General features: G+C 36.4%; 4 protein-coding genes and 1 long non-coding RNA gene across 10 annotated transcripts in view; 3 read left to right on the forward strand and 2 right to left on the reverse strand.

The window, feature by feature from the left end:
- Positions 1 to 4106, reverse strand: part of LOC103405374 (uncharacterized) — a 4862-nt gene extending 756 nt beyond the window's left edge. Inside the window, exons 1-11 of the mRNA XM_008344357.4 lie at positions 3551 to 4106; positions 2841 to 3200; positions 2666 to 2755; positions 2409 to 2525; positions 1950 to 2219; positions 1651 to 1804; positions 1433 to 1510; positions 1072 to 1172; positions 719 to 889; positions 488 to 562; positions 102 to 209 (exon numbers count right to left, since the gene is read on the reverse strand). Of these exons, the coding sequence (XP_008342579.1) occupies positions 102 to 209; positions 488 to 562; positions 719 to 889; positions 1072 to 1172; positions 1433 to 1510; positions 1651 to 1804; positions 1950 to 2219; positions 2409 to 2525; positions 2666 to 2755; positions 2841 to 3200; positions 3551 to 3928 (1902 nt within the window). The 5' untranslated portion in view covers positions 3929 to 4106. The remainder of the gene's footprint in view (positions 1 to 101; positions 210 to 487; positions 563 to 718; positions 890 to 1071; positions 1173 to 1432; positions 1511 to 1650; positions 1805 to 1949; positions 2220 to 2408; positions 2526 to 2665; positions 2756 to 2840; positions 3201 to 3550) is intronic.
- Positions 4107 to 18847: 14741 nt separating this feature from the next.
- LOC103405372 (proteasome subunit alpha type-6) lies at positions 18848 to 23126 on the forward strand. Its single transcript, XM_070817400.1, has 9 exons — positions 18848 to 19216; positions 19629 to 19723; positions 19815 to 19896; positions 20026 to 20122; positions 21064 to 21122; positions 21299 to 21381; positions 21770 to 21865; positions 22079 to 22138; positions 22804 to 23126. The coding sequence occupies exons 1-9, from the start codon at positions 19141 to 19143 to the stop codon at positions 22894 to 22896; spliced, it is 741 nt and encodes a 246-aa protein (XP_070673501.1). The 5' UTR covers positions 18848 to 19140; the 3' UTR covers positions 22897 to 23126.
- Positions 23127 to 32117: 8991 nt separating this feature from the next.
- Positions 32118 to 42040, forward strand: LOC103405373 (uncharacterized). 2 transcript variants are annotated; one of them, XR_003770635.2, is made up of 9 exons: positions 32198 to 32361; positions 32710 to 33025; positions 33656 to 33853; positions 33995 to 34267; positions 34761 to 34863; positions 39440 to 39558; positions 40212 to 40388; positions 40617 to 41670; positions 41804 to 42040. XR_003770635.2 is itself a non-coding variant. In XM_008344355.4 (8 exons), the coding sequence occupies exons 2-8, from the start codon at positions 32723 to 32725 to the stop codon at positions 41439 to 41441; spliced, it is 1998 nt and encodes a 665-aa protein (XP_008342577.2). In that variant the 5' UTR covers positions 32118 to 32361; positions 32710 to 32722; the 3' UTR covers positions 41442 to 42040. The 2 variants fall into 2 exon arrangements, 1 of the variants encoding a protein (XP_008342577.2); XM_008344355.4 differs by having other exon boundaries at positions 32118 to 32361; positions 40617 to 42040.
- A 4818-nt stretch (positions 42041 to 46858) lies between these two features.
- Positions 46859 to 54654, reverse strand: LOC103417277 (uncharacterized). 5 transcript variants are annotated; one of them, XR_011578245.1, is made up of 11 exons: positions 54269 to 54635; positions 53780 to 54165; positions 53402 to 53470; positions 53162 to 53248; positions 52653 to 52726; positions 52238 to 52424; positions 52062 to 52127; positions 51134 to 51227; positions 50618 to 50643; positions 50043 to 50181; positions 46859 to 47287 (listed from the first exon to the last, which is right to left on the reverse strand). It is a non-coding gene; the product is annotated as an uncharacterized lncRNA (long non-coding RNA). The 5 variants fall into 5 exon arrangements; XR_011578242.1 differs by lacking the exon at positions 46859 to 47287 and adding an exon at positions 48813 to 49004; XR_011578246.1 differs by lacking the exon at positions 52062 to 52127.
- Positions 54655 to 62788: 8134 nt separating this feature from the next.
- Positions 62789 to 64592, forward strand: LOC103405371 (uncharacterized). The gene is made up of 2 exons (XM_008344353.4): positions 62789 to 63194; positions 63888 to 64592. The coding sequence occupies exon 2, from the start codon at positions 63899 to 63901 to the stop codon at positions 64391 to 64393; it is 495 nt and encodes a 164-aa protein (XP_008342575.1). The 5' UTR covers positions 62789 to 63194; positions 63888 to 63898; the 3' UTR covers positions 64394 to 64592.
- Positions 64593 to 72089: the final 7497 nt, after the last annotated feature.

Genomic DNA, 72089 nt, shown 5'->3' on the forward strand with positions numbered 1-72089 from the left:
CAAGGAACTCAGGAGAACCCTTTATCTACCTAGAAAAGAACAAGGTGGGTATGTCTAGCAAACATCATATAAGAAACACAGGAAGAGCTAAAGATGCATACCTCTTGGATCATAACTGATTCCGGTGCTTTCTTCCCCTCATTAGTCAGCAATAGTATCAAGCAAGTGTACTCAGATGGAACCCCTGTTTGTTTGCTCAATTTAGAAACCTAGAAGCAAAGCAGGTTGAACAATTGTAGTGGATGTCAAAAGAGTACATAAATCCGAACTTCTACCAACAAAATAATTAAGAAAATCTTCATTTTTCTATAAACTCTGAATCATAATTAGCATGAAATTTGAAAATATAGTGAGGGTTATGGTTAGATAAGGTAGAGATAGGGAATCGGTGCAGTTGCAGAAGAGCATCCAGCCAATCTTGCTTATCTATAATTCAATGACAGAAGAATTCATCAAACTCCAACCAAAAAAAGAAAGAAGAAAAAACCTTCTCTTCTAGCTCTTTACTTCCCAATAACCATGCATGAGCTGTAAGCATGTCAATGTGCCTTCTTGCAAGCACCTGTTCCAGAAAAAAGCAGGTAAATGAGTCCATTTCTTTGATTTGAAGAGAAAAGAAGGCATAAGTTCATCAATACCAAGAGTACTTGCATGGAAGTAAAGAGGGCAGGCAGATCATTGCTTACTGTGATTCTACGTAACATTTTCAATTTCTTACCTGATCAAGTGGAATATCCTTAGATCTTTGCACTTTCAAGTCTATTACAAAATTGCTCATATCAGCCAAGGTACCACGAACTTTAATGGAATCGGGAAAGCTTCCCTCGTATCTGCCTGACATGATCAATGGACTTCCAGATGAAAGGTCTGGAATATGAGATGGATACCGCTGCAAGGAGCAACAGAAAAGTACAACATGCCACTATGCAGTTAGAAATTGGAATGGAAACATTGTTAGATGAAAAAGTAGTAATATTTAAAGTCCTCCTAGCAAAATAGACTCTAATATCATTAAACCTCAAGATACAAAATGGGACACAAATTTCAGCCAAAAGCCCAATACTAGCATACCTCAAGTGAATCAAGAGAGTCTAAAGCATCCACGGTTATATTGGCAAGAATCACTGACGATGCACTTGTGAATAACCTTTGCATTTTATAGTCAATTGACTCTGCAACGAAAGAATATATTGAAGTATATAATACTCTATGTTAATAGCTTAATAGCTTAATACATGTAGGAAGAGAGAGAGGGAGAGAGAGAGAGAGAAAATTCCTTAGTTTGAGACCATCACACAAGATTAGAATCATTAAACACAAGATTAGCATCATTACTAATAAAACACATAATTATCGTATTTTGTATTGACAACTTATTATTTTGGTGAACAATGATGAAATTACAGTTAAAAGAAAGGGGGAAGGAACTGACCTGAATCATAAGCAGCATCATAGTAGCCCTTCCCAATTTGGGCTAGCATTTGCAGAAAGTAATGGTTACAATATAAACCTGTCAAGATATTTCAGGAAAACTAAGTCACAAATTCTAGAAAGGAAGAGTAATACGATCATCAATATTTTAATAGTCGTCAAACTAAATGATCTTGATCCAAAAGAAAAATCCAACAAGTAAAGGAACAATACCCTTACCTATGCCAAGAGTAGATATGCGAGGACAAACTGAACCTGCACTAGCATAACCTTTCATAAAAGTGCAAATCTCCCTCTCATTTTCAACTGCCCCATCAGTTACGAGAAAGATGAAGGGAAGTGAATCAACCGTCTTGGCCAACAATATCATAGCCTAAAACAAATCAGACCACAGGATACAAAATCAGATGCTCTTCAAAGAGTGTGCATGTTGTTGAAATCGATTAGACAGAAATCATTTCGAAATATGCATGAATGCACAGTGGTCACTAGGAGGGCATGTTCAACATTTGGGATACCTCTCTGAGGGGAAGCAAGATATTTGTACCACCATTCGCATTAAGATTGGCATCAACCCAGTTCTTAGCTTTTAGCATTGCCTCATTTGTTGCCAACTCCATTGATGATGAGAATAAGTGAACCCCTTCATTGAAAGCTATTATGTTGAAAGTATCTTCTCGGTTGAGATTAGAAAGTGATGCCAACAGTGCATTCTTTGCATTTTCAAGAGGGTCTCCCAGCATGCTTCGACTCATATCAACAATGAATATAACTTGCCTTTTAAAAACCTATAAATTCAGCAATATAAAGTTAGAATTACCATGGCAAAAGGCCGTAAAAGTCCGTTTAAAAAAAAAAAAAATATTTGGGACATGGAACTGGAAAATTCACCATCTAATACGAATGATTATCCCATTACAACCTCAATGCAACATTATATAAAGTTAGAATGAAATAGGTGTTAGGGCTAAACGAACCCTTCTAATCTGGGTATTCCGGGGCATCAGATAGAAGTAGAACATCTCCCTATCATCAAAATCACGAAGCGTTGGAGATTGCAAGAACACACCACCATACAAGTCATTTGTATGAACCTGTAAATACAGTTTCCATTCAAGATGAAAAAACACATATCATGATCGCTCTGTGACCATCATTTTCTTAAAAAACTTCTCACAAAGTGATGCATATCACAAAATTCATTAATAACACAAGCATTGATTCAAAGCCTTACAGTGTATGAAAAACTAAAGGCCGCACTTGACCATGATTGTACCTCTGCTTCATATGAAAAACTCAATCTACCGCTTTGGCGCCTCACCTCCTACAAAATCATTAGTCAGTAGTCAGTAATCAGTATCACTTCACATACATCCAAGGACTATATGGAACTTACGAAAATGATTTACCTTAAGAGGGTGGCTGGTACTTTTCCATGAAAGGTCTATGTTAGTACCGACATTCACATTCAACAAAATCTTTTCCCGCTTTGAAATTTTCCTCCCAACGGGATTGACATATGCCGGAAAACGAAAAGGTACACTGAGGGAGAAGTGGCCATCATGATACAACAATTTCTGAGACCATCTGATCTTGAACGAAAGTAATGAGCCTCCATCAACCTGTGGGACTTTCAAAGTGTATGCCTGGCGTTTCAGAAAGTAACCATCTTGGCCTACTTTCTCCACATTTCTTGGGTCCTCCGCCGCGATCAGCTGAGTCCGATATGATCTTCCGGCGGCTTCAGACTCAACACCTAGAAGTGAACCCTGTTAGCCAAATCATGTTTTTTTCTTGAGAATTTATTAAAAATATAGCCTATAAAACTTCATATTACAAATAATTAGGTAACAAAATATTAAAATATATATATATATTATTTAAGTCCTTCCATTTCCAATTTCAACCCTTCAGTTAACTTAATTCACATTAATCACTAATACAAATTTCTTTTCTTTTTTTTTACTGGATCAGAAAAAATAAGCAAATTACATTAACTTAATCTAGATTAATTAGTAGCACAAATTTCTTCCCTTATTTTTTATTGAATAAAAAAAATACACAAATTTCAAAAGATTAAAAGCTTCCCATGCTCCACATAAGTCAGAAGTCCCACTACCTGCTCGCCCATCGGCACGGCCACGCGACACTCGCACCTTTTCGCGGCGGAAACACAATGAACGCGCCACGTGCCGCTCACGGTAACAAACGCGGTATCCAGGTAAACCTCGATCTCCATACCTATCCCGTGCATATGCAGAGGTATCAACGCGGGCGGTTGACAGAGGCCGTGGACGTACGGCTGGTAGCTCGGAATGTCCGGATTATCGACGATTTCCGGGTCGGAAACCACCGCGTACACCATCGGAGCCTCCGGAAAATAAGACTTCGATGACCTCTTCATCTCCGACGGATTGGGGACCGACTCCTTGCCGTAGAACACCCGCTTGGAGAGGCCGAGGCCGTACTCGACGCAGCTGGTGAACTCGGTAGCCATTTCGCCGGAAACTTAGGGTTTTGAGAGCTGAAGAGAGAGGTGGTGAGATGGTTTGGAAGGAGAAGGTGTGAGGTTTGCGAAGGTAAGCTTTCGGCTTTCGGCTTTCGGCTTTCGGCTTTTGAAAGGCAGTTAAAGAGAGAGGGGACGAACAGTCTGGTGGAGGGAAGATTAATTTTTTAATTAATTGTGGGTTTAATGAGTATTTAATGGTGAAAGTGCCAATTAATGTCAGACATGTTTCTGTCAGTGGTGGGTTTTGAACTTTTCACGACAAAAAGACAAATCGGTGGGGCACAAGTCATCTACGTTGAGGGATAGATATTGTGTCTCGAGGTGGATGCTGAGATCGTGTGCCCGCCACTGGGACCCTGCCACGTCTGTAAATTCTCTACCGAGAAGCAACCAAACGACCACTGCAGAAAGAATAAATTATATGATATTGTTAATTAAATTTTGATTAACGAATTTTTTCCTATTGGACAAATCAGTAACTTTGTTAGACACTACAGTTCAAATCATTTTGGTAATGGCTAAAAACATTGAGATATCCAAATTTTTTTTTACATAAAAGTAAAAATGTTTATGCGTTACAAATGCAATTTTTTATAGTCCTATATTATATTATTATAAATGATTTTTTAGTATGTCCTGGTAAAAATTTGGATGGTGCGAAGCAATTTTCATATACTATTGTTGTGATGTGGTTCAATCAAAAGATGTGAAATGATTGATTTTTAAGAGAATAACTTGGCATTTGACAAGAATGCTAAAGTTGAGTAAGGTGATTATCCAATTAAGAAACCCTGAGATGGAGCCATTAAGCTTCTTTGCCTTAATGGGAAGGGAAGAATGTTTGAATTGGAGTTTAATGTCTTAGTTGGTATTGGTAAGGGGGGGATACCTAGCTTTTGATGTCTTGGTTTCATAGTTTGGGATTAGGGATGGGTAACGGTTATAGCGGGTGGGTAACCGTAGTTATTTACCCATAAGCGTTTATACTCATACCCGCATAACTATTTACCTGTTGGGTAATTGCCTAAACGATTATACTCATACACGTAACCGTTTATAAATGGTTAACCATACTCATTTAACTGTAACTGTTTAATACATGTTTACCCATTTACCTTTTTAACCCATTTATCTTTTTTTTTTTTACCATTACCCATTTTTCACCCATCTAAATGTTTTTTTTTTACCAATCCCAAACCAAATTTTCGGGAATCTCAAATATTTATGGGATTTTGGGACAAATCGAAAACCCCAAATTAAAATATGAAATTATGAATTGTTCTTCAAATCGGAATCCCCAGTTCCCCACAATCTTTGCTAGAAGTCAGATCTTGAAAGTAGAAGATGAAGCCAGTTAATGATAAAACGATCACAAAAGACTACGAAACATACTTTGGGGTGCTCCATGGTGCTCCCAAAATATCCTATATATTTCAAAGGATAAAAACGTGTAAGCAGATGCAATCTCTACATCTTTCAACTTTGGAGAACTTCCCGCAACTCTAAGTGTTCAATATGTTGGATTTAATAGTCTTAGGTGCAGACATTGATCTAAGGATGGCTGAGTGAGGGTTTTATTTGAATTCAACGGTTGAGATTAAATCTCAACCAAATCCGATAGTTGTTACAATTCCAAATATATAATTAAAATTAAATAATATATATTTTTTCGGTTCGGTTTGGAATTATCGAACGAATGAAAATGTGAGACCCGTACTGAAATTTCGAGATTGGTTCGGGATTAGGTATCGAAATTTTCAGGATTTGAGATTTGAGATTTTTTCAGTTTGGTTTCGGAATTTTTTCGGTTCAGTTTGGAATTTTCAGTATTTTTTCCCACCCCTATAGAACATGGTTTGTGTTAATTTTACATATATAAAATAAATGAGTAAACGGTTACTCGTTTATAACTGCGGTTAATACCCATAACCACTCATTTAAATTTCACGGGTAAACAGTCATACCCATAACCGTTTATTTATCTAAACGGTTACCCATAACCGTAACCGTGAGGTTTATATGGCAGGTAACCGCGGTTAACCGCGGGTATTTTGCCCATCCCTATTTGGGATTTCTTTGCACTCGTTGCCAAAAACATTGATAAACTGAAGATAATTGTTTTACTATTGTGCCTTGAATTTAACCGAAGGATAGACAGAGGATGCAGTAGTAGAAAAGAGAGAAAAGAGAGGTATAGGGAAGTTCTGTGTGTGTCTTTTCCTCAGCTTGGTGATTTTATTTATAGTAAACTAACATGTTTACTTGTCCTTCAAGTACAAAAGCCTAAGATATTCTAGATCACATAAGAATCTTAAATACAATTTACTAAGATTTACGCAATCAGACACATGCTATAATTTTTATTACAACATTTAATAGTTTATATAAAATGAAATATGTGTTTCTAATTAATTGACCAAAATAATTAAAAGTGTATACACCAAACCAATAACATTTTCATTAATCTACTGAAATAACTAAGAGAATAGGATGATGGTTTGTCAGTGGGATTAAGCTAATAATTTCTTTAACCCAACAACTTGACTTCAACTTTGTCAAAAGCTTCTTTTGCAATAGACTAATATATATGATTATTTCTCATGTTTAATGTGTTACTCTAAGATCGACAAAAAGGAAAATATAAGGGCCTGTTTGGTATCTTATTTGAAATCTTTTATCATTTCTCAAAACATTTATTAAGAACATTTTTTTAGAACAATTTTTTTAAGACTCAAAAACTTGATTGGTTTGCGATTTAAAAATTTTAAATCTTACATCTTAAACTAGACAAAGAGATCTAAAAAGAGGGATAAAGAGAAGAGATGAGAAAAGAAAGTAAGAGATGATTGAAGGAAATAGTAAAAAGAGAGGGGATCAGACGAGATAGAGAGGAAGAGAAGTGAGAGAAAGAACCGAGAGAAAAAAGAGAGCGGATTGGAGAAGAGACGAAAAAGGTAAAAAAAAGAGGAAAGAGACAGATTGATTTGGAGTGAGATGGGAGGAGGGAGCGAAAAGAAATGAGTGAGCTTAAGTTTAAAAACTCACTTTTTATGTTTTTAGAGAATAGACTGTATTTTTTAGTTAGGCTTGAGTTCAGTTTTCGAAAATAATCCTACCAAACAAGTTTTTAAGGCCTAAAACTTGAAAATTATTTTTTAGTTTAAAAAGTTGAATTCAAGTAGAGTACCAAACATGGCCTAAGATTTTAAAATTCATGATGTTGAAATATAATTATGATACCATGGTTTTCACAATTTGTGTAATCGTGCACTATCCATTCCTTTGTGTCATGATGGTTTACGGGCCGTTCACAAGCTTTGACACCAAACATTCAATTCAATAAACAATAAAGAAGTTCATAGAATGAAGGGGATTCTTCATCTTGCTTCACTCGTTCTTATGTTGTAGTTTAAGGAGATAAAAACTTTTCTTTTCTCATTGATTTGTTACTAGGTTGACTGACGGCAGCAGCACTAGTTACACCTCTCTCTCTTAAGCTATGCCCTGATTCACAACCCTAAGTGAGGGACAATAGCGGACCTTGCCCCATGAAGTAGTTCATTTTCTTGCATTCCTAAGTATCTGAACAACTCCTCTTTCTTCAATTGTGAATCAAATTCTAAGTCATCCTATACCTATACCAGGAGAAACATTCTCAGGGGGAAGGACATTCTAAAAATGGGAAGTCATTGGGTAATTTGGAATGGGCAAAGAGCAAAATTCCGGCTTGATTGGTGGGTTGGTGAAGGCCAATTGGTGGACGTAGCAACCCAGCAAATTCCACCTGCTAGTTTTAATGCTCAGATATGTGATTATATTGATGAAGATGGAAATTTGAAGTGTGAAGGTACACCAAAACATTGGTGTACTAATATAAATATAATTGTAGTGAAATAAGTCAATTAATTAAGAAAGAAAATAATATAATTGTTTTTTTATTTAATTAATTAATTATAAAGAATATGAACAGTTGTATTTCAACGGGAAATGTAACTTTTCTTTGAAGAATATAACTCCTCTAGAAAAGGTATTTCATCTCTATATATTCACCAAATTTCTTTTTGTTAGGATAATTCAATTCCATTCTCCCTCTCTAATTCGTACTCTTCACACCATCTTATGATCGATAGTTTAAGCGACATCGATTATCACATAAACCTATGTTAATGAAAAAGCCACAAAAACCTCACGCTACAAATATGGAAAGGACCACATCTTGGAACGCCACCTTCAAATCTTCAACAATGATAATGTCCGGCCAAACCGCTTATTTTGGTAGGTGGTCGCGGATCGTGTACGAACGGGATCGCCGTTGTCTGCCGCGTGGCCAGTGGTCCATCGCTTGGAAAATTTGCCACCATAAACATGTGGATTTGACGTTGTTTTATAGTGTGAACTAAACTACTGATTTGATTTATGTTGTTTTAACTTTATGGGATGTTCACTTTTGTTACAGGAGTTTTTGCTCGTTGCACTTTTGTTCTTAATGTTAGCACCGTCAGTTAAATTTGTGAAATAAAACAATGAGTAATGAGTAAGGATTTTTTTTTAAACAAACGATATTATCTATGTAAACTATACTAAGAGGAAGGAAAGTGTATTTATCCTCACAATGAACTAACAATAATATGATTTAAATTCGCATTTGGCAAGAATCAAACATAAGACATCTCATTTACAAATGAAGTGAAAAGGAACACTACCAGACCGGAGTACTAAGTGGCAACAAAGGGCAATGTTAGGGTGACCAAATTTTTAAGTTAAATTTGTAAACTAATGATATGGTAGTTGATGATTAAATTATTAGTTAAGTGTTTATTAACATACTAATTTATTATTTGTTACAAATCATTTAATTTAAAATTTTAATTTTCCTAACATTATCGTAAAAGAAATTTCAATTTAAGTTTTTTATTGGTCGATAATTCTGTTTTAACATGAATCTTCTAACCATGCACAAAAAGAGATGAACAAAATAACCTTTATTTATTTATTTTTTTGTCGACTAACAAATCCAAATGAACATTAACAAACACCTAGTATATAATAGGTATATCGTCCCAAAAAATAGAAAAGAAGGATATTAAACGGACATCAACCATTGCATATGTTGGTGCAAAGTTATTAAGGTCATCTCCAACCGAGGAGTCAGATGACCATAAACCAAACATAGCCATGTGACGAAAAAACAATCTCCAACCGAGAAAGTTAAAGGATCATAAGATCAAACATAATTTATTATTTTAATTTAAAAATTATAACTTAAATTTAAAAATTACAACTTAAATTTAAAAACTGCAATAACTTAAATTTAAAGTCTATAATGAGTCTTGGGAAAATGAAAACCTAGATAACGAGCATCAAATTATCACAAGCCATTAAATTTCAACAAGAAATTAATTTCATGAAATTGAATACCACGACAATATATATATAATCATGAGATCGAAGACCACAAAAGTTGGGGAGAGAGAAAGCGACTGACATGCTCTTCCTTCCATTTAGATGGGCTCAACGGAACTTGCCAGACATTAACCTTTGGGGGTCCACGGTGATCTGCAAATTTTACATTTTTTTTATTGAAATTAAATCAACTCAAAAAATCAGATCAGAACAGTGCAAAGACGTTTGGCCAGCCCGGGACTAGCTCGCTGGCTCCCTTGGGCCAGTCGGTTGGCCTGAATCCTCTTTTTTGGCTTGATGGAGTCCATGATTCTTTTGATCTAACTCTCGGTTGGAGACGGTTTTCGTATCATTTCGGGTTATTTTCGACCATCTGGCTCTCTGACTAGATCGGTTGGAGATGGTCTAACAAGAAGCCACACATGCGTACCTCGAAAATCCGAAAACCGAAATAATCGAACCGTTCACTAAATCAAACCATAAAAAAACCATATAAAAAATGGAACCAAACTTGAAGAAATCAAATCGAACCAAAAATAATTATTTTCAGGTTCAGTTTCAGAGGTTCAGACACCAAGCCGTATCGAATCAAATATAAATTAATAATTTATTTAGGATGGGTACTTATTTTTTCAATTCTAATTCCAAGTAAAATATTAACCTAATTTACCCAATCCTACGTAGGTTCAGCTTTAGGCCCAATCTCGTAAAAAGCCAAAATGCAAAGCAAGAAACCCTAACCTACCCCAGTTTTTCCATCTTCTTTATCTGCAACTTCTCTCTCTCTCTCTCTCTCTTCCATTTTCTTTCTCTCGGCATGGTGCAAACCTTGCAAGTTACATCCCACCAATGTGGTTATCACCACATTTGCCATCTCACCGATATGACCACCACCTCTCACTATCATATCCTTCACCGCCATCACCTTCGCCACCAAGGCCACCACTACCTCCACATTCTCGTCATCACTACTTACGCCACCGCCACCATCTCACCATGACCATCACTACCACCGCCTCTGCCATCTCGCCGCTACGACCACCATCACTGCCACCTCTCACCATTATATCCTCCACCATCATCACCCTCACCACCATGACAACCACTTCTTCCTTAGTCTCTCCATCGTCACAACTAACACCATAGCCATCACCTCACAATGACCATCGCCATTACTGCATCACTACTAACATAACCACCATATTATCCATCGCCATCAACTCCCGCCACCAGAGCCATTGCCACCTCCACCATCACACCACTACGGCCACCATCATCGTCACCTCTCACTACCATATCCTTCATCATCAGAACCGCATTCTCCATCCCATTTTCTCACCATTGCCACCACTACCTCTACCATCATCCCATTATCTTCACTACTACCGCCATGACTCCAACCACCATTCCTACTGACACCACTCATGTCTCAACTACCACATCTACTACCACCACCACCATAACTATTAAACACAACTTTTTGTTTCGACATTTTTTATACTAGAATCTAGGGGTGGGCGCGAGTCGGGTCGGGTCGATTTTGGGCCAAAACCGAAACCAAACCGACCTTGTTGAGTAAGCCAAAATTGTAAACCAAAACCGATCAAGCCGGGTTTAAAACCGATCATGTCGATTAACCGACAATGGCGGGTTAGTTTGGATCAGTTTTCTTTTTTGTGTGAACACTAGTTAAATTCAAAGTTTAACATTCAAACATTATAAAGTTACAAAAAAGAAATTCATCAAAGCTCCAATTTTTCAAAATTTTACAATCCAAAAGTTCCAAAGTTCAAAAGATCTACTGGAGAAAGATTACATATAGATAATTAAGAATTGAAGTTTGAAAAATTTCAAAAGATCAAAAAGTTTCAAAAGTTCCATACTTCCAAGCCTCTAGTAACTTTCCCAGCAATTCCTACACTCCAACAATCTACCCATGTAATAATTATGTAATCACATAAGCATAAGCTTTGCACAAGAGTTCGCAAAACTACCACGTTTTGTTTTGTTGTGGTGGGTACATGGTATGTCTATTATGATTAAAACAAATAAAAGCAAACACACGGGTTGGTTCGGTTAACCGATGTCCAAGAATTATAAGAACCACTCGTCAAACTGACCTTAGTCGGTGCGGTTAGGTTTACTCATCAAAAAATAAATAAATAAATAAAAAACCAAACCAAACCAAACCGTTGGTGCAGTTTGGTCGATTTTTTTTTTAATTGTCCACCCTTACTAGAATCAAACGCATATCAATGTTTATATTTTTCAAAGATCATTACTAGATTGAACTACCAGACGCATTCTCAAATCATAAAATTACAAAATTCTATTTGTCATTTTCGTTTATAAAATAGTCCTTCAAAATTCGTTTTGCAAAACATTACTAACAAACCCTAAATTTCTTAATACATAAGTCAGTTGTCTATCAAATAGGGTGGTGCTATCCATAACATATCCTAACTTGAATATCCAAGTGGACATCAAAATCAAGGCATATGTTGGTCAACACCTGGAAGGTAACAAAGCATAACATGCAAGTGATGTGTAAAAGTACGGATAAATTAAAACCAAAGTCTAAAATTAAATTACAATAGTGAGAGTGCGTAGTATAGGAATGACCCTTATTACAATGCATGAAGCATCAAAGCATAGATAAAATTACAAAAAATGTAAGAATATTCTCATCCAGTGTAGGATGGATATTACACAACTAACAAGAAATAAATTTCCTGCATTAGCTGAAGCCAATGTCAGAACCACCAGTGGTCCCCTGCTCGCCATAGAGCTACTAAGACCTAGAGGGGAGCCAAACAGGAAGTTGAGTGCAAAATAATGATTTTCTAAAACCTTTGCTTTTCGTAACATAGTAACCTCTTGTAGTAAACTCTTATAGTTTCAAAATCATACCACGTATAAGTATGAAAACTAAAGCAAACAATATAGAAGCACTTATGGCAAAGATACAGGCAAATTATAGATATCCAACAATGTAACATAATATGCACATAATAAATCCAGACACACAAGTCCGTGTAGAAAGTAGCTACATGAAAAGGCTACATGCATTTGAAACTCGTGCTAAGCACGTTACATACGAGTCACAGACGCAAAAGCAACTAGTACAGGCTGACACCTATAATGGATCCAATGTGAGTGTAATGGTGCGATGTGAACATACACATGAAGCTGGTCCTAGCCCAGACGAGTACTCAAAACATTGGTATAAGCATGGACGATGAGCAAATAAAATATGTATGATCATGTCATCATAATTTCACAAATCTCAACATCATCAAATACACTTGTATGTATAAGTAAAAGCATAGTATGAGGTAAAAAAAAATATATGTCATCGCAGCAGTTATGGAAACTTTAAATATAATATACACTAGAAAACAAAGTTCACTCACTGATAATTCGTCGGGTCGTAGTTGCCTTGTCGCTTGGCCTCTAAAATCCTCAGGATAAATCTTTCCTATACAAAAAACAATTATAATAATTATTAAACTACTAAAAACTTGTAAATATCAGGAAAAACCCTGAAATTTGCTTGTTTGTTCAAAACAGGGATCGAAAATGCTTAAAACTGAGCTTACACGCTGTCATGTGCAGCCATACGCATGCAGGTAACCGTCACACGCCCACACGAGCTAGTATTGGTGTTACATACGAGTCACAGACACAAAACCAGATTTGTATTCTTAAACTCTATTCTGTCTGGTTTTTACTTTGCTATACTTGTCATGTTTATTCGTTGTTTGTTTGGTTGCTTGTTTTTGTGTGAGTTCATGCTTGAAATATTGAGGACAATGTTTGATCTAAGTGTGGGGGGGGGGGTAACCATTGTTTTGCATGAAATTCATAGGAGTTTATCACCCATTACTTCTAGTGTTGTTCCTTGCTGTTTTAAGTGTTTTAAGCTGTTTTGGAGTGTTTTAGTGTGTTTTAACATAAAAATCCGAAAATCTCATAAAAATTTGAAAAAATTGTTTTGAAAAACCCAAAAAGAGTTGTTTTTATGTGTTTGTTTGTGTCTTAGGGTACCTTCCAACACAATGATGAGGATTTGGTTTTTAATTATATGACTGTTAAAGAGAGTTATAAACATGGATGAAAAATTGATTTACTCTTTGGTGTATGCTTGGTTATGGTTTAAATTTATGAATTCACATGCAATCATAAAAGAAAAATCAGTTTTGTAACATGCTTGAAGGAAGGAACTGAAATGAACGCTACAACCTTGTGAGACTTAAGCCTAAAACGTTTATTTGAAGAGTTAATAATCTGTGCATTCTTGTTTTCTAAAGTCGTTGCATGATCTCATTATTTTTTGCTTGGTTACTACTTAGAAGGCGTTTCATCATTTAGTTCCAAATGCTAGAACTCATGCCTATTTCATTCAAAGCATGCTATTGATTTGCATAACACATATTCAAGATGAAGTTGTGTAGTGACCACCACCAAAGCCAAATTGTCGTGTATCCTACTTCATTATATGTTTAAGTTTAACCCTGTTGAGCCTTGTATAGTCTATGTTCTTTGTTAACCCACACTGTCCTCACCTAGCCTAGATTTGAACCATTCATACCCTTGTTCTTGAAGCATAGTAAAGCATGACTAAAAATGAATTCCTTTTTATTAAAGTATTGCAGAAAACAAGTGTGGGGGAAGTGATTCTTGTTGTGTGTGTGTGCCAAAATCCTTAATAAGGCACGGGTATGAAAGAAAAAGAAAAAGAAAATTTCGTGGAAAATAGAATGAAAAGTTGTGGAAAAGAGCTTTAAAGTGTCGTTTGTTGAAGAAATGGTCCAAAAACATTGAATTCGGCACTAAATGTTGCATGAATCTTCCCTTTGTATTTAAAAGTTGATTCTGCATTCTAAAGTAAATTCCAAGTGTCGATTTCATTGATTTACTTGCTATCGCTTTAAGAACATTTGTTACCCCTATGACTTCTATCTTGAGTGTTATGTGTTTCAATTTATGGAGTTTGAATTTGATATGAGCATATGGTGTCACTGGTTCTCACATCTAAGTAGTAGCATTCCATTCATGAGATCATATTTAAACATGCTTATTAACTCCAGAAATTGCTTTCTTTGTTGTAACATATGTGAGTACTAGTCTTTCATGCTTACATCAATCTTTTCACATATATCTAGTGTAGGGTGTGTAGTTAGAAAATGTGTGTGAAAATAGAAAGTATCTTGTAAGGAATTGAGCAAATTCTCTAAGGCATGTTACTACATTCAAAACATTGTTTTAATTGGTTAATTGTGAACTAGTAAGTGGTGACTGTGATTAAGTATGTGCTCAAGTGTTAAGTTGACTAAAATCTGTGGAAATGATGATTTTTAACTTGTCATGTGCGTTGGAAATCCCTGAGGCAAACGTTGGAAGGTTTAGATTGTGTTTTGTTTTCTTTATTTTGCTCGAGGACTAGCAAAAGCTAAGTGTGAGGGTATTTGATAAGCTCATAATTATATATATTTTACATAAAATTCACTTGTCTTTTCTTAGTTAGTTCCTTATATTTTTGAGCTATTTACTATGTTTTTGTGTTTTGTGTGATTTATCAAGCAAAGAAAAGAAAAGTAGCACAAGTGAGATATTAAGTAACAAATTCGTCAAAACTGCATGTGCAGATTAGCTGACTTTGGAAGCATGTTACGAACATCTCAGAATGAATGAAAGAATGAGCCTTATATGCTTGGAAAGCTACGGATGTCTATTTTCTGGAGCAATTACAGATTGTTAATATCCTTTTTCTAGAAGAAGTTATGGGCATTGTAACACTGAAATGTTCAGAAAAGGGCTAAGCAGATTTGGCTAATAAAATGAGAAAGTAAAGGCACTTATTTTGTGTTTTGCTTTATCATCAACACTCAGCAATAAATGGGGTTATGATTGCACTCATTTGGCTTTGGAGCAAGTGGAAATGCACAGCTAGAAAGAGAAGACATCAAACAACTCACACACATGCAAGGATGACATTCACACACATGCAAACTGCATGGACAGGTTGGAGGACAGAAAATGTGTTTGTTTTGTGGTTGAAATGATGAGGAACATGTGTGTGCAAATGGGAAAGGAAACACACACACATGGGCAAAGGAAACACACATATGGGCAAAGGAAATGCACGGCATGGGTATAAAATACACCACTACATTTACTCATTACCACAACACTCACCCTTGTCCCCTTCATTATTTCTGTTTTCATGCACCATTACATTTAATCATTGCACTCAAGTGGTGCACATCCCTTGTCCTCTTCACCCATCAGATTTCATTCACTTTCACCTCCACTACATGCACTCATTGATGCACCATTCCTTCACTTTCCTTGCCCATGCCGTGCATCATGAATCCACCTGCACCTATGACTAATTTCTGCATCATTCCACCTCCCTTTCCTTTATCTACCATGTGCACAATCATTCATGTTCCTCACTTGCATTCATAGCTGCAACACCACTCCATTTCACCCCCCATGCTTTGCATCATTACTTCACTTTCACCTTTGAATCATTGCTCACACCACCATCCATCCCTCCAAGCCATGCACTTCCTCTATAAAAGGAAGTGTGTGTGGCAGCCATTACATTCAGTTTTTGCTTGATAATTCATCTCCAATTCAATACAACTTTCATCCAAACGCATCTATTCACCTTCACATCCATTCCTCCATACAACCAAACCTTCAAACACTCACCACACCTTGTGCCGTAGCAAAGGAAGGGAAGGAAAGTGCTTGGACGTGCATGCTGTCCAACGGGGATCGTTGGAGCGTTTAAGTGTTTTCTTTCTTTTGTTTTCAATGTCTAAATTTGTTTATCTTTGCTTTGTAAGTATAAGGAACTAAACCCCCTTTAGCTAGGGGAAATTCGAAACCATGTTCATACTTGCAATATGAATTGATTACCTTCAGTTATGATTTCATAAGTTGTGAATTCAATTTGTTTAATTGCTTGATTGATAACTTATTCGTGTATGTTTATTAAGAGTGCACACTTAGTTTGCATGCATGAATATGATGCTAGAGTATAAAGGAGTTTCACCTAATAGTTACAAATTTATATTCACAAGTAGTGGAGGTCGCTTATAAACGATCGCGTTAAATGAATTCTTGGCAGGAGTTTCATGCTCATCATAGTAACGAATGCCTCGTCAATACTTATAGTTTTCATGATGCTTAATGATCTTTAATTGTATCTTTATTGTGCTGTTCACGTAAAGGACTTTTGAAGAATGCTTAAATTGTTGTATGCGCTTTCCCATCCAATTCAATAACTTAAGGAGAACTTGAAGGTTAATTTAAGCGGACTTAATTAACCTGAGGTGTTGAGTTTCATGATTGATCGAAAGAACAATTGAAAATTGGTTTATGTGCAAGTATGTCATGTGTGGAGAAGAACCTTCTAGCTAGCCCATCATCCATAGTTTAACCCATCACCCATCAATTCACCTAAATTTGTCTAAGAATATGTTGAAATTGTTCTTGCTTTGTTTTCCTTATTTTCGTCCAAAACCAAAATCCCCTTTATTTTATTAAGTCATATTAGTTAGTACTTGTTTTAGATTGTGTTTTTAAGTGTTTTAAGTCAAGATAAAATCAATTTTCGTCCAAACTTTGTGTTAGTGGCAGAAACTGCCTTAGAGTTGTTTTTAGGCAGTTTTGAGTCTTTATAATCTGTTTTGAGTCTTGTGACTTTGTTTTGAGTCTTGTAAGTTTAATTTCATACTTTTAAGTTTGTTTACACATATTTAAGTCAGTTTCAAGTGTTTTAGCAATCCCTCATAATCCCCGGCCTATAACGATCCCTACTTACATTCTTTACTACAATTGACAACAATAGGGTTTAATTTGTGTGTTAAGTTATTTTCGCACCAGTCGACGTTGTGTTGAGCGTGTGGCTGACTTCATCTTGCGATTGCGACCGAGGAAGGAACACGTCTCGGCCTCTTAGGTTCTCAAACCTGAAGATAAGGCTACTATTCTTACGAAGTTCACAAATCGTTGTCGTCAGATTCAGTCACAATGATGGTATTCGTCATAGTAAACTCACGCTGAATCGACACCAAAGTGTAAGGGCACAAATACTCAAAATGGATATAAGTCTTAACAGTAAACGTGGTTTGGCCGTCGAAATGTCGAACTCTAAATCCCACTTGAGAGTATCTAATCATAAAATAACTCGGCGTGCAATGTGCCGAGCCCAATAAACTGTAACACCTCACTTCGTCGAGAAGGCTGATGAGATGACCTCGACCAATAAGGATTTGGAAATCCTTCTTGACCGAGACTTGAATAAGTAACCAGTCGCCCTCGACGCAGTGCTGTTTATGCCAACTGAAGATGCTGCGAGATCGGCTTATTCTATGGCGACAGTGCTGTTTATGCCAACTAAAGATATCATCGGTTGCCTTCACAGTGCTGTTTATCCAAATTGAAGGTGTGTCGACGAAAGGAGAAAAGAAAAAATCTCAAGGTTGTTAAGAGAATTTGCGCAGGGTAGTTGTGTGTTGAATTGGAGAGGGCTGTTTCGATGTCTTCCCTCCCTATTTATAGCAACAAGTCTTCTCTGGATCAAGTTAAAACCCTACTCGGATTAGGACTTCTTATCCTGGTCAAACACTATCTCGACCAGTCCTATTTTCACTACGACTTTGAACCCAGTCCTTTATCAAGCCGCATTCACTTCCGGGTTATCAATATCTTTATCTTGCCGAAACTCCTTATTGGGCTAGGATTCAATTCCCCGTTCTCGCAGCAAGACTTGGCCGACCTAGGCTAGGAAGCCCATGAACTAGACGATCCAAGATAACCTTTTCGTAAGACCTTCTGGGTCGAGAATAGAACTCGGTCCAAACCAACATTTTGGGCCCAAACAACTATAATAACGTCTTACAAGTATTATAGGAGTTTTGAACCCTTTTGCCCGTGTGGTAAAAATCCTATCAGCAAGTTTACTCCCTACTTACTGAGCTTAAAAAGCTCACCTATTTGTTTTGTTTCCATTTGATTTTATAAATTTCAGGGGCAGACTCTAGTACTGATTTGGCTAAAATCCGTAATCAAGAAGGTATAAACTGAAGCTTACTTGGAATTGGCATGACTGCATTTTGCTGGGATGTTTATCGAACCTTTGTCTCACTGCACCTTTAAGTTTATTTCTTTTGAGCCGTAAACTTTCCTACCTTAGTGGTTGTTGTGTACACCTCATTTAATCGACTTTATTAAAATTCTCTTAAATCCTAATTTGACTACACCTCATTTAATCGACTACCTTGGATTTGGATGTATTATTTAAATCCTTTCTATCCTAATTTGACTAGACCATGATTTTAAAGTCTTTAAAATCTTTTTTTTAAATCCTAATTGACTACACCCTCATTTTAAAGTCTACTAAAATCCTATCAATTCCTAGTTGGACAAGACCCACCTAAGTTCAGAGCCAAATATGTAGTTTACTCTAGCACTAAAGTGTCATTGGGTAAAACAAATTTGGATGGTTATTTGGGCTTTTGTTTCAAATATTCTCTCATGCTTGCTCTCCAAAGTTTTGGCCCATCTCCATATTTTGGGCTCCCCAAACAAAATGCAATACATGCGACATTGTTTCAACCTTGAACATATTCAGCTAACTTGGGAAAAAAGCTTTCGTGTGTTTCCTCTTCTAATTAAAATCCCTCCCACTAGTAGCCATTACAGTCCGATACGCCAACTCGAAGGAACCCTAAAAACCAGATAAGAAGAAGAAGAAGCTCAGAAATTGAAGCAATCAAATCATGAGTCGAGGAAGCGGAGGCGGATACGATCGTCACATCACGATTTTCTCACCCGAAGGTCGTCTCTTCCAAGTCGGTATGTGATAATCTCCAATACATTCTGTGCGATTTCTCCGATTTGAATCTCGGATGATCCTTCAGCGAGGGCAGATTTGTGGGTTTTTGGTTTTTTAGGGTTTTACGGGTCACCGAGATCAAAACCCATATAATTGTTTTATCATTTTGTTTTAATGCTGAAATCTGGGGAGAAATTCAAGATTATAGAAGCGAATGTGTAGTTTGTTTGTATTGGGTTCTGGTTGGAGTGTCATTTGCTAGATCAATTATACATCAGTCAAATTAAGTAGCTTAATTTGTATGGGTTTTCGGTTTCTTGTCGGCACTAAAAGACAGTCGACTTAAATTTCGGTTTATTGGATGCTGAACTTGATCCCTGTAAGGGATATTGTTTTCTGAGTTGGTTTTTTCTTCTTCTTATGATTGGATAGAGTATGCTTTTAAGGCTGTTAAAGCTGCTGGGATCACCTCCATTGGTGTCCGGGGAAAGGATTCAGTATGTGTTGTGACCCAGAAGAAAGTCCCGGTGAGTATTGTTGGTGGTATAACTGAGTCTTTATTCTCATACCATGCTGTGAATTAGTGCGGGTTGTAAATACGTCATGATATTAATGCAGGACAAGCTTTTGGATCAGACAAGTGTCACACATCTTTTCCCCATCACTAAGTTCGTAGGGTTGCTGGCCACTGGAATGACAGGTTTCTTTTTCTTCTCCGTTAACTTTTGTTGGAAGCTTTAACTCGAACATTTGTGCTTTCGGCAATGTTTAGTTCTTTTGTAGTTCAACAGCTCACATTGGTTCATCCTCTTGACATGTAATTTTGTAGCTGATGCGAGGACCCTAGTTTCGCAAGCAAGGAATGAAGCAGCTGAGTTTCGTTTCAAATATGGATATGAGATGCCCGTGGATGTGTTGGCTAAATGGTAATCACTTTAAGTGTTTATACAATACTATGTTAGGCTATATTACAACTGAACTTTTAGCATGCAGTTTTTCAGTATTCCTATCTTGAGTTATATTTTAAGTTAGAGTTGTTTAATTGTATCCATTGTATGTTTTTCACTTGTTTTGGCTGTTTTTGTTTGGGCCAGTCTTGTTGAATTTAACAGTTCAAGTAAGATTTGTTCACCCCTTCCTCTTAATTGGATATGTAGAATGATGGACACCATAATGGGATGCCATGGTCCTTTAGTTATGGGGTTTATTGTCGGGGTTATTCCCCCCCCCCCCCCCCCCCCCTTCTGAAATTATGTACAGCCGCTCTCTCTATCTCTCCTCTCTCTCTCTTCCCCTCTCTCCCTCCCTGACTAGGTTTATGTAAAAGAAATAATTTAATTTTGTCCTTTGGATAAAGTAAATATTGTAATGCAAGTGTGCATGGACTTTTCTGCTTAACCTTAGAATTCAAGGGATTTGGATCTTCCAGTCAAAAGATCAGGGGATCATTTCTCTAGGTTAGAGGTTTTGGTTGCATTGTCTAGGTGATCCCTCTTGTATCTTCTCATTTGTTATTTCAAGGAAAGGATGTTTAGATGAAATGCCCCAAGCAAAGCTTTTTTTTCCCTGATGGGGAAAGGATCGGCAAACTTAAGCCATTAGTTTCTGTAATGGTTGTTCCAGAGCGAGCATTCAGCATATGAAATTACCCCACTTCAAATTTGTATTCAATGAATGGGTATTGGGATTCAGATAACCTCTATTTCCTAGAGAGCCACTAGATAATTGACTATACTTTAAATACTGCCTCTTATTTTCCATCCATACCAATTCCAAGTTTCTAGTATTACAGTCAGAACAGTACAGACTACTGTATATAATTGCAAAGTCATCTCATTATCTTTTATTGATAAGATTTGTATGACAGGATTGCAGACAAATCACAAATCTACACTCAACATGCTTACATGAGGCCACTTGGAGTAGGTTTGTTTCTAATCCGTTCTATAGCAGTGGATAATCTTTTCTACTAGCAAAGAACTACATCATGCAATGATGCATACTGATTGTTTCTCTTCCTCCCTCCCCCCTATATAACCTGGTTTGTCTTTTGCATTTTCACTGATGTTATCATTATCTACAATTTATGTTTGCTTTCAAAGTGGCTATGGTTTTGGGCATTGATGAAGAGCTCGGACCTCAACTCTACAAGTGTGACCCAGCTGGCCATTACTTTGGTCACAAGGTAAGTGCCAAGAATATTTCTTTTCATGTAACTTAATGTAAAGAACTCTAAAGTATGTATGCAGCATAATGGAATTTTCTGTGAGAACCACCCTCACTTCTCACAAGTTTCAATTTTGCATCAACCCTATTTTGGTTTACTCATTAAACAGATACCTTCTTGCAAGGTTCTCTCCTTTCTCTTTAGTACATGCTTTTACATTTATAGAAAGCACTTAAGATTAACTTGCATCCCTACAATATGTAGATCGTTTCGACAAAGATCAAAGAGAAAAATATAATCATCTTGAGACATCACTATTAGTTCTACTCTGCCATAGTTATATCTTTGTTTTAGAGCATCGATCTATGGTTCTAGTTCTCAACTGATCTCTAATTAAGCATCTTAGGCTACAAGTGCTGGATTGAAAGAGCAAGAGGCCATCAATTTCTTGGAGAAGAAAATGAAGAATGAGCCTTCATTCTCTTACGACGAGACTGTGCAGGTAGACGTTGTTGTCATGGTATATTGAACAGGGTGCATAAGATATTTTACCTATTAGATAAAATCTATTTCTGGAGATTTTGATGGTTTTTAGCTATTGAACTATGATTATGTTAACTATAACAAAAGTAGGAATGAGAATAATGATAATAATAAATAATAAGAATACTATTTTGGGTTCCTTCTCTAACTTCCCATATTTGTTTATTTGTAGACTTGTATTTCTGCCCTGCAATCAGTTCTCCAAGAGGATTTCAAGGCCACCGAAATTGAGGTATTTGAAACCCCCATTTTAGTGTTTGAAATTTTTTACTGCTCTCTGATGAGAACCTTAAATGCGTTCTTGTTGGCATATCGGTAATAAACTTTTCATTGCTTGTATGGTGTGACGGTATAATTTTCACATAGGTTTTAACTTGTCTTGACATGGCACTCTGTTGAGAGCTAACAGTAGATCAAATAACATTTACGAAGGCAATTTAGTTTGTTGCATTGGGATCATATGTGCTACTCCAAAGGCCTCTGAAGAGCCAAGTCAATTGTTTGCCTTCACTCTTCCATTTTCCGTAGGAGCCTAATAGGGTCTGAAAATAATCTTGTTTTGCATCGTCTGTAGCAACCTGCTTCCAGTTCGCTATCATATACCTTTTTAAGTGTACTATCTACTACTCAGGACTCTGTTCTGTCTATCTAACAATCTGTTAATTACATTGATAGGGTAATACTGGGTTTTTATGAGATCTCTCTTGATCGCTGCTTTGCAAAGTTACTTTCCATATCCTATTTTGCATGTTTACGTATATATAATTTCCGTCAATTTCTTGGCCGTACATGACATGCATTAAATTTTAGCCATATGTTGACGGTGCGACAATGCATTGCAGCAGCAGTAAATTTATCGAATAAAATGTATGTTAATTTTCCATTGACAATATTCAGGTTGGAGTGGTGGTAAAGGAGAACCCTGTCTTCAGAGTGTTGTCTACCGAAGAGATTGATGAGCACTTGACTGCTATAAGTGAGCGAGACTAAGTCCTAGGCTAAAAGGCAATACTGTCCGGAGATGCTCATATTCGAAAGTTTGCTGGACATTTACGTATCCCATTTAGAATATAATGTTCACCTAAAACTATAAGCGATTTGGACAGGATGTTTACTCGTGTAACTTTTCGTTAGTTGAATTACTGTTGTAAGATTGTCAAAATTCACTGTCTTCATGATTTGTAGTCTTTTTCCAGAATTACTAGTTGAGTTGAACTTAACCTCTGTCCAAGATCTTTCTAAACTATCCTATGACTAGGAAATGGAAAAGAAGAAAATTACAACTATACAATTACCCATATAGTTATGTTAGTGTTGACCCTAAAAACTACCAAGCCTACGTGGCGCGCAGGCCGAGTAATCTATAAGCTAATTACGTCCTTCGGTGAATGCGGGGTGTGCCAACTCGTCGGTCGAGCTTGGTCGAGGAGTAAAATTTGTTGATGCTGTGTTGGGTGCGCGGTTGACTTCTGCATCTTGCGATTGCGGTCGAGGAAGGAACACGTCTCGGCCTCTTAGGTCCTCGAACCTGAAGACAAGGCTACTATTCTTACGAAGTTCACGAATCGTCGTCATCGAATTCGGTCACAGTGATGGTATTCGTCAGAGTAAACTCATGCCGAATCGACACCAAAGTGTAAGGGCACAAATACTCAAAGCAGATATGAGTCTTAATAGTGAACGTGGTTCGGCCGTCTAAATGTCGAACTCTAAATCCTACTTGAGAGTATCCAATCATAAAATAACTCAGTGTGCAATGCGCCGAGCTCAGTAAGCTGTAACACCTCACTTCGCTAAGAAGGCTAATGAGATGACCTCAATCAATAAGGATTCGGAAACCCTTCTCGACTGAGACTTGGATAGGTAACCAACCGTCCTCGCCGCAGTGCTGTTGATGCCAACGGAAAATGTTGCGAGATTGGTTGATTCTACGGCAACAGAGCTATCTATGCCGACTGAAGATATCACCGGTTGCTTTCACAGTGCTGTTGATGCCAACGGAAGATGTGTCAGCGAAAAGAGAAAATAAAAAATCTCAAGTTGTTGAGAGAGTTTGCGCAAGGCAGTTGTGTGTTCAATTGGAGGTGTTTTTGTTGTTGCACAACCACTCCTATTTATAGAGACATGCATGCTTGACATGGCTTGATCCTTGAGTAGAGTCCAATTTCAATCTCCCATGTGTTTGACGTGGCTTGATCTTCGAATGATTATATTTGATCTTTGATGTGGTTTGCATGCGCCGATTAATCTTCCAGCAGCCCTCATCTTAAATTGGATGAGTACCTATTTAAAATGTCCACGAAAAATCATCCATGTTTGACGGGATCAAAACCCATATAATTGCATGAGGTTATCATGCAATTATACAGCCAAATAAAACCATGTTTAATTTAAAATATCCACATCCTTATCACACATGAATGTGAATCTCTTGTAGACTTGTTTTGTATTCCATTTATCTTGTACGAGAAAATCAAGATAATTTATTAAAAGATAATTATTATGATTAAAGCCATAATATTATCTCTTAACAACAACAAAATTATCTTAACTTTCTTATCCGATGGTCTAGAACCATGCTCACTCAACGGCCTCAATTGCTCGGGCCGATATTGTAAAATCGGGTCCAAACAGTTAGTAACTTTCAGTAGGGAAGTATTGTAACATTGGGGGACGACCACCCACCCAACAACGTTTAAAGGACCCCCCCCCACCCAAACCAACTCCAACAAACACCCACCCAAGACGATGCGAATCTTGTCAGAGGAAGACGACGGTGAATCTTAGTGGAGGAAGATGATAGCGACAATGATGGACAAAGAAGGTAAGGAGGGTGGTAGCGGCGACGGGGCTAGCAAGTGGGTGGATGTTAGTCTTTGTTGCTAGGGTTGGGTGATGGGGTGGTGGTGGCTGTTGGGTCGAAGGCTGCGGTTGGGTGGTGGCTGTGGCTGTTAGGTGGAAGGGAGAGGAAAGGGAGGAATGCATTTCTCAAATCTTAGGGTTTTAGGGTTGGGTAGCTTGTTCGGGCAAACTATTAAAAGGAGATGTGCATCAACTCTGGTGAGCAAAAATGCTCCCTTTCTTCTTCAGCTACACTGGAACTGATTAATGGTTGATTTGGGTATTCCATTTTGTTGTCAAAACACTTGTAGTGCTAACTTAAATTATTTTCGCGTAAAATTGGATTCAATTGGATATTCTTTTTGTTCCTAAAGACAAATATTCGGCTACTTAAGTAGAAAGAGTATTCATTAGGCAGAGAAAGTTGGCTTCTTCTTTTTCTCCATGCGATCGTCAAGACTCGCAAAAAAAGAATCCAAGTTATGGCCAATTTTCCAATGAGAGAGAGGCTGCGGCAAGAGAGAATGTTGAGAAATTGTAAAATGTATAGAGATTGTGATTCTCATTTTATAAAGATAGATGATTCACATGAGAAAATAAGCATGGTTCATCGTTTCTTTTCAGCCAATCAAAATTAAAGATCTTGTTACCCTACAAATGTTGAAGGTGTGCTGCCTACGTTTACATTTTTTGGCCTTAACAGGGAACGATATATGTTACAACAGAAGAAAACACAATCTCTTGTTTTCATTTGATAATAAGAGAGATTACTACTATTGCCCGAAGGACGTAGGCACACTTACCAAACCTCAAAAATATTGTGTCTTATTTACTTTATTCTACAGCACACATATCGTCTATTTCACAACACGCTATTAGTACAAGAAGCTCTCGTGTCAGTAGAAAGCATAACACTATAAATCCGATGAAGCACTACTTATCTATCACCTATGTTGGCTGGAACTTCACATACAAGAAAATCCTTTCATTTCATCTTCATATCTTTGTATGACTAATTTTCTTAAAGTAAATATACATTGGTTATATAACTATTATTATTATAATTATTGGCAGAAAATCTGATAGCCATGTAAATGAGGACCATAAGTTCCTTAATCCGTGCACAAATTAAATATGGGCATGAATTCCAAAACTATGAACCTAAAGGTTCCAATGATGCCGATATCGAGAATAAATTTCGAGTACATTATGAATAATGTTAAGAACTTGATAACATTTTGTGTAGGCATTTGTTTATATGGTATGAATTAATTATCGCAAGTTCCGTTGTACTTGAATTTCTTCCTTTTGGAACAAGAAAATGATGGACATAGTAAAACTCAATTTGATTATCATCGACATATTAATGGAACCAAAAATTTTCATAGTTTCCTATATCTAACAAGCTGGACCAGAAGTTTCATGCATGTATAAAACTAGAATAAAGGGAACTTTTCTATATATATACACGTGCATACACATGAGTTACAACTAAAAAAATAAACAAACATAGGGAGCCTTCACAAAAGTTGCTCATGTGAAGCCTGCAGTACCCTAAAAGGGGGAGGCACTAGAGATGGATCATGTGAAGCCTCAATACTTGGTGGATTTTCAGAAGAATGAGGCACCAGAGGTTGATCATTTGAAGCCATAGTACTTCCAGATGGTGGAGGCAATGGATGCCTTTGGAATAGAGCCACGAACCTCTGATTGTCACTTTGAATCCGACTTTCAGATTCCTGCAACTGATCGAGTAATTATTTGCATGAATGTGCAACTCTTTATTCTCGTGCTTGAGCTCTCTAATTTCTTGTCTAAGGCTTGCCACCTCAGCCATTAGTGATTCAACTTGGCGGGATCGAGCAAGTAGATGTTGACCCATATTGGATACAGAGCTCGCACATTGAACACTAAAAGCCAAAGAGTCTTAAACAACCAATTCATCAGACCTTTTCGAAAGTATTATTTTATCCTTAGGAGTGAGAAGATTCCTAGCTACTACTGTGACAGTTATATTATTCTTCATCACAGAGTCCCCAACCTTAAGAAGACCATTAGAGGATAAGAAGGATGGGCGCAATATGTTGTCTTAAAGAGGCACGTCTGCATCTTCCACAACATTCAAATTGAAATGATGGTCAGATGGACAAGCCATTTTCAAAAAAGATGAAAGAAAAGGAAATCATATAAAGTGAAATCTCAAAAATACAAGAGAAGCAATTTCCACAAGCGGGCAACTTTTCGAACGTGCTTTTTTTTATACAATCGATGCCTCTATAAAATGAGAGGCAACACGACCACTTGTTCAAAAATCAAAGAGACATCATTCTCTGAATTTCAAAAGCCGAATTTTCCTAAATTAAGTTCATTGGCACTTCTCAGACGCATTCTCATCTTTCTGGATATCAAGGATAACTCTATCAAAATATCTTTGACAAAGTTTGGACGCGTGAATTTTACCGTTTCAACTACACCACTGTTGTCGACAAGTGTGAAGAAGATGGTCCTAACAACATCACCACCTGCTGTAGGGAAATTCCTATATATGTTGACTCTCGTCCTCCATGGTAAGGCAGAGCTCCAAAAAATGTCTAACTCTTCTTCCTTGTCGAGAATGCATCTTTAACCAAGTCTCTCAAAATGCCTAACTCATTTCCTCAGCAAGAAAATATTTTTCATCGCGAAGTTTTACATCAGCATCAAAGTCTTCTACTATTTTCTTAAAGAGTAAAAGTATCTCATATCGTCAAGGTCGAGAGCAAGAGTATCTCATATTATGTTTTTTTCCCTGTCTTTTCCTTTACCCTTGCTTTTGCCTACAAGACAAGAGAAAAAAAAAGAAGCAACCAGTCGGAACTTGAAATCAAACTTCTGGTCTATATTGCCCATAACCTTTGCTTGATCTCTTGCCTTGCATTGCTCTCAAGTAGTCATCTTCAACTATTGTTGGAATCGGGTTTCAAGTCACCAACATCACATAATAGTTGGTACGCTATTGGCTCTTTACACTGAGGCTGCCAAGTATGGATGAGTCACCAAAAGGTGATGCTTTGAATGACCATTCAAAGGCACAAGTTGCACACCACTTCTGTTATGCAGGAGGTTGAAACTGAAGGACCAATGATGAACCTATAAAAGTTCAAAGGGAGAAAATAAGTGGTTGACTAAGTGAATGGAATACCAAAGTTCGATGATGGGAATCCTACTCACAACCCCAGCAAACTCTAGCATTTTATATCATTCACATGATGTACAAAAAGGTAATCCAAAATTTGAAAATTACTAATTAATTACAAGTTACAAAGATGCCACACGGATTGAAGTCTTAATAAGACTATCCATAGACTTGGCATTACTGAACTGTTACATGCCCACAATATGACAGTTGCCGTATGGATTCAAGTTCCAAAAGACAATCCATGGAGATGGGAATTTTAATATATCTCATGCCTGAAGTATGATGGATGTATAGGTTCCAATGATTCAACTCCCCAGAAGTAGAGATTAAAAATCCAAGTTCTATAATGCTCTAGAAGAGGTTATGATCCAAATTCTCTAAATAATTCATCTAATAAGATATGATTGTCCTAGAAGAGACAATATAAAGCCCATGAAGAGGCAAGGATATCCAAAGTAATGAAATGCTCATAAATATGCATGTGCATGCACATGAGAATGATGGGATCATGAATTGATGATTACTAATGCTAATTTTGGTTTTACAATAGCTACTAAATTCATCAATGAGCTGTGTTGAACCATGTTCTTTTGTTCGTCGATGAAAAGAAAAGTTATTAGTCAAATTGGAGAAGGGCAATTCTATTAAAATTTAGTAAGAACACAGAGAAATGGACCTGTTCTACAAATTGCCAAATGATGTTGAACCCAAGAAGTTATATATGGGCATTTGTAATACAATGAACTACACTCACATGGTATGACACAAGGTTCCTAGTTGAAACCTGAAATTTTAATACACTCTTATAAACTTGATTTCCTATTGTGAAACTTGTTCATTTCAATGGAGAATTATACATATTATACAAAGGCTTATGAAATGTCTGAAGCATATCTCTATAAGTAAATCCCTCAAGTATACATGGAAGCAAGTTGCTCTGTATAAATTCCAAAAGAGAATGTGTTATGAAGTGTAGAAAATTCCTGAAGAATTCAAATTGCTTGAAAAAAAGCCCTGGAAGGGTAAAGCATAAATTATGTACGCAATACCGATGGATTGTATAAATTGTCTTAGTGAGTACTATCGTTATGATATTGTTGCAACCTACTAAATCTTTTGCAAGAGTTAATATTAGATTGGGACTCCTAAAGAGTGTAGAAAGATTATAAAGTATTGAAAGAAATATTATCTTGAACTGCAGATCGAACAATATGTCAACGTGAATCTTATCCATCAAAATGTTTATGTATTAAAGAATCATATGGATTGAAGATCATGAGTTGAACACTCAACTGATTAATCGATATTTAGACACTAAGAAAGATCATTCCTCGTGAGGGAAAACATGAATTGATATTTGGTCCAGAAGAACCACATCTTAGTGAAGTATGTTTGTACCATACTTAGGGCCTCCATATTTAGATCTCGTATAAATACTTGAGGGACTCAAATGTAATTATGTAATAAATGAAGGGGCAAATATGTAGTAAGTGAGGAGCCCTTATTCTATAAAAGGACCCCTCACTCTCCTCATTAAGAGAGGCCAATTCAGAGGCCATTTCTTAGGCCATGGGAAGAGCTCTCATCCTCACATACAGAGGCTATCTCCCTCACAATCCTCTCAGAGAAATACAATATCAGTGTGGACGTAGCCCAAACATTGGGGTGAACCACGATACATCTTGTGTTATTTACATTTCTTGCAGATTCACAGTCGGATTTACGTTGTTCCAAGACCCCTCCGGTTTTGTGCATCAACAAAGTATATGCCTTATTGTATTTAGCACAATACATTGAATCAGATGAAACATTTCCTTAATGAGTTTTAGAATGAAATAATGTTTATATATTGATAACTCTTGGAAATTATAGACATGTGCTTGTTCTATTCAAATGAACTCACTAACAGCCATGGTCTTACTGGGCAAGCAAAATATGAGTATCTCTCTTGTTTGCATAAAGATGGCTCATAGACATAATTAAGTAATGGAAATTGGAGAAACACATTCAAAGCTAATATGATACACTACCTCACCAACTATCTGCCAAAAGTTTTCACTTCAGAAGCTTAAGAACTGCACCAACACACATTGGCATAATAACAAGTTAGTTAATCTAAACTTATTCTAATCAGGGGGAGATATCATTAGGGGAAGCATCGAAGTGTATGCTACATGAGCAAAATATTTTTGTCTCATTTAGACCATCCATTCATCTCATGTTGGTTATCATTACAGAAATTTTAAAGACAGTCAATAAATGACCTGTAGTCATCCAAGGGGAAGTGTTATAAAGATGGATGACCACATGAGGAAATAAACATCGCCTATTGTTTCTTTTCAGCCAACCAAAGTTGAAGATCTTGTCAGCCTACAAATGTTGAAGGTGTGCTGCCTACTTTCACATTTCTTGGACTTAGCAGGGAATGATATGTTTTTCTATATAAAGGCCTATTAGCTCACAAATGTTACAACAAAAGAAAACATACATTCTCTTGTTTCCATTTGTAGTTTTCATTTAATAATAAGAGAGATTACTACTGCTACACCAATGACTTAAGCATACTTGCCGAACCTCGTAAATATTGTGGCTTATTTACTTTATTCCACTGCACACATATCGTTGATTTCGCAACATCTCCTTATATTTGTGGCCTTATTTCTGATGAACCAAGAGGGAAGAGTAACTTTTCATCCAAGTAAGTACAAAGTCTAAAAGGAAAGAATCACTAGAATATTAAGTAGTCTTAAACTCAATCTAATTAGGATTTACACAGTCACACATGTGCTAATAATGTTCACAACACTCCCTTGAGTATGTTAATACTTAGTAAATATCACATCAAATGTAGCAAAGTTTGATGAAGTCATCTTGTTGGCACTGATTAAGGAACATACTAGTCTCAAACAAAAGAACTTGCATGTGGAAATAAGTCTCACAAAACTCAGTTATGGTAAAATCCAATATGGTACAAAAGTCCATAGTCCAAGGTAAATGATGAGTTGAATGCAAAGTCAGTTTAAACGTCTACTGGACGTACACAAGGGTATGACCATCCCAGAATAGGTTCCTTGTTAAAACCTAGTCATGCAGCAAAAGCCCAAAGGAACAAATGCTTCTAATCATAAGGAAAATAGTATTTTAAGGTCAAGTGAGTATACTTCAGGATAATCCCTTTGAGTTTGACATAATTCCAAAGAGGACTAACATTGTTATAACTCAGAAAGTTTATGCATATCAATTCCCCGAACAAGCTTCTGGAAAGTAAACTTCGGTAATGACTTATGAAGAGATCGGCCAAGTTGTCTTAGGAATGGATTTGCTTGACTTCAATTTTCTGATGTTATTGTTGTTGATGAGACAAAAGAATTTTGGCACAATATGCTTGGTGTTGAAGACAGTTATGGGTAAGATGTTCTTTTTTACATAAAAACCTGAATTCATCAAATATAAAAAACATAATAAAATATAGCAATAAAGTTTTTGGTGTACGAATTAGGGGTGGGTTAAAAAAATCGAAAACCGAAAAAAAGGGGACCGAACACCTAACCTAAATTGAAAAATCGAAAACCAAACAAAAACCGAACCGAACAGAACATAACCGAGTCTCTTTACACTTTATGAATGTATGCTATGATGTTTCTTTTGTGAAACTTTGTTGCCAAGTATGAAACGAAGTCTAGGGCTTTTTCAAGGGGTATAGTTGGTTCAATTAGGGAGGTTATTCCATTGATTATAGAGGAAAGTTGGAAGGCGGCTTCCAAGAAGCCAATTTATATTGAGTATGCAAATGATGTGCTTGAGTCTGTTTTGGAACTTGAAAGAGCTTCTCTATTTGTTTGCTTTCGAGGTTGTTAATAGAATAATATTGGTTTATCTAATCTTGATATGTATAACTACCTTCCTACTTTCCTCATTCTCTTATTATTAGTCTACCAATGCAAGCCTTTTTCTAAATTCCATATTAAAAAAAAAATTTGTGTTTTATAAACTAAAAAAACCGAAAGCGAACAAAAAAAAAAAGGGAATTGAATAAAACCAAACAGAAAAAAAAATCGAAAGAAAATCAAACTGAACCGAAAATTTGATTCTATTTCTGCTTTGGCAAAAAAAAAAAAAAAAAAAATTTGAATGAAACCGAACCCACCCCTACATATCCCAGTAAGGTCGGTTTCTAATTGCCACATCCTTCCCCACTCACCGTCTTCCCACGCCCGCCACGTGTCCTGAAACAAAACTACGCCCCCGCCTGCCGTTTTGCTTCAAAGCTGCGCGAAAGTTCTCAAACTCTCCGTGCCGAAAAAACGAAGAAACGCAGAATTTAGAGGCTCTCTCGTTCTCGTCGAAGAATCAAATCCTTTCTATTTTTAATGCCTTACGCTCGAAGATAATCTCAATCAATTCCATTTAATTCACGCCACAATCGATCTCTTCAGGTGCGCTTTCTCTTTGCCTTTGGATATTATTGTATCAAATTCCACCAAATGTCTCTCGGATTTCGGATTTTTGGGGTTTTGATGTTCAAACAATTTCTGATTTCAATCAGCTTTTTTCGAATTTTTGTCCTGACCTTATTGGGTTTTCGATTTTATTCACTTTTTCTGCCGAAAAAAAACCCCAAAAAAGATTGCTTTTTGATTGGTTTGGTTTTAATTTTATTTAATTCTAGCGGTGATTAAGCGGGAAAATTCGATTAATATTTATTTTATTTGGGGATTTTGGATTGAGGGGTTTAGTTAAAGTTGAATTTTGATCATATTCTTGTTAAATTTGTATTTTTGTAGGGATAGTAAGCTAATGGCAACTGCAACTATGGCCACCGCAGCCGGTGCAGCTGCTCTTTTGTATTATACGTTGAATCGTAAGTTACAGTCCCCCCTGTCGGGTGGCGATGATGTCGAAGATGGGCGTGGTGATGTGCCCAAACATGCTCCTTTGGGAATTGAACGCGTTTCGCATAGGTTAATTCAAGCCCCGGCTACATGGCTGGAGACCATTTCGACTTTGTCGGAGACGCTTAGGTTCACTTACTCCGAGACTTTGGGGAAGTGGCCTATAGGGGATTTGGCATTTGGGATTAGCTTTCTCCTAAAGAGGCAGGTAAAATGTTTTCATGGACATGGTTTCTTTACTGTGCCGATTTCAGTGTTTATATCGATTTCGTTATTATTGCATGGGTTTTGCGTTATGTGCTGAAAATAGTGGTTACATACGTAGATTTTATAATTGTGGCATGCGGGGTTTGTGTTGCTTAGATGGTTGCTTTCAATATGGCGAGATTTTAGTTTTAAGATTCATGATAGACGGATGTTGATTTTACACAAATCATTAGTATTTTTTTTATCTGAATATAATACTCAATCTAGAGATGGAAAAAAGGGTGGTTGAATTATGGAAAGCATTCTTCTAACTGAGTGTTAAAAACAGAATTGGTGAAAAATGTGACACTATACTCTGCAGCTTTCGCAAATTTTTTTGGAAGTTTACCTATGATTAGCACTTCTTTACGATACTAACAGAACCAAGAAAGGAATTATTCAGAAGTGTTTGTCATTCTGGAGATAAATAGACTCGCAAGAAAAGAAAAAAAATGTTACATGACATGCTATCCTTCTTGTATTTATTGTTTGTTTATATGAGCTCCTATCTGGTATATACCAAGTAGTCATTTTTCTTCTATTGTCTGGTTGGAAGAGTGATATTTGATAATAACTCGTCTGTATGGTGCAGGGAAACTTACATGTTCATGGTGTATTTGGTGGAATAGACAGTCAACAGCTAAAAGGATCTCAAACAATTGCTGAACTCAAATACCTCTTAAACTTACTGACATTGTGTTGGCATTTTTCGAAGAAACCTTTTCCATTGTTTTTAGAGGAGACAGGCTATTCAAAAGAAAATGTTCTTCTCCAGGAACCCAAAGCAGGAGTAGGTTATTTTATTAGATATTGTTACTGTTGTACTGATCGTTGGTCAGTGTCTTTATGCACTATTTTACTCTCAATGGCATAAAAAATTAATTTAGCACTATCTGTTAATATCAAATTCTGTATTTACTGTGTTCTGCAGATCTTGAAGCCTGCTTTTACAATTCTTGTTGATCATAATAAGAAGTGTTTTCTCTTGCTGATTCGTGGAACCCATAGTATTAAGGACACTCTGACGGTTGCAACGGGAGCTGTTGTACCATTCCATCACAGTGTTGTACATGAGGGAGGAGTCAGTAATTTAGTTTTGGGTTATGCACATTGTGGAATGGTTGCAGCTGCTCGATGGATTGCAAAGCTTGCAAAACCTTGCGTACTAAAAGCACTTGAAGAATATCCTGACTATGAACTTAAGGTAATGGCATAAGTGTGGATGTTCTCTATTTTACTACTCATCTTAATTAGTCAATTAGTAGATATTGTTATGTTGTTAAATTAAACGACTCTGATGTTTTAGTTCCTAGAAAGTAAACATTTTCATGAGACATCTTGGCTCTGATACCTTTCAGTATCATTTTTGTTGATATATATATATATATTTTTTTTTTTTTTGGCATCTGTAAAACTATGTCCCTGAAGCAGCTTTGCTACTGCAGGTGATGGGTGGGGATTTATTGATTAGCTGATTAGTTATTTCAGCAGTCTTCTCGTGTTAACTGTATTATCAATTACACAGACCATATGGCTAGCAGAAGTTTCTTCTTGGAACTTGATCAAACTAACAATATTTTGAGTAGATTCATGTAAACATATTGTTCAAATGTTTCTTCTTAACCCATTTGATAGCTTCGAACAATATTATGGTCCACAAGATCAAAATATGTATAACAAATAATTGTTTCTGACAGATTGTAGGGCATTCTTTGGGTGGAGGCACTGCCGCACTTCTAACATATATATTGCGGGAGCAGAAAGAACTTTCAACAACCACCTGTGTGACGTTTGCTCCAGGTTTGTGTTCGTTAAATGTCATGGGCTAATATTAATTTCAGTGCTGCGCATCAAATTGGGTTCCTTTTTTTATTTTTTGTATTCTGAACACCAAAATTTTCTTAGTTGTATTATTTTGTTCTGAATTTGGATGCTTGTTTAGTTGGATATCTATAAACTAGCTAGAGCAAGGGAAAAGAAGACAAGGGACCTAAACCAAGTGAGGTGCATCAAGGATGAGGATGGAAAGGTTCTTGCTACAGAGAACGCGGTTAAAGACAGATGGAAATGTTATTTTTATAATCTTTTCAATGAAGGACATGAAAGGAGTGCTTCTTTAGGGGAGTTGAGTAACTCAGAAGAGTGTAGAAACTACTCTTTTTATCGTAGAATTCGGAAGGAAGAAGTGGTTGTAGCTTTGAAGAAGATGAAGCATAGAAAAGCAGTAGGCCCAGACGATATACCAATCGAAGTGTGGAAAGTTTTGGGAGAGACAGGTATAACATGGCTCACTGACCTTTTCAATAGGATTCTGAAAACGAAGAAGATGCCAAATGAGTGGCGAACGAGCACTTTGGTGCCTATCTACAAGAATAAGGGCGATATACAAAATTGCATGAACTATAGGGGTATTAAGCTAATGAGTCATACAATGAAGCTCTGGGAGAGAGTCATTGAGCATAGATTGAGGCAAGGGACACGGGTTTCGGATAACCAATTCGGGTTCATACCAGGGCGCTCAACCATGGAGGCAATCTATCTCTTACGAAGATTGATGGAAAGATATAAAGATGGGAAAAAGGATTTACACATGGTCTTTATAGATTTGGAAAAAGCGTATGATAGGGTCCCAAGAGATATTCTTTGGAGGATTTTAGAGAAGAAAGGAGTACGAGTAGCATATATCCAAGCTATACAGGATATGTATGAAGGAGCAAAGACTGCCGCAAGAACTCATGAAGGACAAACCGAAAGCTTTCCCATAACTGTAGGATTACATCAAGGTTCATCCTTAAGTCCTTACCTTTTTGCGTTGGTAATGGATGAGTTAACAGGACATATTCAAGATGATATTCCTTGGTGTATGCTTTTCGCAGACGATATAGTGTTGATAGATGAAACTCAGGAAGGGGTAAATGCAAAGCTTAACCTTTGGAGAGAAGTGTTGGAATCTAAAGGTCTTCGCCTAAGCCGATCAAAGACAGAATATATGGAGTGCAAGTTCAGTGCAAATGGAGGCCAAAACGAGTTAGGGGTGAGGATCAGAGATCAAGAAATAACAAAGAGCGACCGTTTTCGTTATCTAGGATCTATCTTGCAAAAGAACGGAGAATTAGATGGAGATCTCAACCATAGAATACAAGCTGGATGGATGAAGTGGAAGAGTGCATCAGGCGTGTTGTGTGACCGCCGTATGCCACTAAAGCTCAAGGGAAAATTTTATAGGACGGCAATAAGGCTGGCGATGCTGTATGGTACAGAATGTTGGGCGGTGAAGCATCAACACGTACACAAAATGGGTGTAGCGGAGATGAGGATGCTTCGTTGGATGTGTGGGCACACGAGAAATGATAAGATTAGGAATGAGGATATCTGGGGTAAAGTAGGAGTAGCCGAAATTGAAGGAAAGATGAGAGAAAATCGGTTACGGTGGTTTGGACATGTGCAAAGAAGGCCTACTGACGCTCCGATTAGAAGATGCGACTATGGGACAGAGGTTCAGGGCCGAAGGGGTAGAGGAAGACCTAGGAAAACTTTGGAAGAGACCCTAAGAAAAGACTTAGAGTACTTGGATCTAACGGAGGACATGACACAGGACAGAACACAATGGCGTTCTAAGATTCATATAGCCGATCCCACTCAGTGACTTGGATTTTCCAAGTCTCCAACCGAGAAGTTTTCCTCACTCGGGAAATTAAGGGAACACTACCTCAACCTACATGCTCCACTCACAAAGCTTCAACATACAAGCTTCAACAAAAGAAAATTCAAAGAACTTAGTGAAGAAGGCTTTGGTGTATTTAACACAATACGTGGAAATGAAGGAAAACTTATTTATTGATAGCCCCGATAAGTTACAAATATGTACATATACTTGAGTCAAAATAAACAAACAAAAGGGAGCCTTCACAAAGGTTGCTTAGGAGAAGTCTCAGCAGTCGGTAGAGCCCCAGAAAGAGAAGGCACCGGAGGGGGATCATTCGGAGCCTCAGTACTGGACAGAACCCTAGAAGGAGGAGGCATCAGAGGTTGATCATTTGGAGCTTCATTAAGCGGTACAGCCCCAGAAGACGAAGGCAATAAATGCCTTTGGAACAAACCCACAAATCTCTGATGATCAAGTAAAACCTGATCATCAGATTCCTTCATCTGGTCAAGCTTCCTCTTCATGTTTGTAGCATAGTCATGTGTGAGCCGGTGCAACTGTTTATTCTCATGCTTGAGCCCTCTAGTCTCCTGTTTGAGACTCATCACTTCAGCCGCCAATGATTCAACTTGGCGGGTTCGAGCAAATAGGCGTTGGGCCATATTAGACACAGAACCTGCACACTGAACACTGAGAGCCAGAGAATCCTTAACAGCCAACTCATCAGACCGTTTGGAAAGTAGTCTGTTATCTTTGGGAGTGAGAAGGTTCCTGGCCACTACCGCAGCGGTCATATCATTCTTCATCACGGAATCCCCAATGGTAAGAGGACCAGTAGGGGAGACAAAGGATGGGCGCCATATGTTGTCTGGAGAAGGCGAGGCTGCCTCTTCAACAAGGTTCAAGTCAAAACGACGGTCGGAGGGGCCAGACATTTTCAAAGGTGTTGAAGAGAGAAGAGGTCGGACAAATCAAGATCTTAGAAGTGCAAGAATGGAGCTTCTACTGGTGGATATTCAAGTGTGCTTTGGAACTTAATGTCAGCCCCTATAAAAATTTGCACTCGACGAAGCTTCAGAAATCGAAGAGGCGCCTGCTCAGAAATCGAAGAGGCGTTTGCTTTCTCAAAAGCTGGGCTGCTCAGAGATCACGAGGGTCGATCTCAGAAATCGAAGAGGCGTTTGCTTTCTCAAAAGCTAGGCTGCTCAAAGACCACGAAGGCCGATCTCAGAAATCGAAGAGGCTTGCTTTCTCAAAAGCTGGGCTGCTCAGAGACCACGAGGGCCAATCTCAGAAATCGAAGAGGCACCTACTTTTTCAGCCTTGTCAGCATCTGTCACACGCACACTCAGCTTTGCGGAAATTATGGGCATTCTGTCGAAGATTTCTGGCGAAGTAGAAAGCACATGAATCGTACTGTTCAATCACCCACTTCCCACACGCAACAGTAGCTCATGGGTACCACAGATAACTTTGCCAAAGTTCTCTGACAAAGTTGAGACACGTGAAGCTTGCAGCTCCCACTACATCGCTCTGACCAAGAAGGGTAAAAGAATAGCAAAGAAATAACACTAACAAAGTTTAGACACATAAATTTTGAAGGTCTAGCTACCATATTATTACCCACAAGGGTAAAGGAACAGTACCACTGATGGATAATTGGAAAGTCCCGGTGTGTCAACCTCTGTGCTTCGTGGCAAGGTAGACTAGCAAACATGCCCAACCTTTACTCACATTCGAGAAAACACTCCCAACAAGATTGCTTGCTCCAAAATCGAAGAGGCACCGCCCTCCGAATCTCGAGAGCCAGACTCCCAACATGACTTGAGATCATTCTCCCACAATATTTCCTAATGTCATTTGTACTAAATCATTCACTTGTACTCACTAAAGGAGAGCTTGAACCTATGTACTTGTGTAAACCCTTCACAATTAATGAGAACTCATCTATTCCGTGGACGTAGCCAATCTGGGTGAACCACGTACATCTTGTGTTTGCTTTCCTATCTCTATTCATTTATATACTTATCCACACTAATGACCGGAGCAATCTAGCGAAGATCACAAAAAGTGACCGTTTTCGCTACCTAGGATCTATCTTGCAAGAGAACGGAGACTTAGATGGAGATCTCAACCATAGAATACAAGCTGGATGGTTGAAGTGTAAGAGTGCATCCGGCGTGTTTGTGTGACCGTCGTAGGCCACTGAAGCTCAAGGGAAAATTTTATAGGACGGCAATAAGGCCGCGATGTTGTATGGCACAGAATGTTGGGTGGTGAAGCATCAACACGTACACAAAATGGGTGTAGCGGAGATGAGGATGCTTCGTGGGAGGTATGGGCACACGAGAAAGGATAAGATTGAGAATGAGGATATCCGAGGTAAAGTAGGAGTAGCCAAAATTGAAGGAAATATGAGAGAAAATCGGTTCCGGTGGTTTGGACATGTGCAAAGAAGGCCTACTGACGCTCCGGTTCGAAAATGTGACTATGGGACAGAGGTTCAGGGCCGAAGGGGTAGAGGAAGACCTAGGAAAACTTTGGAATAGACCCTAGGAAAAGACTTGAGTACTTGGATCTAACGGAGGACATGACACAAAACCGAGCACAATGGCGTTCTAGGATTCATATAGCCGACCCCACTTAGTGGGAAAAGGTTTTGTTGTTGTTGTTGTTGTTGTTGTGAGTATTTCTATTAGCTCTAACTAGTAACCATTTATAACAATGCAGCTGCCTGCATGACGTGGGAATTGGCAGAATCAGGAGCTGGTTTCATTACTTCTGTTATCAATGGAGCTGACCTAGTGCCCACGTTCTCTGCTGCGTCAGTGGATGATTTGCGTGCTGAGGTTATGTTCTTAAACTCTGTGATTGAGTGCTTGATTGACTACCTTATTGGATTAGAGGTCCTTGGGAGATTGCTATCTTTGTTGTGGGGTGAATGATGGTTATCTTGTTGACTAAATATGCTGATTTTGATGAGGGACGGCACTTCTTGAATAGGGTCAAAACTACTATATAGTCCCTATAAATTGACTTGGACAAAGTTTATAGTACTCAAGACTTTTATTTGTTGCTGCTGATAAAGCTTTTCTCTGTACATTTTTGGTTCTTCTAAATAGTTTGTGTTCTTACCGGTGATTTTAGTCCAATTACGGAAATGCTCTTTACTCTAGTACCATCTCTGCATGCTCTTTTCTCATTTCTCTTTGAGTTATTGTGATATTTACTGGAATAAATGGGCTTTCGGCAAGAATTAATGATATTAGTTGAGTTTGCCCAATATTTTTTTTCATGATACCTTGTTAGCTCCTAAATTTTTTTCTCTATGCATCCATTCAGTGCTGGTTCTCTGGCTTGTTGGTACTTGAAAAACTTGCATGCTTTCTGTAGTTTTATTGAAGCATTCCAAATGCTTATGATATTCCTTTTATTGATCTACTGTATATTTCTTTCTAAGTTCTAACGTATTGTTTTATAAAATATTGTTATCTTTTTACAGGTTACGGCATCTGCTTGGATAAATGACTTGAGAAATCAGATTGAGCAGACAAGAATTCTTAGCACTGTCTATCGATCTGCCTCAGCTTTGGGTTCACGGCTTCCCTCCATTGCCAGTGCTAAAGCAAAAGTTGCCGGGGCAGGGGCAATTCTACGCCCTGTTTCCAATGGTACACAGGTAACCTGTTTTCTTTTAATGTAGTTTTGTCGCACACCATATTTTTTCCTTTCACAATCTTGTAATCAACTAAATACTTTTGATATGTGTCATGTCTCGTGACATATGTCTGGTGACATTCTTGTTATAGAAGCTTTCAACCTTGTAATTCGGTGATTGGAACTTTGAATCTGTGCTCCTCTTCTACTTAATCATTTGATTGGCTTGTGAAACTTTCTGATTTCACAGGTCGTTATGAGAAGAGCCCAGAGCATGGCTCAGGCAGCATGGACTCGTCCTTCCCTTGGCTTGTCATCATGGTCGTGCATGGCTCCTCGTCACCGAGCCTCGGTTGCTCATTCAAACTCAAATGATGAAGGAAGTTCTGCCGGATCCTCCGGTGGCAGCACAGAGACTTCTGACCCTCTTCTTACACCCCCCAAGAGAATCACAAGCTCAGCTGCCATTGAAACCATCGACCTTCCTGTATCTTCATCTGTAGGAATGGACTGGACTTCAGGGATTGATTATTCTTATTCTGATAGAATGCGTCAAGACACTGATGGTGAAGTCAGTGATGAGCGTGAGGGGCTCACAGACCATGATAGACATGAAGACCGTATGACAGAGGTTGAATTGTGGCAACAACTTGAGCTTGAGCTTTATGATAGAACAGAAGGTGAGGATGCCGATGTGGCAAATGAAATAAGGAATGCAGAAAATGAAATACGGGAAGAAGAAGAAGCTGCAATAGCGGAGGCAAGCGATGGTCAGCCCGAGCGCTCTGCTCCTGACATGAAGGAAGCGCATAGATTTTTTCCTGCAGGGAAAATCATGCATATTGTTACCGTTTACCATGGTGGTGCTGATAGTGAATCGAGCCACTCGGGCAATGAGCAGCCAGAAGAGACTAGGGTTGGTATTTTCCTCACTCCAAGATCTCTGTACAGTAAGCTGAGGTTGTCACAAACCATGATTAGTGATCACTTCATGCCGGTATATAGAAGACAGATTGAAAAGTTAATTAAAGAACTCGAGGAAGAAACAGCTTCCATCGGAGAAGTGGTATTATAGGAAAGGAACATTGGAATAACAATTCGTCTATACCCTCTGCACCGGACGTGGATTTTTGCCCCTATAAATTTTGAATCTGAGCTGCATAGAGACAGAAATCGTCCTTCATTTGCGTTGCTGCAATGTAGGAAGAACGGCGATAGCTTGATGCTGCAACTTTCAAATCGAAGAACCATGGATAAAGCAGCATGCAGTTCCGAAAATCTTCGTCATCTGTAAATTAGTTGAGGTGCTACTGTTGATTTATTTGTTTTCTTTTCCTCTTCAAATTTAGGTGGTAGGCTACTTTTAGTAATTTTTATGTTGAACTTGTGGGTTCTACTATGGGCTCTCTGCGCCCTGATCGACATTAGTTTCTTCAGTTGCAGGAGAAAGGCTTCCGTGGCAGGGAAGGCTATGTGTAAGTTTTTCTTCATATGAATTTGTGGGATTTGCATGGGACGCAACGGGGGTATACGTGCCATGGAAATTGCTCTCTAGCTATAAGGGATGCGGTAGGAGTTTGCCATATTAATTTTGTTACAGAGACTTTAAACATCTTCCTTGAGATATCATAAGCAGGCAAATATGGCAATGTAAATATTAATTGTTTTGCTAAATTTTGCAGATTTTCTATTAGCACTTCACGTATTGTATTGCTGAATAAATTCACAACTTTTTTATAAATTGATTTATATACCCTACAATATTAAATGACTATTTAGGCCCTTAAGGAAATGAAATGTCTTTTTTTTTTAAATATTTTTTAATGCACCCCAAATCATAACACGAGGCAAGTGGTTATTTACCATAATGGTAGAAAGGTATTAAGCTTTTGCATAATTGCGTGGATTCAAATTTTATTGGTGGTTAATCTAACAAAATTTATTGTTTGACAAAAAAAAAAAAAAAAAAAACATGAGGCGGTTTACCAATTTGAATGTTTTACTCCCAACCTACTGCAAAAGCTGTAACAAGCATAACGTTCGGAAAAAATGACTGATATTCACACTCGACAATGAGGTAATTTCGATGAAAAAAATTCAAAAGATAAAGATGACAATGAGTCATTTAAAAGTATCTTCAAGTTATTGGTAGACAATCAAGTAGCTAATTACTTTAAAATTAGAGTTTCCTTCCATGATTGGTTTAATGTGTTGTTAGCAATTTCCCCGGAATCATCTAAAGATATGTACATGACAAATTTCAAGGCTTCCCTTAAACAAAAAATTGGAGGTTTGGGGTTCGAATCCCGTTGCTGGTGTGGAAGCCAGACTTGTAGCCAGGTGGAGGCTAAAATGCTTCTGTGAGTCTTTCTGTCCCTCAGAATAAGTGGATAATCATGACTTGCCACCAGTTGTCCTTTTTTTTTAATCTAAGATATTACCTGGTCAAATCGAAATGTAGAATAGATGTGTTCACTCTTTGTTATAAAAATTGGGGTGAAGCACTGATTTAGTCGCTGAATTATCACCTCAGTGAAAATTAGATACTTAAATTAATTTTTTTTTGCGCAAAATAAGTCCCTAAATTAATTAAAAATTGCTATTTTCATCACTACTATAATCTTCAAAGCCATTTTATCCAATTTTTCGTCAACTTTAGTCATTTGACACACTTTAAAGTGTAATACCATTCTTTTCTCGCCTATAAGACATTAACATTTCACATAGATTGCAAATCTAACATCTAATTTACCCTTTAAAGTTTATTTTTTATTTTTATTATTATTGAATTACCCTCTAAAGTTAACTCCATACACTATTTCTTTATGTAAAATTACCTATCTATCCTCCAATTTGTATCACATACAAGTAACATGACTTAGATTGACGGAAAATTGAATATAGTAACTTCGAATATAATATTAGGAATGTAATTGGCAAACTTTTATAATTCAAGAATTGATTTTTCTGAAGAAAAAAAAAATAGTTTAGGGACCTAATTTTCACTCAGGTGATAATTAAGGGACTAAATTTGTAGTTTACCCTAAAAATTGAGTTCGTTCTGGTTTAGGTTTTTATATTGCGGATTTTGTTTGTGGTCGAGAAAACGAACACACAAGTTATTATTATTTTTAAACAAACGAAGAGTTTGATGTGAGGTTTAAGTGAGTGTGACATGTACGTAAAGAGTGTAGGGTGTGAGGGTAGTAATGTGAGGTGTGTTAAAATAAATTTTGATTTAAAACATAGATGGCGGTGTATTAAGTATGTTAGGACAGGTCAACAAAATATGAAGTGCGAATAAAACCACCCTTTTATTAAATGTTCCCTTTAAACATTTACCGTTGCTATTTATTTAAACACATAAAACTCGAATGATTATAGATTAGTTACTTTTGCCACTAATCGAACAATAGTTATTTTTGTTTGTTTGATTAAAATCGAAGCTTAAATTAATCATAGAGACCAGAATCCTGCAAAGGAATTCCACTTGTAAAGGAAAATTATCGAGCTATGCGGAATTGGAGTTCCACATCAAATGCAACTCTTTGTGGTACAAATATCATGCCAACTTGCATCAGAAATTTAATTAATTAATGGGTGATTCTAAAGAGACTATCAAATTGAATCATATTTTGTAAATCATGAAAAATCATATTTTGTAAACTACATAACATGTCAGTTGAGAGTTAAATTCCTTGATTAAAACATTAAAGAAGAGGTCCAATCATCAACTTTACATATTACGTGCCTTATAAAATATGATCAAAATACACGGTCTCTCTAGCATTTTTCTTAATTAATTTACTATCTTTGTTTGCTTTTGGTGATATCTACAGGTTCATATATTAATGTACACTAGGCCAACCTTGGTGATGTATACCGCAACTAGATTACTAGTTGTCCAAGTAACTTATAACACTACCATGATTCTGAACTTGTACTATAACTCCTAGTAGTAAATTAATTTAAATGTACATGGATGCTCTTCATCTCTCTTTTCTTTATATGCTCTCTATCTTAATCACAACAAATGAAGTTTAAACAAAAGGGTTGTCAGACGAGCCGTAGATATTGATCAACAAATAAAATGAATGGATATGACAACTACACATCATTCTTCTTCTCTTATGTACACAATCACGTTTAATCTTATAATTTGTTTTCGTTTAATTTCTTCAATTTAATTGCTAAAAATAAAGAAGTGTGTATAAAGAGACAAATAATGTGTGTTTATTATCTCACAAACTGAATGCAGACTCATGCATTCTCAATCGACACTCCGTTTGATTTTTAATTTTAATATTTGATAAGTCACTGTCCAAGCTCACATCTCTCTAAAGACTTGCAGAAAGATTCTTCTTTATTTATTAATGCATAAGAGTTAAACACTGAACAGATGGTCAACTGAACTTAATTAGCACAAGTAATCTTTGAGTTTATTTTTTACTTTTATATTAAGGGATGTAAATTATACACGACCATGCTTTTGATTTCATTGTCGAGATCGATTAAGTTAAAAGCACTTTGCAAAAGCAAGAAAGAAAAGGTCTTCTAGCCCATGAAATGAAACAAAATAAGCCGAAATCATGAAAGCCAATGGTTTTGTGGTATGATGCATGCAACCACATTGTGGGAGTTTTATCTGTTTTACGAGCTAAGACATTGTGTTTTTGGTTGGGTACTAATATTTAATTTAGTTATCCTATTGACTAGAACCTTTTATTCATAATTAAAAAATGGTTAACCAACCAAATACTTACCTGGCTTTTAATACACATACTATTAGAGGGAAAAAAACCAAGCACAGAGTTTTAATTGCATGAATAAACGCTTTTATACACTTGAGATGCTGCTCTTTATGCATTTATTTTTAAAGAACAAATACTTATGACCAAAAGGAAAAAAAAAAAAAGGCATAGAGAAATTGAAATAAATCATGTCCTTGGCTTGGTTCGTTTGTGAAAGGATAGACGGCCATGCATGTCTCTCTGCTGAGTTTTTGAAGGGTTATCGACCACAAATTCTAAATCAATTCAACATAAAACAGTTTGATAGCTATCATTCTGGTTGCTATACATTTCTGCATGCATATTACCCTAGCTAGCTAATATATACACACTTTTGCTTTCGTTTATAATCCACCACGATTAGGTTATAGAAATCCAATAAAAAAGTTTTAAACACCAAAAGAAAAGGAAAAGATCATGAAGAAAAGAAATTTCACGACAAACAGTACTGAAACTAAAGAGGCACTCTTTTGACATATGGAAGACAATCATAAACCTTGTTTGGATCAAAACTTGATTTTTGGCCCAAGGATGGAGTCGGCCCAAAAGGAGGCCTGGAGGAATAGAAGATCAAAGCCCGGCCGAAACTTGGGAAAGCAGGAAAGGGCCTTTTCTGACTTGATACAATTCACAAAGGCCACTTGCCTACCTACCCAAGGACCAAGTGGTGTAGACTCATCAGACTGCACAACCCATGAAGTACTTTATGGGGGCATTACATGTAATAAAACCGATGAGTCATCACCCTCAGACCGCATTCGGGCAAAGCTGTTGCTACAGGAGCCAAACCAAGTTGTCTATAAAAAGAGGAAGAGAAGACAAAGACAAAGACACTCAATCAAACAAACAAAAGCACAAACTTTGCTCAAAAAGCCAGATTTGCCTTTCAAAACAAAGCTGTAGTCAGCTCAAGCCTTCATCCCCCGCGGGATAGTCTTTTCTCCTAACCTTTGTAATAGCTCTGCTACCTTGTTCAAACTTGTTGTAGTATTGATTCACCTTTTGTATTCTCCTTTCCTCTCTCCCCCTTTAAGTTTTCAGACCCTTGACAGAACTACAAAGATAGGGACCTGCAAGACGATCGACCTTAATTGATAAGGTTTAATCTTGCCCGACCTGCTTTGTTCTGTCTTTGTCTTCTCTTTCTTTAAAGTCTAGCAATATGTTGTATATTTCTAGTTATATGCAAGTTGTTTCTAGCAAAATCATGATGACAAAGCTTTCTCAGTACTTGGATCCGATTTAAATATATCTTCAGTGTTTAAATCAGATCCAAGTCCTAAGCCCGCAGGCATGTAAATCTGATTAGTTTAAAAGTCCTTGGCCTCAAGGCATAAAAAAGAACTTTATGTGGACTTAACCCATCCACGACAATCCTTGATAAACGAGAAGTCCGAAGTTACTTGGGGCGCAAGTAATCGACCTACCTCCTGGTTTTATTTCTATTATATCATGATTATTATAGAACGCTTAAGTATGGAATGGATTCTGATAGGAAGCCTCAAGGCCTACGCCTAAGGCCCCACAAAGGCACTTATCTGGATTCATTCTATTCTGCGATCTAAATGGTTTGAGTATAAGAACGGACTCTAATAGGAAGCCTCAAGGCCTACACCTAAGGCCCCACAGAGGCACCTATTTGGGTTCGCTCTACCTCGCAGACTCGGATAATCAGAAATATAATAGTTATCAGACCCCGACAACCATAAAGACCGAATATAATATGCTCAAGTGCTGATTTAGTTTGACAGGAAGCCTCAAGGCCTACACCTAAGGCCTCACAAAGGCGCCTGTTATATCTAACACGGTTCCTCGGGCATATGCATATTCACAACTAAAACTTGACATCCATTCGACATCTGCCATGCTAAAGATGGCAGTGGCACGCCTGAGCACTACAATGTTAACCTTGATTGTGAGCCTTAAGGCCTACACCTAAGGCCCCACAAAGGCACCTCTCAAAGTTAACGATGTCCTTCTCTTTCAGCCTTGCCCGAAGAGACTTGCCCGACGAGACTTGCCCGACAAAGCCCGACAGGAAAGCAGAAGCCCGACAGCAGCCCTCAACCGGCGCCGAACCTCCAGGGGAGCTGTGTGCTCGTTGGCCAGGAAACGTCCCCTACGAAAATTCCTGCCCCGAACAAACCTCAAACATTATAAACAAAATCATGCAGTAACAATACTAAAATGGTAAAATCATGATATTGTTGGACTTAGTATTGTTTTAGAAATGTGATTGTGTAAATTAAAAGTAAGAATCCCATAAGATCTAGAAGATCATTTCCTTGTATATGATTTGTATTCCTTGGAAATCAAATCAAGCTAGAAGCTAAACCCATAAAACATTTACAGTTGCTATTTATTTAAACACATAGAACTCAGAATATAGATTAGTTACTTTGTAACTAATCGAACAATAGTTATTTTTGTTTGTTTGATTAATATCGAAGCTTAAATTAATCGTAGAGACCAGAATCCTGGAAAGGAATTCCACTGGTAAAGCAATGGCAGGGCCACCCATAAGGCTAAGGTGGATTGTAGTCTACAGAGGTTTTCTGTAAGGGTAGTGCTATCCATGCACTCATTTTTACTTCTTATACACTCCTCTCAATTTCCGGTTCTCGGATCGCATGAATTGAAGATGATCAACGATAAAAAATTAATAAGGGTGTGTTGGAGGTAAATAGGTGTGTAAATAACACTATTCTTTTGCAAACTCATGCTTATAGCCCACACAATTTCAATACAGGTTATTCTTTAGTGTATATGTAGTAGAGGATAGGTAGTAAATAATACGTTTATGCTAAAAATTATAAATTAGTTCTATCTCTTTTCCCCCTTTTATCCTATTCGTTAAAGAAAAAGACCATTTACCCTATGTGATTCAGCCTATGTGCTTCTTACTCAAGAAAAGAAAAATAACTGTTTTAAATCCACAATTAAATCCCTATCTCCAAAGTTCATTACTTTCCGTTACAATTTTCCAATGAATGTCACCTTTGGTACATTCTTAATCTCTTTATTTACTTATTCTTGATTTAATTAGTAGGTTAATTAGTTATATAGTCCTTGAATTTATCGGTTAGGGTTATAGTTTTGAGAATAGTTTATAATCTATTGTTGTTCTTTTATATTGATTGTTATATAATTTTATATAAGCAAAATAATAAAAATATGATTTTATGATACTAATTCCAAGTAGCTCATCCAAGTAAAAAAAATCCTAACTTCGCCCTTGTTGTAAAGTAAAATTATCGAGCTATGTGGAATTGGAGTTCCACATCGAATGCAACTCTTTGCAGTACAAATATTGTGCCAACTTGGATCAGAAATTTAATTAATTAATGGGTTCTAAAGACACTATCTAATTAATCATATTTTGTAAACCCCATAATATGTTAGTTGACAGTTGAACTCCTTAGTTAAGACATTAAAGAAGAGATCCAACCATCAACTTTTCTACATTAGTGCCCTATAAAATATGATCAAAGAACACAATCTCTCTAGTATTTTTCTTAATTAATTTACTAGCTTTGTTAGCTTTTGGTGATATTTAAACCAGGACGACCTTGATGATATATCACGCAACTAGATTTACCACTTGTAGTAAACAACAAGCAACTTAGCCCGCGCGATGCCGCGGGTCTAAAACCATGTTAAACGTATAAAATATATTAAAATATATTTACTTCTATATCAAAACATATTTATATCTTTATAATCAATAAAAAAACAAAAGATACATGTTTGTACAATATATTACAAGACTCTAAGGCTCATGTCTTTAGTTCTAGTGATTCATACTTCCTCAGCAAATCAACCATTTGTTCTTTACTAATGTCCAAGGCCTGTTATGGAGAAGGCAAATGGAGTATAAATGTCAATGGGGCTACCAACACGTAACTTAAATTTAGTTAAGAAAGTATAATAAATTTAAAAGCAAGAAATTAGAAGATAGCTAAATCATGTAGAAAGTCATAATAATAATCATAATTTAGATGAAACACATGAAACTGGAGTGGTCTTAAGCATTTATATTGAATTCAAAATAGAAGAAAATTCAATTAGGCTAGAATGGAAAATTTTAAGCTTTTTTAACATAATAAATTCGCCAGCACATACTACTCATTTGATATGTGGTATGACATAACTCTAAAACTTATCCAAGTTTACACAATCATACTTGGCACTCGTCAGTTTTCACCTATTACAAATGCAGAGCAGCACTACATTCCAAAGTTAATTTCAATAGGAAATACTACTGTCCAATGATTTTTCCGATCAAAGGAAAAGAAATCTCCAATGATTAGGTGATGTGACTCAATTGGCAAAGTCAAGCAGAGATCGCTACCTACCTATTCCAAAGCTAAAATTTCAAGCGGAAATCTATATAATGATTTGGTGAGATGATTCCAATGTGAGAACCAAGCAAAGAGCACCGAAAAATAAACCTCAATAATCGAGCAACAAAATCATAAACCAAGGGATGCAGCTATTATGATGTACTCGGTTATCTTTAAGAATACATAACCTCCTACCTAAAGCTTATAATGTTATATCACCAACAGTCATAGATAAGAACCAAAATAAGCACCATAATCCAAAATACATGATTTTATTAAGCAAAGAGAGGGAAACAATTTCACCATAACAAAATCAAAGGAACCAAGTTTCAGCCAAGAACCAATCAAAATAACACCACACAAACACCAAAAGTAGCACCAATTCCACACAAAAATGTAAACTTGTACAGAAATTACTACGACTTGAACAAAATTCAAGCTACCCACCAACAACTAACAGAAATACCAATGTTTCCAACAGAGAAAAAAAAAATACTGCAAATAAAAAATCCAACATATTATATAGAAGGACAACAGCTTTACCTCCTCGAAGAACAATAATTGAAATTTCAGCACTTGGATTTGTTGGGTGGTAGCAGTGGATTCAACTCAGTATTCGACTGTTCATTCTCAGCTTTTCATGTTATTGTCCATTCCTCTTTATCTTAATAAAGTTTATTTCCTGAAAAAAAATTTAAAAAAAAAAAGATTTTTAATTAGTAATGGATTAAAACTAACATGTAATATAGAACTTCTGTGTTTCACTTTCTTATTGGTTCAAGGCTCAAGAAAAGTATTTCATGAGCTGCAAAAAAATAAAAAAAATCAAGAAAATGATTATAGTTGTTCTATATCATCCTATTGAAACCATTAAAATAGTTTTTACATTATGTGAAGCAAATTATATGAAAGTAAAATTCAATTGAAATGTCAATTAACGGAAGATCTAAATTGTTCATATATTAAATCATGATATAAGCAGAGGACCCTTTTACCACAACTTGATCCACACTGTTGGCAACTGAAACAGTTTGATTCTTTATAAACAAAAGGAAAAGGAAAAGAGAAAGACAATTAGCATTTGAAATCAAACGATCAGAAACTTAATATGTGCTTACCCCCTCCTCTTGACTTTCAACTCCGCCTGCATATTTTTAAAAAAAATTACATATTAAATTAAATAAAAACAATTCAATAAAATTAATCACAAATTTCATTTGAGTAATCATCAAAGTCGAGAGTGTATCGAGAGTGTATATAGGTGAATTATGGACAATTTACTATGGCTCAGTCAAGTAAGGACCAATTGTAAAAAGTAACATGAAGTCAAAGTGTAATGAAAAAAAAAGAAGATGAAATAAAGATGGTAATATTATCACAAAAACAGCAGCAATAGACCTTAATTAATTAAGGTGCCATATTTTAGTGACCAAAGAAAAGCTAACAATTAACAAAGCATGGATTTATTTGAGAAAAAAAAAACACAGGATGCAATAACATTATCTCTTTCCAAAAGAATATAAAAATACTACTAGGGATTCAAAAATATTAGTTAACGCAAACAAACAGCAACAAAGCCATTAGACATAAGGTAAAGTACCAAAAACTTGATCCAAGAAAAAAGAATCATTTACCTCTACGGCTTTAACCATGTGACGAGGGAACTTCCTCTTTCCCATTTAAATGGTGGATTGAATACCAAACATGCTTCTTTCCAAAGAGAAGTGCCTGATGAAGATGAAAAAAAATATATAATTCAGATTACATCAAAAGAAGTAATAAAGTGGATAAGAATGGCAAAGCATGAAAATTGAACACGATGAATTACTGACATGATTAAATTTTCTATCTTCAACTCTCCGACTAATTTTTTTTTTTTGGTAAAAGGATAGATTCAAAGAACAGAGAGGCACAAGGCCAAACAACACGCAGAGAAACAACCTCCGCAACCCCAGAAGATACAGACACAGATAAATAGGATCAAGAAAGACACCACCACAATAGGTACCAGTGTCGCCCTATTACCAGTGCAACCCATCCCCAATTACAAAGGAGGACATGGAAGACCATCTTTGTTCAAAATGCCAACTAACGAAGATGGAGGTTGAACAACCCAGCCAAAGCTGCACATCTCCGGTGAAATGCTCATTGCGACAAAATCCGCCGCCATATTTGCCGATCGTGGAATCCACGACCAGGAGCATGAATGAAAACTCCTCCCAACATCCAAGATACGGCTAAGAATTGGGAGAAGGTCCCCATCACAGCTCAAATGAGGGGAATTGAGGGACCGAATAACCCCTTGTGCGTCCGACTCAATTACCACCTCCTGCACTTGCAAACACTTAGCCAACAAGCACCCTTCCAGAATTGCAAGAGCTTCAGCCATCCTAACCAAAGATGAATGCATCCATACACTTTTAACCGCCCTGCAACCTGACAACCAATCACGGGCCACAGTCCCAATCTTACCACAACAGGAGTCCCTCCTCCAACACGCATCAACATTCACCTTAATCTTATTGACTGGGGGAGGAGACCAAAGAGTGAGAAGGCGCGTACCTCAAGGACGACTAGTTTGGATTGTGGATGATAACAGCAGGGGAGCGGAGGCTTGCATAAAAGACTCTAAAGCAGTAATGATAGTTAGAATAGATGGAAGAGGTGAGGGCTTAACACCGTTGAAAACAACATCACATCAGGCTCTCCAAATAAACCAACATGTAAAAATCAGGTACCTCATAGACCGAGGGAGATCCTCCTGACAACCCATATTTTGATTTATCGCCCCATACACTCATTCAGCCAAAGTAGTAATTGAGCTTTGATTGATCTGAGCATTCAACGGACCCCCAAACCATACTCTAGACACCCAAGGACACAGAAGGAGAATATGCTCCATGGTCTCCACACATTCATTACAAACTGGGCAAATGGGAGATATAGCACAACAATTAACCGTTTGAAAGAATTGCGTAAAACAATATTGATTTTATGAATTTGGTAGACATAAAATATCTCTTTGCTTCAGTGGTTGAAAAGAGAAATGGAGAAAGCGTGAATGTGTATATAAAAAGTTGAACCTTATGGGAGACAAAGAAATAACTTTACAGCTAGCAAACTATTAGAAATTCTATTTTCAAACTCACTTACGTTATCAACAATGCCAACCTTTGCCTCCTCTCTCCCTTTGCATTGGGATGTATAAGTTTGCCTTAAATAAAACCCTGTAAGAAAGGGAAAGTAGAAGAAAGTTTAGGGAAGTTAAAATGAAAGATACAATATGGACAAATTGTAACTATTAGTAATAATAACCGATGTAATCAAACATAAATAAAATGGTATGGTATAGTTTTATTCTTTTTCATATAGTTATGAGGTTCGAGTCTTATGAAATAGCGAGTTTGATACAAATTATTAATGATGGAATGGCTAGTTTTATTCTCTTTAAAAAAAGTCACATTCAAAACCAAAATTCAATGCCAAAAACCAATACCAACATGATTCAAAGAACCTTGCAGGATGTTAATTCTTTAGTCTTAATTTGAAGACTAAAAATAAAATAATTTGAAGCTACATTGATTAGTATTAGGCTTAGCCTCAAATATTCTTCAACAGATGCAATCCATAATTAAGACAAATTCGAAAGAATTGAGCCTTACCTGATCAATGATAAAACAACATACTCAGAAATACGATTTCAAATTGAATTTGAATGATGACAGCCACCTCTTTCTCTGAGTTCGAAGCTGGAAATTGAACAAAATACAATAAAATTTGAATCATACAATCCAAATTTCAAACAAAGGGCTAAATTTGCATACATACAACTCAACGACTAAGATTGTTACTACATATTATTCAAGAACTAATTACCAAAAACAACACTTTGAGGTTCATACCTTTAGTTTTTGTTCATTTATTATTTTTCTCAGTAAATCAACCATTTGTTCTTTATCAATTTCCAAGACCTGTTATAGAGAAGGCAAATAGAGCATTAAAAATTAACTGGGTTAGCAACATGTAACTTAAATATACTTAAGAACGTATATTTACTTCAAAACTAAGAAATTAGAAGATATCTAAATCATGTAGAAAGTCATGAACTCAAGAACTAAACTATCCCAGTGAGTCTGAAATTGAGAGATACCCATTAAACAAACATTTCAACGATTTGGGAGATACCCATTAACTTTTCGACTTGAGAGATACCCATGTCGATTTTTCAAGATTGATAGAGAAAATGAGCAACCTAAATAATTAGGGAGGTTTATATATACCTGGCGAATGGGAAGGATAACCAAGAGGGGTTTCCAAAACCCCGTCTTGAAAAGAAAGACGGAGATCAAGGTCGGCATGACCTTTAGACATGCTTTCGCTCTCTCTCTTCGTCTTATGCGTCAATGATTTTTGTTACAGTCTTTGCTTGCAGCAATGGAGGTAGGTGGAGGGTCGGTGAGGAGGAACTTGAGCTCTTTTTGCAGTCGGAGGTTGAGAGCAATGGAAAATTAAGAGATTCATCCCTTTCAGATATCAATCCCCAAATCCTCTTCAACAATTCGGATTAGCCAACACTCTGGCCTAAAGCCCAAATCTGTCTACAAAAGCTCTACCTCAAGTGGGCAAACTCCCAAAATAATATGAAAATTACCCAAATCCATACACCCTTCCAAAACCATAGCAATCGATATAAATTTGAAACCAAAAATAATTTCAAGGAAATTGATAGATAGTCAAATTTATTTGAGGAGATGAAGAGGGTAACCTACTTTAGTACAATTTACCTCTAATTCATCCTTCTGGGTTGCCTTCCCTCCTCTTTTGGTAGACTATCTCATCCACAAACAGGTGTTTCTCACAGCAGTGTCGTCTGACCAAGTTAAATGGATTATACTCATCTAGCCATCTTGCCCGCTCTGATGGAGCAATCTTTCTTCTATTAATCTACCTTCGTTGGGTAAATATGACTGAATTTTGGGTTGTGGATTTAAGATTTCTCGTTCTAGGGTTTGATGGAGTCTGTAGCCAGTTGGAGAAAGATTGAAGCGGTGGAAAGGAAGCAACAAAACCGCGAGAGAAGAAAATTAAAAGGGAATAAAACATGAGACCAAGATTGAAGCGGTGGAAAGGATGAACAATGAGTTGAGGAGAGAGAGGGAAGAAGTAGCGAAAACCCACGTGTTCCATTTTGTTCTCCTTTTGACAACAAAGCAAACCGGCAAAATCGAAATAACAACAAAATAGGCGGGGGCAAAATCGGAAATCCACTGTGCTTATGAACAGTGATTCAGGCGTTTTTCTCTTTTAGTATAGATTGAATTTTAAATTTAAACATAAAAGTTATCAGACGAGCAGTAGATATTGATCAACAAATAAAATGAACGGATATGGCACATCATTCTTCTTCTTCTTTTGAGTACACACTCATGTTTAATCTTACAATTTGTTTTCGTTTGATTTCTTCAATTCAATGACTAAAAATAAAGAAGAGTATGTATGATCATCATTTCCCAAAATGAATGCAGACTTATATGTATTCTCAATCGAGATTCTGTTTGATTTTTAATTTTAATATATGATGAGTCATTGCCCAAGCTCACATTATTTGATCGTCTCTGAAGACTTGCGTAAAGATTTTTCTTCATTTATTAATGCATAAGAGTTAAACATCGAACAGAGGGTCAACTGAACTTAATTAGCACAAGTAATCTTTGGATTTTTATTATTACTCTATATTAAGGGATGTAAATTATACACGATCATGCTTTTGATTTCTTTGTCAAGATCGATTAGTTAAAAGCACTTTGCAAAAGCAAGAAAGAAAGGGTCTTCTAGCCCCTGAAATAAAATAAAATAAGCCGAAATCATGAAAGCCAATGGTTTTGTGGTATGATGCATGCAACCACATTGTGGGAGTTTTATCTGTTTTACGAGCTAGCCTATACTAATATTTAATTTAGTTATCTTAATTTTTTTTTTATCAAATGATAGATTTTGTTAGATTAGCCTTTAACGGAGTTTATACCCATACCATCATACAAGGGCTCAAGTTCAACACAATTCCATCACTGTGGTAAAATGCCACTTGCATTTAGTTACCTAAATTGACTCAAACCTTTTATTCATGGTTAAAAAATGGCTAAACAACCAAATACTTACCCATCTTTCAATACGCCAATACTATTTGAGGGAAAAAGCCAAACACAGAGCTTTAATTGCATGAATAAACGCATTTATCCACTTGAGATGCAGTTCCTTATTTATTAATTTTTAAGGATCAAATACTTATGAGCAAAAGAAAACAATAAAGCATAGAGAAATTGAAAAATCATGTCCTTGGATTTCGTTTGTCAAAGGATAGATGGCGATGTCTCTCTGTTGAGTTTTTGAAGGGTTATCGACCACAAATTCTGAGTCAATTCAACATAAAACAATTTGATGGCTATCATTCTGGTTCCTATTTCTGCATGCATATTACCCTAGCTAATATGTACACACTTTTGCTTTCCTTTAAATCCACCACAATTAGGCTACAGAAATCCAATAAAAAAGTTTTAAACACCGAAAGAAAAGCAAAAGATCATGAAGAAAAGAAATTTCACGAGAGTAATGATTTTCAAACGGTATTGATCAACTAAAGAGGCACTCTTTTGACATATGGAAGACAATCATAAACCTCAAAAATTATAAACAAGATCATGCAATAACATTACTAAAATGGTAAAATGATGATATTGTTGGACTTGTATTATTTTAGAAATGTGAAAGTGTAGATTAAAAGTAGGAATTCTATAGGATCTAGAAGATCAATTCCTTGAAAACAAATAATTCCTTGTATGATTTGTATTCCTTGGAAAACAAATCAAGCTAGAAGCTAAACCCCTTTTCTCCATCCGCATGCTGTCCCTCTCTCTTCTCTCTTTCTCTCTCTCTCACACAAATATTATTACTGCAACAGATATTTCAATCAAAAGAAATATATATACACACACACATATATATATATATATATATACATACATATATATATATACATATATATATATATATACATACATATACATACATATATATGTATATGTATGTATATATATACATATACATATATATATATACATACATATATATATATATATATATATGTTGAAAGTGTATTCCAATGACTTATAAGTAAGTTGGGCTACTTTTCATATTACCAATTAGTTTTATGGTGGAATCTCAACTTTCTTTATGGTATTAGAGTAGGTTTGTCATGTTCTAGTCCTAAGCTATGTCCATGATCGACATATGACATTTGAAGTACCTGTTCAACTATCATGCCTCGCTTCCGAGGCATGACCAAAAGAACCCATCAATTCACAAGCGTAAAAACTTTTCCTTTTATTTCATGGGTGCATCTAACCACTGTGTTAGATTGCCTACGTACCCTAAGATGGGGTCAAGCCATTTGTAGTTCACACTTTAATTAAACTCTGACATTTCCCATGGCATTCAATCTTTTATATACCTCACAATGATTTTCAATAACAAAACCACAATCAATGACATTTTAGTGGATCAACAATCCACAAAATTTAACGTTTAACCACATTAATCCAAAAATAAGATCAAACATCACTTCAAACCTTGGGGATAACCATTAGCATGGAGATCAATCACCACGAATCGTAACAAAGCCATCCTCTGTAAGGCTTGCTGCAATTCTCTACCAGAATTTCAAAGTAACAACATTGTAAACCTAAGTTACAAATACAAGTGTAACCTTGAGCAACTTCTACTAATAAGAATCTAGAGTTTCAGACCAACTCAATGGAACCAGACAGGAGATGGGATTTTGACCAACTCAACGAAACCAGACATGATATGGGATTCCAACCAACTCAACGGAATCCAATCGAAGATAGGGTTCCAGACCACTCAATGGAACTGATAGGAAAATGGACTCCGGACCACTCAATGGAATTCAATGAAGATAGCGTTATGGACCACTCATTGGAACAGATAGGAAAAGAGATTCCAGACTACTCAACGGAACTAATAGGGAAAAAGGCTCCGGGGCACTGAACAGAATCCATCGGAGTCGGGGTTCCAGATCAACTCACGGAACCCTAACAGAGCACGGTTTCAGGCTACTCAACAGAATTGAACAGAATTCTAGGAACCTAGTTTGGTATTACTCAATGGAACTAGACATGATACAAGTTTGATGTCACAACTCCCCATAATAATGAGTTAACGGTCCTCGACTATCCCTCTAGTTTCACAAACATTTCAAATATGCATAACAACCAAATTTTATAAAATAGATCGATGGCTGAATTTAAAAGCAATCTTTATTAGAAAACACATTTTGTAAATCCATACCATATAGATCTGACAATTTCTTACACTATACCTGCACGAAAACGACATAAAAACAAGTTTCGGGTCGACATGATAACTAATTGGGTCATTATTGGGTCACCCGTTAAGAAGGGTTTACACACGGACCGGTGTGTAACCCTTTTTTATTAGTTTCGAAAAAAAATTATTTTTGATGATTTTAAAATTAAACTACTAAAAAAACTTACTATAAAATACAATAGTCATAGTGTATATATTGCATAGTAAATATATTTTATTGGTTATTATATCAAGGTTGTTTCCCATGTGAAGCGCAACGACGTGCTCCATGCCACTCTGTCGGTGTTGTCCACATTTTTTTATGAACAAACGGTATTATCTACACTAAGGGGGAGGAGGTGAGCTTAGCCTCACAATGAACTTGCAATAGTGTGGTTCAAATTTGCATTTGGCGAGAATCGAACCTAAAACCTCTCACTTACAAGTGAAGAAGAATACCACTAGACCATAGTATTAAGTGGCGTGTTGTCCACATATTAGACTTGAAAATTTGTCACACGTGAGGGGACGTGTTGAGAATGAATTCTACATTGATGGGAAGATGAACCTTATATGAGTTTATAAGTAAGTTGTCATACTCTCCATTTTTCCCTCAGTTTCAAAAAATTTGTTGATCACGGATTAATTTTGTGATGAAACTTCAATATATATATATATATTAATGGTAAAACGATGACCATGAGCAATCGATAAAAAAAAATATGGCAATTAAAATGATAACTATGACCCACTTGGATAACTTACCAACATGATTAGTGTGCAACACGTAAGTGGTGACTATGATGCCATGTCACGATTTCATATTAAGTAGTCACGGAGTTGGATTCCATCCGGATCTACATTGTGAGGATCTTGAGGATCTTCACATCTTATACATTTATCATGTATCGTACGGTCAGAAATTATTTAATTTTTTTATTTAAAATTAAACACAAATAGTATCTGACAAAAACTAATCTCACGATATACGATGAACAGTTAAAATGTGAATATTCCTAAAATTTCCGCAAAGTGAATCCAGTAGTCACCACGTCATCCACAGGAAGTAGGGGTGCCAGTTGGCTTTTGGTTGACCCAATTGAACAAAGCGTGTCCATTCAACAAAACCCAAAGAAACACAAGCATATGTCCTATTCAGCATTGCTGATGATAACGTTAGCATTCTTTAAGAAATAAATCAAATAAATAAACCCTTATCCTTTTACAAATTAGGATCAAATGAACATAAAATTATACTAGGTTATATAGCTTGTGAGGATATATTTTATGTTGTCCGATATCGAAAAGATAAGAGATCTTGCATGATGCTATTATAAAAAGTTGGATTACTTTTCATTTTGTCAATTTGTTTTACGACGACACTTTAATTAACTTAATTCACATTTTTTTCTTTTCATCAACCGTTGTCACCCAACAAATTTGAATTTCGAACTTTCTCCAACAAAGTAAAGATTGAATGTCAGAAGACAACAAAATCACGTGCATATGTTTATAATATTGATTGAACTACTTCAGAAAATTTGAACCAAACAACCACTTTAATCAGCCACTATTTCCATTCCAAATCTCTTGTAACTTATAGCTAGCTAGATACCATCCCTACTTTGCATAAACCCATAGCTAGGTTGCATGTGAAACACGCATGCATATAACTAAGCGGTAATACTAGAGAGATCAAAATTTTTAAACTAAATTTGCAAATTAAATGATGTCATTGCAGATGATTGGCTTATTAATGAAGTGTCAATTAATGTGTTTGTTTCTTATTGTTGACACATCATTTGATTTGCAAATTTGGTTTATAAATTTGGTCTCTCTAGTATTACCAATAAGCACTGTTCTAAAAATCTCCGCCTAGCGCCGCCTAGGCACTAGGCTACTGGTCACCATCCCGATTAATGCCTAGGCGTTTGAAAATTAAGAAATGACCCCTAAACCTGCTGAGGTGCCTGCCTAGGCACCCGCCTAAGTTGCGACTCACTTAGACAGAAAATAGATGACTTTCATTTTGTATTTTATTTTTTTAATAAATTATAAGAGATTTGTTGAATACTTAAATGAACACAAACTGTGTGCTTGTTCCCCATGTTTTCATTATGTTCCAATACTTCATAATATATGTGTCATTCTATTTTGTAATTTATGATGAAATTACATATATTTTAAGTATAAACAAACACTTATTTATACGAAGTATAATAGATTTGCTTAAATCCGCCTAGATGCCTGCTTAGGCGCCTAGGCGCTAGGCCCCAACCCACCGCCCAACTAATGCCTAGCGTCTTTTAGAACCTTGTCCATAAGAAAGTTAAGCATATACAAGCGTGATCATGATCATTTGGATGTATCTCTGCCCATGTGAACTTATGGGCATGCATGGTTCCAATTCAGTACTTCAAATGAGGCATTAAAAGGCGCAACAAATTTGGTCCTTGTTTTTGTGATAGGAACAATTGCTTAGGTGGGTTGCCTATCTATTTTCGCAAGCTGTGTGTCCTAGTGCTAGTCTCTTTCGTAATAATCATATGAAAAAATAGAAGAAGAAAAAAAGGTCATTTTCTTGATCGATATCAGCAATAATTTCAGCCTTGTTTAATTTATTTTAGGGTTTGGCGAAGCTTGTTCCATTCATTTTTAGTTAAAGCAAAAGTATATATTTATGAAATTTTGATTGCGATTGGTTAGGTATTGATTACCAAAACAACCAAATTGTGGAATTGATCATGAGGATTAATGGCCAACCAGGTAATTGGCATCTCCTCGTGCCTCAAAAATTAATGTAGTGGGGACTAAAGAGGGTTGCGTAAGATGCACTTGTGGTCTTATGTGAAACTTCAATTATTAAAGGCGTTATCAAATCACTGTATGCACATATCATATTCAGAACTCCCACCCTTTTAATTCTTTATTCATTAACCGTTTACACATGTGAATGCTTGCGCGCGAGTGAATGGATTAATAAATAGACGTGCACTTGAACGATTGTCAATTAAAAATGTATCTAAATCACACGGTAATTCTTATGGTTGAACAATGAACAATCATTGCAGTCCACCCCAAACAAATCTCTACGGTTCAACATTGCATATACATTTCCTTTTTGCATTGCTTTGAAGTTGATCAATGATACAAAGAGGAATCACCATGATCTTAGTATTTCCTTATTATTTTATGCTCATTAGATCAAAAGGCCATCAACGTAGAATAAAATATAAGAGCTAGTTAGCTAGTTTGTTTGATAAATTTCATTTTTATTCAAGTTATTTTTGTGCTAGCTAGAGATAGAGGAGAACATGCATGTCAGAAACGAGTAAATGTCAGAAACGAGTAATGTATATGAAGAGAGGTAGTGAAAATAAATTAAAACTATTTAGGTTTTGATTTTTAATTTTCATTCGTGTGCTTCTCCATTCTTTTATGTAATTTTTTTTTCCACCGTCTTTCCTCCCATCATTCTTCATTACCCATTTATCTTAAATCATTACTCTCTAGCCAGCTCAAAAAAAAAGAAAAAAAAGAAAAAAAAAGAGAGCTAAATACTAAAAAAGAAATAGAATGAACCCTAAATTTTTTCATTTCAACACACTAAATTATAAATTATAGTTCACAAAGTAAATATCATACTCTAGTTGAAGGTTTTTCCTTTTAACAAAACTAAACAATCGATTTTATATTTACTCTCTAATTTTATATAGGATTTTTTGTAGACATCTAATATTATAATACTACTTGTTACTATATACATAATTAATTTGAAACAAAATTTGAAGGATTTTATGCTTCAAGCAAAGCAATTTTATTGATCACCCGTAAATATCAAGAGTTAGATTACCATCCTTCTTTTTTAAATAACGAGAAGAATATTTTAAGTTGTATACAACTAGTATCATCTCATGACTTCACCAATCTGTATGGTAATTAATATCAGAGAAGCTAACAGCTTGACACCAATCTGCTCGCAGGAAAGAGAAAGAGAAGGGACTAGGGAATGTATACCACTGTTGCATGTGATACAAACTCCAACTATAGGAAATGATAATTCAGATCATACGTTGACATAAACTCCAACTAAATTGCATTAATTATCATTCTATTTCCATAAGATAAATGATATTCATACATCATTTTTTACTTTTTCACACATTCCTTTTGATTTCTGTCATTTGATCTTCTTTAATTCATCCGATCTGACGGTCGAGAATTAAAAGAATGTGTGAGAAGTAAAAAGGGGTGTGTTAATATCACACACCTATTATAAATCATTCTGTAAAAAATAATATGACGAAAAGTCTATGAAAAATTCCATTTTGAAAGAGCCTCTACAGTGCACACTGCCATGTAATGCAAACAGAACTGATTTTGTGGCTCTGAAATTGTTTGACAGCTCCGATGTGAAATGGCAAAAAGTAATGGAGATAGATTACCATATATAACGAGTTTGGGGAAGACCTAATTAGGCTTGTCTGGGAGTAATTTTATTGGGACAAATAAAGACTTCTGGAAATCTCTTGGTTTTTTGTTTTCTCTGGAAGTCTAGTAAAAGAAAAGACCCGTGGAAGGAAAGCAAACAATCAAACCTGTAGCTTACACGTTTTTGATCTACACGTGGACGCCACTCATTGGATTAAAATAACAAAAAAATTTGGAAAAACCTCCCCAAACAGCACATGTTGGGTAAGTAAAGTCTGAAAACATGATAATGCTGAGCTGGCAATGAAATAAATCAACGGTCAGAGTTCCCTGACAGCAAAAGTTGCTGATGTGGAATATACTTGTAGAAGTGGTCCAGCCCTTAAGCCTTCAATCATTGGGTCTTCTCTCTCTCTCTCTCTAGAAAGTGTGTTGTATTTTCCTCTTTATATGTCTACTTCTCTACTATTCATATATTGTTGAGTAGAAGATTTTGTGGAGGAGAAACAAAAAGCAATCTCCTTGTTTGCTCATAATATTAAGAGTTGGGTTTTTTTTTCCTTCCAAAAACACAGAAAAAAGATGAAGGTTTGAGTCTCGAACATCAGGAAGAGGAAGAGATAATTCAGCTAGCAAAGTTTGAGAAAACTGAAAATTAAGGCCCTGTTTGGATTGGATAGTTGAGGTTTGAAGGAAATGGTTTTCATGTTTGACATTTTCTTTGCTGCGGAAGAGAAGGTTGAAGAAGGAGCTTGGGAGAAGGAGCGATAGAGGATAAATACAACAAACAAACCCAAATTAGCGCAGAAGTTCAGAAAAAGAAAATAACCAAAAAAGGAAATATTTGGTTTAGTTTTTGATCTGCCTCTGCAGTTTCCGCCGGTAATTATTTACTTATTTTTAACTTCATGTGTTTTTTTTCATTTGAGTTGCAACTATATATTTTTTGTTGTTTTCACTTTTCTCTAAGAAACTCATTTCCAAAAACATGTTTTTCAATTTTTTTTTTATATATAATATACAAGCGATATTGGAAGGGGAACTGAACTCGTGCTACGTTGAGTTCAAAGGAAACGATATTAACCAATTTACAAGCCATTTGCAAATATGATTTTTATTTTTAGAACAAAAATGGAGCAAGATTTCTTCTTTTCTTTTGATTCTTATAGGATTGGAATTAATCTGCAAAACCCATGACTTTATTTTTCAATCTTTTGAGGAATAAAGAAACTAACAAAGCTATTTCAAGAGCATAGTTGGGACTTCCAGCTCACACCTTGTTTCTGTTTTTCTAAGAAGCTCAACCTTTTGTTATCCAAAGCCAAATTCTGTTTTTCTTTTCGGAAAGTGCAAAAATAAAAAACCCTTTCATCCTTCCTTTGTCGTTGCCAACATTAAGAAACATAAATAATTTTGGAAATTCAGTTTTGTGACAGGCAAGTATATAAGCTTCTGTTTTTCCTCACCCAACAAAACATGCATAAAAAAGCACATAATTTCCCATAACTCCCATCACACGTTTCATGTTGCTCATGAATTTAGAAATCATATTTGCATTGCTTGCATTGTTTGCAGGGTTACTAATAATGGCAATGTCTGCAACTATCATCAGCAGCGACCCGATTGTTCTACCGGCGGCCGCCACCGAAACTCAGCCAACACAAGCCACAACAAAACTCGTTTCCCCAATCGAAATCGAGTTCGTAAAATGTGACTGCTGTGGATTAACAGAAGAGTGCACGCCGGCGTACATTGAGCACGTGAGGGAGAGATATCAGGGCCATTGGATTTGCGGGTTGTGTGCAGAAGCTGTAAAAGATGAGATTGTTAGGTCACAGAAGAGGCTGATGAGCACGGAAGAAGCCATGACCACACACATGAACTTCTGCAAAAAGTTCAAGGCCTCAGGGCCTCCTCCAAACCCTACCATTCACTTGATATCCGCCATGAGGCAGATTCTCCGGCGCAGTTTGGATTCTCCGAGGGGGGGTTTGAGATCAACTCCAAGTAGTCCTACAAAAATTAATGCAGGGAAAGGGCTCAAGAGGTCTGAGAGTTGCTTTCCAACTCTGACTGGTTGAGGATATTTGATTAATGGAGAATATATATTGGGAATAATGATCAAAAGTTGGGAAAAAGTTCGGCAAATTTGCAATTTTATTTGCTGAAAAGAAAAACACAGAAAGGAAAAGCAAGGAGTTTAATTGTTAAGGGTTTAGATGTTTAATTTAGATGTAATTTAATTAGTATCGAACTAATACAGAACCTTTTTTTCTTTCATTTTCTTACTTTTTTTGTTATGTTGCTAGAATTTTAATTTCTCTTTCGTTCATTAAGTTTTTATATCTGTCATGAATCATATAATGTAATGCATTCTGATTGAAAAATTAAAGTTGTACAGGTCATAGCTGCCAAGGCCCAGATTGTGACCAGTCCCAGTTTAGGAATCCCACCGAACATGGTAAATATTCATAAAACTTGAAGGTGAACTTGTTTGGCATGAACTTCTCTACATGATATAAAAACAGGAGTTTATGAGAATGGAAGGATTATTCTGCAAAGGAATCAAGAGAAATGTGAAACCTATACATGGCCTGCAAGTAAGATCAGGAATCGAATTTCTAATAAGGATTTGTGATGAGAATCATTCCCACTGATCTACAACTTTTTTTCTATTGCATGGAAAGTAACATTCGATTGGATTTAAAAGAAACAAGTTTCTTGTTTTCTTTTTCTTTTCACGACTGAAACCCCATTCTTCTTTCAGCTTTTAATTTATTTAAAAGTTGTTTATGAAATTTGAACTTAAATTGTCCGTCTTATTTTTATGGGTTAAGTACGCATAACTACCAAATCTTAAGGAGTAATTCAATTGGTCTCAACCTTTTAAAACATTCCACATAACCACCTAACCTTTTGCAAATTGAACATCCATTAGGTCTCCAACATTAAGTGATGACCTGGACAAGTATTGAAGCCAATTTCATTCTTATGTCATCTATAGAACTCTAGATCCCTAAACCAACCCCTTTTAACTAGACGAGTTAGTATTTGTCTTGGCTAATAGGGATCCGTTGGGGTTTCAAAACTCCAAAAATGATGTGCTACTGAAATTAAGTTTCAATATTTGTCCACGTCAACATTAAGGACATTATCAATTAACGGTATTTACATCATCACTTAAGGTTGGTGGCCTATGTTTATTTTTGACATTTAATAAGCACCTTAGATTCGGCTTTTTAACCAAAATAGTTTCTGAGATTGTCATAACTTCTCATTTTGATCATTGAGATTTAAAATCGATAGAAGTGGTTTATGAGATTGTCCACCGTAAATCATTTTGATCATTTTGTGAAAAATCTCCATTAAATTGAGGGTATCTTTGTCAAATCAACCACTCCACTTAAATTGGTGACTTCAATTTAAGGAGATTTTTCACAGAATGACTAAAATGAATGACGGTGGACAATCTCAGGAACCATTTCCATCGATTTTAAATCACAGAGATCAAAGTAAAAAGTTATGACAATCACAGAGACCAGTTTAGCTAAAAAGAACCTTTAGATTCCTTCCCTTTAACGAGTTAGGTTCAAGAATTGCATCCAAAACCACAAACTTAAACACATCATTCTAACGTTTGGGTATTGTGTCATCCAGTGGTAAAAAAACACATAACAAGCATGCCAATAATTATAATGAGTTAGGTTCAAGTACAATTTGCATGCTCTATTTGATTGTAAAGATGTTACTAAAATTGTTTAAAACAAACAAGCATAATGTTGATTTTTATGTGACTAAGTGACAATGAAAGTTCTATCAATTCTCCCTAAAATGGGAAGAATTGAAACACAAGATAACTAGGAACGTTAAAAGGAATTTTATTGGTACTCTAAAATTCTCATTTTGCATTACAAATATTCTATATTTATATACTTTCGACGAGTGTATGATGTAATTTTTAAAATGCTAATAACGGTTTTCAAATTAATAAAGTTGTGAATATCTCCATTACTTAAGAATGCTTAGCAAAAATATTCCCATAAGAGCAACTCCAGCGTTGCAAAGCCCCCTAGGGAAACTCACTATTGAATAGCCTCCAGTGAATAGTAACTGTCTTTAATGAACAGTAACTACATTTTGCATCTCCACCCCTAAACTAAATAGTCATGGCAATAGGCAATAAAATATTAGTATTTTTTATTTTATAAAATAATACAATAATTTTATTTGTAATTTCGAATAAGATTTTTAATCGTTTTCATTACGTCATGTGTCATTATCTAAAAAGATAATTTTTTGGTGATAGATTTCGATAAGATGTTTATCCAATGCCGTCGTGTCACGTGTCGTTACCTTTTCAGAATCATTGAGGATAGATTTCCGATAAGATTTTTAACCAATCACATCGCACCACGTGTCACAATCTGTTTACAATCTTTGAGGATAGATTTTGATCAGATTTTTAACAAATGACGGCATGCCACGTGGCATTATCTACAACCTAATCCTTTCTTTTTCCTCCATATAACCCACCATCCATCTTAAGAAATCACACACCAAAATCAAAATCTCTATAATTATTCATAGTTTCTGCTTCATTCTTACAATATCTTCTTTAATGATGTTTTGGGAAATCGATGAGCAAGAGAAATAATTGTTTAAGTAAGGGGAAGAAATGTTCAATCTCCAGGTGGGCGAAAATGAGATGGAAGAGGAAGATGATGAGGAGAGTAGAAGGAGAAATGATGAAGCAAGAAGCCAAAGAGCCTCACATTCCTGTCGAGTCATACAAGTTGTGGCTCAAATCTCCAGGCCCAGCCGTTCCGTAAACATTGAAAGAAGCAGGCAACGACGAGGTATGAATCTGTTGGACAACTATTTTGTTCGTAACAGTGCATTTCCTTATACGTACTTTAGACGTCATTTTAGAATGGAACGACATTTGTTCAACAAAATCATGATTGTTGTTTGCAACAATGATTCTTACTTTGGGCAAAAGAATGATGCTTTTGGTGTTATGGGTCTCCTTCCTGAGCAAAAAATTATTGCCGCCTTACCGATGCTTGCATATGGAGCATCTGCAAACCAAGTGGATGAGATAGCGAGGATGGAGAAATGAACCATTCTTGAGTCCCTGATGAGGTTTTGCTCCACAATCGAATCTATTTACACCACATAGTACCTCCAGAGACCTACTGAGATGGACTTGCAAAGGCTTCTGAAGAAGGGCGAGATGCGAGGTTTTCCTGGGATGATTGGAAGCATTGACTGTATGCACTGGATCTGGAAAAACTATCTAAGTGCATGGCAAGGAGCTTATGGGGACAAAAAATGAGCAAAAAGTATCATTTTGGAGGCGGTGGCATCATTTGATACATGAATTTGGCACGCTTTTTTGGGTGTTCCGGGGGCTCAAAATGACCTCAATGTCTTTGCCCAATTCCTAGTGTTTAATGATGTCCTGCAAGGAAAAGCCCCAAGAGTCTCTAACTAGGTCAACGGACATAAGTACAACGGGCCATACTACCTAGCATACGGCATTTACCCAAGGTGGTCATCGTTTGTCAAAAGAGTGCCACGTCCACGAAGTGCAAAGGAAAAACACTTTGCAAGCTGTTAAGAGGGGTATAAGAAGGATGTGGAGCGTTGTTTTGGTATCCTCCAAGCTCGTTTGGGGATTGTCAGGGGTGCTGCTAGAATGTTTGATTTAGAGTCGCTTCGATCCATCATGATGATGTGCATCATTCTTCACAATATGATTGTGGAAAATGAATACGATTATGATGCCATTGATGAATATGAGCCAGACACGATGAACAATTCTAGAACACAAATATATTGTGCTCATGATGCCACCGAAGAACCCGTGCAACACGAGCCATTACAAAGGGATGGACGTTATAATGAAAGGCTCTTTCAACGATATACTACATTTCAGGACCCATATATGCACAATGCCCAGCAAATTGACTTGATAGAGCACCAATGGGAATTGAAACAAGCTCAAGAAACTTAAGTTCATTTAGTGTGTTTGTTTTTATTTGGTGTGTTTATTTAATTTTATTTGGTGTGTTTTTGAAGTTCATTTAGTGAGTTTTTTTTATTTGGTATGTTTGTAATTTTATTTGGTATATTTATGTAATTTTATTTGGTGTGTTTATGTCTTTTGAATAAAGATTCTCTTAGTTTAAATAAATTACCAAATTAAATAAATATAAGTTTAAATAAAGTACTAAATTCAATAAATTGGAAACAACATAAAGTACTCTATTCAATAAATAAGAAATTACAACCCAACGTGATTGGAAAATTATGGGCTCAGATTAAAAACAAATTTCCTAATCCCTCATGAATGGAAAATCATCACTTAACCAATTTGTGGTGCTAGAATCATCTCCTCTTGTGGTGCTAGGACCATCTCCTTTTGCTCTCGCTTCCCTTGCACGTCTTCTTCGCACCACATCCACTTTCTCCGAATTCCAAAAATATTTAGAATTCGGTGACTTCCCCTCTACAGGCTCCTTCATAATGTCTTGTTGAGCCATTCTTTCTTCTTTAAGCTCTTCCCTTTCTTGCCTAAGTAGCTATCTTTCTCTCTCATTAGCTTGAAATAATCTCTCAGCAGCTGCAGCTTTTGCCTCATCTCTAGCCTTATCAGCCTCAAATTTAACTATTTCTTGCACCAAAGTCAATTTACCTTGGCGAGCAAGTTCTTCCATACATGTTCCATAATCATTCTTGGAAACACTTCCTTTTCTCTTTGAAGCCTTCTTACCTGGAGGCCTAATTGGATATCGGGTTGACCCCGACACTTGTTTAGGGGGCGTTTCTGGCACTTCTTCTGTTTTGGTTTCATGAACATGCGAGTCATGAATATGTGAGTCATGAACGGGCGTAGAGTGTAGAGGGGTGTTGTTCATGACAACTTCTGGACCGACTGGCACAATTCTGAATTTAGGACAAACTTTGACAATATTCCAACATTCCCATTGGGTGAATGATTTTTTAATTTTTTTAATTTTTTTTAATTTTGGCATTATACCAAGCTTGTGCTTGAAGTATCTACACAATGCGGGAGAAGAAATAATTATAATCAAAGTAGCTAACAAATAAATAATACAAACAAATAATTATAATGTAAATTTGTGTATAGTACAAGCAAATAAATAATATATTGTTACCTGATCCTCTAAATTTTGCCCACTTCGAAGATTAACACTAGCTTGTGCCAAGGCGTCTCTCCAAAGACTAAACAATTGGTTGAGTATTCTCCAACGACTGGACATCGATTCTTTAGTTCTTTCCCACCAATTTTCTCAAGATAATTGATATGAATAAAACTCCACATTTCTCGCAACTGCATCTCATTACCCATAATTGGATCATAAGTAACTTCAACCCAGTTAGAACACAACTTAACATCTTCAATAAGTGTCCAATTCATACCTGCATCATTAGTTATTTTGTTGGAAACCAATTGGATTGAAACTTTGAGAGAAAGATTGAAATGTGGTTGAAAGTATTTGACAAAATATGAAATTGTGGTGTAAGGTAGAAGATAATGAAAATGTATTTATAGAAAAGTAAAATCAATTTTTTTTTTAATTTTTTAATTTTTTTTTCAGATTTTTTTCAGATTTTTTTATTAATTTTTAACATTTTTTATTAACTTAATTAATCTCTGCCGTTGGATTAAAAAAAATTTGAAATCCAACCTTCCAAATTGTGCCACATGGTACAACAGTAACATTTCAGAATTTATTAATGTGAATTTTTTTTAATTTATAAAGGCGAATAATGTGGACTGTTGATCTCAAATCCAACGGTTGATATACAAAAGGTTTCAATTTTTTTTTTGACCGTTGGAAATCCAACGATCTAGAAAAAGTAACCGTTGAAATCTAACGGATGAGACAAAGCCATGTGGCCACAAACGTTAACATTTCTGCCGTTTGCACCACGGGCCCCAGCGCCTGAAATGTTGTTAGGGACAAGCCCCCACGTGCGCGTGTTATGCACGCGCCTAACGTAAAAATAATTAAATAGTGGTTGACGTTGCCCTGACATCAGCGTTGTGTCAGCTGGCCCTCGGACTCTCGGGCCACCAATTCGCACGCGCCAAGCCTCTCACTTGGTCCCCCCCGGCCTACCCAATCACCCTTTGGGCTGGAGCTTGCAGCTTTAGCTATTGGGTTGGTTTAGTCGCCAATCCATCAGGCTAATTGTCCCGGTTGAGTTGCTCTAAATCATAATGCCTCGCACAAACACAATACGGAAATGCAGTGACAACTAAGAAAATAACATCAGAATTAGAGCCGACAGACATTATTTCAGTGACTCTTTGCTGGATACAAGAAGGGAATTATGATATGGAAATCAGATCTGGTGCACTGCATGAATTTCCATAATACATTATACCTATACTAAAACTCAAACTCGGGTGCACTGTTCACGAGCAGTGTGTGAACCAAAATGGTATTCTTTTTTTTTTTCTCTTTGTTTCGCCAGTGAAATGGCCATTTTGACCTTTGTGCCCAACATGTCTCCCATTGCCTTGACTCTGATTATTTTATTTTTTGGTTTGCCTCTACTTTTTGTCTTCCACTAGTTGATCATCGGACCCCCGGGGGGGGTTTCTCCCTTTTCCTTTCATTTTCAACTATTTGTTTCTTCACTTCTTCCTTCGCTTTTTTTGCTTCTTTCTTTCCCACTTCACTCCTTCGTTTTCAGTTTTCTGTCTTCAACTTCTCTTTCGGCCGCCGACTTCTTCGCCTCTTAAGTCTTCCCGTTTTGTGGTTGGTTGTGTATTTTCTTGGGTGTTTCTTTTTTTTTTTTCCACTTATTTTTATTTATTTTCTGTTCTGGGATGAATTTGGTGTTTAACTTAGAGTGCAGAAAATAAGGAATAATGATTAAAAAAAAATTTGTTCTTGGATGAATCTGGTGTTTAAATTAGAGTGGATAAATTAGGGAATAATAAATAAAGAACTAAAGAGAAGGGTTTCTTACAGTTCATGTGTTAGTACAAAATTGATTAGCAGCGGATTGATTAACAATAGTATGTTAAATGTTTGTTCAAATTAATCGCATGTAAATACAAAGTTTAGACGATGTAACAAATAGACAGGTCTTCATAGTTAATGGCAATCCATACGGCTGCAATTCAAATGGAATTCAAATGCAAAATATACTGATTAAATTATGGATTTTGGAAAGAAGAATAAAAAGATTCAAACAATAGTTTGAATCTGACCTTCTTGGTGATAATAGTTGCCAAATAAAATTTTATACAATATCAAATACATTGAAAAATTGGATTTGGTTCATCATGTATCAAATGTCCATGGAAATTGTGGTCAACAGATGGTTTGCCAAAAAAAAAAATTGTGGCCAACAGATGAATCAATTTGAAAATATGTATTATCATGCTGTGTTTTTTAATGTGTCTGTGTTAATGTGGGTCGATATAATTAAGTGGTGTTTATGGGTATATGATTTGGTGCCTTGTCTATTTTCAGGAAACGACCCTGTTGGTTTTTCCAGGCTACCGTGTTGTTGTTTTCAATCTGCTTCTGTTTCAGGTATATAGTTTGGGGTTCTTTTTTTAGCTTAACTGGACATAGTTTATGATGATATTTTAACGGACATATGTATGTATATTAGTTTGCTGCTTTTTGTTTTTTTTGTGTGAAAGTTGAATGTGCTCGGATTTATTTACTTTTTATCCGTCTGTTTTTGTGTATTTAAGAATATAATAGGAAAAACTAATGGAAACAC

The sequence above is a fragment of the Malus domestica genome, chromosome 17 (genome assembly GCF_042453785.1).
Source record: "Malus domestica chromosome 17, GDT2T_hap1".
Lineage (NCBI taxonomy): Eukaryota > Viridiplantae > Streptophyta > Magnoliopsida > Rosales > Rosaceae > Malus > Malus domestica.

What these genes read in the sequence shown, in the direction of transcription:
- LOC103405372 (XM_070817400.1), top strand. Translation starts at nt 19,141, where the DNA reads ATGAGTCGAGGAAGCGGAGGCGGATACGATCGTCACATCACGATTTTC. An exon ending in AGGTCGTCTCTTCCAAGTCG is followed by an intron (nt 19,217 to 19,628) that starts GTATGTGATAAT and finishes ATGATTGGATAG; the next exon opens with AGTATGCTTTTAAGGCTGTT. An exon ending in CATGAGGCCACTTGGAGTAG is followed by an intron (nt 21,123 to 21,298) that starts GTTTGTTTCTAA and finishes TTGCTTTCAAAG; the next exon opens with TGGCTATGGTTTTGGGCATT.
- LOC103405373 (XM_008344355.4), top strand. Translation starts at nt 32,723, where the DNA reads ATGGCAACTGCAACTATGGCCACCGCAGCCGGTGCAGCTGCTCTTTTG. An exon ending in TGGATGATTTGCGTGCTGAG is followed by an intron (nt 39,559 to 40,211) that starts GTTATGTTCTTA and finishes ATCTTTTTACAG; the next exon opens with GTTACGGCATCTGCTTGGAT. An exon ending in CTGTTTCCAATGGTACACAG is followed by an intron (nt 40,389 to 40,616) that starts GTAACCTGTTTT and finishes CTGATTTCACAG; the next exon opens with GTCGTTATGAGAAGAGCCCA.
- LOC103405371 (XM_008344353.4), top strand. Translation starts at nt 63,899, where the DNA reads ATGGCAATGTCTGCAACTATCATCAGCAGCGACCCGATTGTTCTACCG.